At 43.1% G+C, this 72089-nt stretch overlaps 2 protein-coding genes across 2 annotated transcripts in view; both read right to left on the bottom strand.

Moving 5' to 3' along the window:
* Positions 1-38562: 38562 nt before the first annotated feature.
* LOC142210100 (NXPE family member 4-like) lies at positions 38563-49452 on the bottom strand. The gene is made up of 6 exons (XM_075279129.1): positions 49176-49452; positions 48390-48487; positions 46645-47336; positions 42839-42903; positions 41753-41968; positions 38563-39098 (listed from the first exon to the last, which is right to left on the bottom strand). Exons 1-6 carry the CDS (start codon positions 49450-49452, stop codon positions 38563-38565), a joined length of 1884 nt encoding a protein of 627 aa, XP_075135230.1.
* A 12338-nt stretch (positions 49453-61790) lies between these two features.
* The window catches only part of LOC142209761 (NXPE family member 1-like), a 16668-nt gene continuing 6369 nt past the window's right edge, over positions 61791-72089 (bottom strand). The window contains exons 2-5 of the mRNA XM_075278804.1: positions 69482-70173; positions 67891-67955; positions 67048-67263; positions 61791-62326 (exon numbers count right to left, since the gene is read on the bottom strand). Of these exons, the coding sequence (XP_075134905.1) occupies positions 61791-62326; positions 67048-67263; positions 67891-67955; positions 69482-70173 (1509 nt within the window). The remainder of the gene's footprint in view (positions 62327-67047; positions 67264-67890; positions 67956-69481; positions 70174-72089) is intronic.

Genomic DNA, 72089 nt, shown 5'->3' with positions numbered 1-72089 from the left:
GATACAATAATAATAACTTTTACATAACATCGTTGTTTGTTTGCGCTCACTTTTCCGTTCATCTCTATCCTGTTTCTAACATGCTAATGGACAATATGGTCCGATGCTCTGTACTGTTCTGGTTGTTGTGATGGAAAAAAGCTTTTGTTGTCTATAACAATGAACAATGAGTGAGGATGTTGATCTAGGCGCTTGTGTAACAATCTTATCTTTTCTAAACTCATTAATTCTGTGTCACTGTGACTTTTATTTCAGGAGTATATGCAGCAATATATCGTTAACTCTTTCTTAGCCGTTTCTATAACATATGTGATGTCCCAAGATGTTATGCGATATCAATGGCTGTTTGTTATAAGTTAATATAGTACTAGGAGTGTTTTTATGATGAGACGATATTATAGTCTTGCATATGCTCATACTGTGTATATATATCCTGAGGAATATCGGGTTTTCCCAGTAATCGCATCTCACTCATTGTATATACATATCTCCGTACTATCAGTAGAGTACACAAGTTTACTAGGTATTGTGATGAATTGGGTTTGCGGACTCATTAAATTTGCTTAGGCAGACATAAATAGGACTCCGTTCCTTACCGAGTTGAATCCTTGATCTCCGCAGCTCTGTTGATTTGAAGTAGTGCCGATAGCCGTGGTGAGCCTGTTATCACCACAACCTGAGACGCTTGGCGCCGAGCTAAAGATGAGGGTGTAGCTTAGGTACGGTGGTGAATAGCCTATTATTATTGTTATTGTTTATTTATATAGCACCATTAATTCCATGGTGCTTTACATTTGGGGGTTACATACAGTATGAAAAATATACAGGTAGATATAAAACTAACAATGACCGACTGGCACAGTGGGGTAGAGGGCCCTGCCCGCAAGGGCTTACAATCTATGAGGGAAGGGGGGGTAGAGACAGGAGGAGAGGGGAAGACTGTTCGGATGGTGGTGTGGTGGCAGTGTGTTATAGGAGGTTGTACGCCTTCCTGAATAGGTGAGTCTTCAGGGCCTTCTTGAAACCTGTGATTGTGGGGATCAGTCTTATGTGTCTTGATAAGGAGTTCCAGAGCATGGGGGATGCACGGGAGAAATCTTGGAGATGGTTGTGTGAGGAGCGGATGAGAGAAGAGCGGAGTAGGAGGTCATTGGAGGATCTGAGGTTACGTGTGGGCAGGTAGCGGGAGATGAGGTCAGAGATATATGGAGGGGACAGGTTGTGGATGGCTTTATATGTTAACGTTAGTAGCTTGAACTCGATTTGCTGGGTTATGGGTATCCAGTGGAGGGACTCGCAGAGGAGAGCAGCCGATGAAGATCAGGGGGTGAGGTGAATTAAGCGAGCAGCACAGTTTAAGGCGGACTGGAGGGGGGCGAAGGTGTTTGCTGGGAGGGGGGAGGAGGGTGTTGCAGTAGTCTAGGCGGGAGATTATGAGGGCCTGGACGAACATCTTAGCATCTTAGTAGTTTCAGGGGTGAGGAAGGAGCGGATTCGGTGGATGTTCTTGAGTTGGAGGCGGCAGGAAGTGTTGAGGGTTTGAACGTGTGACTTGAAGGATAGGTCGGGGTCCAGTGTTACCACAAGGCATCGGGCCTGTGGGATAGGAGTAAGTGTGGCTCCACTGACTTTGATAGATGGGTCACTTGGAGGGGCCATACGGGGTGGGGCAAAGATGATGAACTCCGTTTTCTCCATGTTGAGTTTGAGAAAGTGGGAGGAGATGAAGGAGGCTACAGTCGTTAAACAATCTGGAATTCTGGCCAGCAGGGAGGTAATGTCAGGTCCAGAGATGTATATTTGGGTGTCATCGGCATAGCAATGGTGTTGAAAACCGTGAGATTCTATGAGATGGCCCAGGCCAAGGGTGTAGATGTAGAACAGGAGGGGTCCTGGCAATAGGCCAGTAACCTCTGAGGATTTGGGGTTTGAAGCTGTTTGTTGTTATAGTATCCCTGGATACCATTTACTTTATGAAAACCTGGCAGCAACATATCTTTAATGGATTGTTCAGGGAGATAGGACATATGTAATTAGGGTGAGTTCCCTTAGGGTAAGTTCAGACAAAGTTTTTTGTTCAGGATTTTGAGGCCGTATCCGCCTTAAAATCCTGACCAAAAAGACGTCTCCCATTGAAATCAATGGGAGCGAGATGCTCATTCTTCAGGTTGTTTCGCCTCGCGATTCGGCCTGAAGAGACTTGCTCCCCCGACTAGACCGACTATGCATTCAGTCATGGCTACCCATATTTTGGACCGGAACCTGAGGTGGAGGGCCTCAGGTTCTGGTCCAAAATACTCCGTCTGAACTTACCCTTGGTCTATTCACTCCTTATCATAGCAGCCTGACTGCTGTATTTAAAGGGGCTCTATCACTAGGAAAAGTCATTTTTAACTAATCACATCAATAAATAAACCAGCAAAAATATCGAGCCCTCACGTCTCCCCAACAATGTCTTGGGACGTGATTTGCAACAGGTAAATCAATTATTTAGCAGCGCACTGATGCATAAAACTTAACATTTATTCATTATAATTATTAAAAAAGTGCCCACAAACAATAACTTTAAAAATTCCCCTATTGGAGATAATACATAGAAAAATGCTCATATGAGCTAATGAGCCCACAAGATAGAGATTTTTTGGCAATGTCACTTTAAATGATAACCATAAAGTATACTGACCACAAGCTGTTCGTTATAGTCTGCCTAGTAAGATGACAAAAAATGAACGGTCTTACCAGATGTCAGGAGTGGGAGTCTCATTCAGGACCAGGACCATCACAGGAGGACGTTCAATCCCTGTTGTTTACCTGCCGATGCGTGCTAGCCCCCATTGACTCCTGCCCTGACAAGGGCAGTCCCAAACTAGCCCTCAAGCAAGACCCTAATTGTCCCTACGCGTTTCACAGCGCAGTAACGCACCGCTCATCAGGGGACCTTACTTTAAACTGCTAACCGCAGACTCCTCTCATCTCAAACTCATGCCCACAGTGGTAGGACATCTAAGTAGTTCAATCTCCTGGCGCTCGCTAAGTGTAGTGACACTGGCAGCACCCGTTGCTCCAATCAAGAACTTTAAATACCTTTGTGGCGCTCCTCCCCTTACCTGTATTGCCAGGGGATAAATGGATACCATTCCGATTTTGGCGCCATTTCGCGCATACTCATGACGCCGCTCGTATCGACGTACTCCCAGTATTCATATCTCGCGGGATCGCACTCCCGATCCCGCGCATGCGCAGTAGTTTGCCGCACGTCAGTGCACGGAGCTTCACAGCCTAATCCGTACATGCGCAGTAGCGCTTCTCTGTCTATACAGACATCTGAATGAGGAAAAAGGGTTTGCACAAATCCAATCAGTGCACTCCAACATTTATAAATCAACATATAACCCCTAGTTTCAACAATTTTCTATCTCCATCCCCCATACTTTCCTAGGAACGGTGAGTATATTGTGAAACTAACCTCATCCACCTCATTGCTCAATAAGCATTTACTAAACCAGATACTGTCCCTATTTATTGGTCTGTACTAGAGATGAGCGAACAGTGTTCTATCGAACTCATGTTCGATCGGATATTAGGCTGTTCGGCATGTTCGAATCGAATCGAACACCGCGTGGTAAAGTGCGCCATTACTCGATTCCCCTCCCACCTTCCCTGGCGCCTTTTTTGCTCCAATAACAGCGCAGGGTAGGTGGGACAGGAACTACGACACCGGTGACGTTGAAAAAAGTAGGCAAAACCCATTGGCTGCCGAAAACATGTGACCTCTAATTTAAAAGAACAGCGCCGCCCAGCTTCGCGTCATTCTGAGCTTGCAATTCACCGAGGACGGAGGTTTCCGTCCAGTTAGCTAGGGGTTAGATTCTGGGTAGGCAGGGACAGGCTAGGATAGGAAGGAGAAGACAACCAACAGCTCTTATAAGAGCTAAATTCCAGGGAGAAGCTTGTCAGTGTAACGTGGCACTGACGGGCTCAATCGCCGCAACCCAGCTTTCCCAGGATCCTGAATGGAATACACTGTCAGTGTATTCCCGTATACCCGATATATACCCCCGATACCCGTTCCAACGGTGTGCCCCCCCACCTTCACCCCAGAAATACCCTGCAAGTCCCCTAGCAATAGGATTGGGGCTATATACACCCACTATTTTTGCTACTGCCATATAGTGCCATTGTCTCACTGGGAATTCAAAGAATATATTGGGCTTACATATAACTTCAATTCCAGGGAGAAGCTTGTCAGTGTAACGTGGCACTGACGGGCTCAATCGCCGCAACCCAGCTTTCCCAGGATCCTGAATGGAACACACTGACAGTGTATTCCCGTATACCCCATATATACACCCCAAATCCCCGTTCCAACGGTGTGCCCCCCCACCTTCACCTCAGAAATACCCTGCAAGTCCCCTAGCAATAGAATTGGGGCTATATACACCCACAATTTTTGCTACTGGTATACAGTGCCATTGTCTCACTGGGAATTCAAAGAATATATGGGGGTTATGTGCACCCACAATTTTTAATACTGCTATACAGTGCCATTGTCTGACTGGGAATTCAAAGAATATATGGGGGTTATGTGCACCCACAATTTTTAATACTGGTATATAGTGCCATTGTCTGACTGGGAATTCAAAGAATATATGGGGGTTACGTGCACCCACAATTTTTAATACTGGTATACAGTGCCATTGTCTGACTGGGAATTCAAAGAATATATGGGGGTTATGTGCACCCACAATTTTTAATACTGGTATACAGTGCCATTGTCTGACTGGGAATTCAAAGAATATATTGGGGTGACGTGCACCCACAATTTTTGCTACTGCTATACAGTTCCATTGTCTCACTGGGAATTCAAAGAATATATGGGGGTTATGTGCACCCACAATTTTTAATACTGGTATACAGTGCCATTGTCTGACTGGGAATTCAAAGAATATATGGGGGTTACGTGCACCCACAATTTTTAATACTGCTATACAGTTCCTTTGTCTCACTGGGAATTCAAAGAATATATGGGGGTTATGTGCACCCACAATTTTTACTACTGGTATACAGTGCCATTGTCTGACTGGGAATTCAAAGAATATATTGGGGTGACGTGCACCCACAATTTTTGCTACTGCTATACAGTTCCATTGTCTGACTGGGAATTCAAAGAATATATGGGGGTTACGTGCACCCACAATTTTTAATACTGGTATACAGTGCCATTGTCTGACTGGGAATTCAAAGAATATATGGGGGTTACGTGCACCCACAATTTTTAATACTGCTATACAGTTCCTTTGTCTCACTGGGAATTCAAAGAATATATGGGGGTTATGTGCACCCACAATTTTTAATACTGGTATACAGTGCCATTGTCTGACTGGGAATTCAAAGAATATATGGGGGTTATGTGCACCCACAATTTTTAATACTGGTATACAGTGCCATTGTCTGACTGGGAATTCAAAGAATATATGGGGGTTATGTGCACCCACAATTTTTACTACTGGTATACAGTGCCATTGTCTAACTGGGAATTCAAAGAATATATTGGGGTGACGTGCACCCACAATTTTTGCTACTGCTATACAGTTCCATTGTCTCACTGGGAATTCAAAGAATATATGGGGGTTATGTGCACCCACAATTTTTAATACTGGTATACAGTGCCATTGTCTGACTGGGAATTCAAAGAATATATGGGGGTTATGTGCACCCACAATTTTTAATACTGGTATATAGTGCCATTGTCTGACTGGGAATTCAAAGAATATATGGGGGTTACGTGCACCCACAATTTTTAATACTGGTATACAGTGCCATTGTCTGACTGGGAATTCAAAGAATATATGGGGGTTACGTGCACCCACAATTTTTAATACTGGTATACAGTGCCATTGTCTGACTGGGAATTCAAAGAATATATGGGGGTTATGTGCACCCACAATTTTTAATACTGGTATACAGTGCCATTGTTTGACTGGGAATTCAAAGAATATATGGGGGTTACGTGCACCCACAATTTTTAATACTGCTATACAGTTCCTTTGTCTCACTGGGAATTCAAAGAATATATGGGGGTTATGTGCACCCACAATTTTTAATACTGGTATACAGTGCCATTGTCTGACTGGGAATTCAAAGAATATATGGGGGTTATGTGCACCCACAATTTTTAATACTGGTATACAGTGCCATTGTCTGACTGGGAATTCAAAGAATATATGGGGGTTACGTGCACCCACAATTTTTAATACTGCTATACAGTTCCTTTGTCTCACTGGGAATTCAAAGAATATATGGGGGTTATGTGCACCCACAATTTTTAATACTGGTATACAGTGCCATTGTCTGACTGGGAATTCAAAGAATATATGGGGGTTATGTGCACCCACAATTTTTAATACTGGTATACAGTGCCATTGTCTGACTGGGAATTCAAAGAATATATGGGGGTTATGTGCACCCACAATTTTTACTACTGGTATACAGTGCCATTGTCTGACTGGGAATTCAAAGAATATATTGGGGTTATGTGCACCCACAATTTTTACTACTGGTATACAGTGCCATTGTCTGACTGGGAATTCAAAGAATATATTGGGGTGACGTGCACCCACAATTTTTGCTACTGCTATACAGTTCCATTGTCTCACTGGGAATTCAAAGAATATATGGGGGTTATGTGCACCCACAATTTTTAATACTGGTATATAGTGCCATTGTCTGACTGGGAATTCAAAGAATATATGGGGGTTACGTGCACCCACAATTTTTAATACTGGTATACAGTGCCATTGTCTGACTGGGAATTCAAAGAATATATGGGGGTTATGTGCACCCACAATTTTTAATACTGGTATACAGTGCCATTGTCTGACTGGGAATTCAAAGAATATATGGGGGTTATGTGCACCCACAATTTTTACTACTGGTATACAGTGCCATTGTCTGACTGGGAATTCAAAGAATATATTGGGGTGACGTGCACCCACAATTTTTGCTACTGCTATACAGTTCCATTGTCTGACTGGGAATTCAAAGAATATATGGGGGTTATGTGCACCCACAATTTTTAATACTGGTATACAGTGCCATTGTCTGACTGGGAATTCAAAGAATATATGGGGGTTATGTGCACCCACAATTTTTAATACTGGTATATAGTGCCATTGTCTGACTGGGAATTCAAAGAATATATGGGGGTTACGTGCACCCACAATTTTTAATACTGGTATACAGTGCCATTGTCTGACTGGGAATTCAAAGAATATATGGGGGTTATGTGCACCCACAATTTTTAATACTGGTATACAGTGCCATTGTCTGACTGGGAATTCAAAGAATATATGGGGGTTATGTGCACCCACAATTTTTACTACTGGTATACAGTGCCATTGTCTGACTGGGAATTCAAAGAATATATGGGGGTTATGTGCACCCACAATTTTTAATACTGGTATACAGTGCCATTGTCTGACTGGGAATTCAAAGAATATATGGGGGTTATGTGCACCCACAATTTTTAATACTGGTATACAGTGCCATTGTCTGACTGGGAATTCAAAGAATATATGGGGGTTATGTGCACCCACAATTTTTACTACTGGTATACAGTGCCATTGTCTGACTGGGAATTCAAAGAATATATTGGGGTGACGTGCACCCACAATTTTTGCTACTGCTATACAGTTCCATTGTCTCACTGGGAATTCAAAGAATATATGGGGGTTATGTGCACCCACAATTTTTAATACTGGTATACAGTGCCATTGTCTGACTGGGAATTCAAAGAATATATGGGGGTTATGTGCACCCACAATTTTTAATACTGGTATATAGTGCCATTGTCTGACTGGGAATTCAAAGAATATATGGGGGTTACGTGCACCCACAATTTTTAATACTGGTATACAGTGCCATTGTCTGACTGGGAATTCAAAGAATATATGGGGGTTACGTGCACCCACAATTTTTAATACTGGTAAACAGTGCCATTGTCTGACTGGGAATTCAAAGAATATATGGGGGTTATGTGCACCCACAATTTTTAATACTGGTATACAGTGCCATTGTCTGACTGGGAATTCAAAGAATATATGGGGGTTACGTGCACCCACAATTTTTAATACTGGTATACAGTGCCATTGTCTGACTGGGAATTCAAAGAATATATGGGGGTTATGTGCACCCACAATTTTTACTACTGGTATACAGTGCCATTGTCTGACTGGGAATTCAAAGAATATATGGGGGTTATGTGCACCCACAATTTTTAATACTGGTATACAGTGCCATTGTCTGACTGGGAATTCAAAGAATATATGGGGGTTATGTGCACCCACAATTTTTAATACTGGTATACAGTGCCATTGTCTGACTGGGAATTCAAAGAATATATGGGGGTTATGTGCACCCACAATTTTTACTACTGGTATACAGTGCCATTGTCTGACTGGGAATTCAAAGAATATATTGGGGTGACGTGCACCCACAATTTTTGCTACTGCTATACAGTTCCATTGTCTCACTGGGAATTCAAAGAATATATGGGGGTTATGTGCACCCACAATTTTTAATACTGGTATACAGTGCCATTGTCTGACTGGGAATTCAAAGAATATATGGGGGTTATGTGCACCCACAATTTTTAATACTGGTATATAGTGCCATTGTCTGACTGGGAATTTAAAGAATATATGGGGGTTACGTGCACCCACAATTTTTAATACTGGTATACAGTGCCATTGTCTGACTGGGAATTCAAAGAATATATGGGGGTTATGTGCACCCACAATTTTTAATACTGGTATACAGTGCCATTGTCTGACTGGGAATTCAAAGAATATATGGGGGTTATGTGCACCCACAATTTTTAATACTGGTATACAGTGCCATTGTCTGACTGGGAATTCAAAGAATATATGGGGGTTATGTGCACCCACAATTTTTACTACTGGTATACAGTGCCATTGTCTGACTGGGAATTCAAAGAATATATGGGGGTTATGTGCACCCACAATTTTTAATACTGGTATACAGTGCCATTGTCTGACTGGGAATTCAAAGAATATATGGGGGTTATGTGCACCCACAATTTTTAATACTGGTATACAGTGCCATTGTCTGACTGGGAATTCAAAGAATATATGGGGGTTATGTGCACCCACAATTTTTACTACTGGTATACAGTGCCATTGTCTGACTGGGAATTCAAAGAATATATTGGGGTGACGTGCACCCACAATTTTTGCTACTGCTATACAGTTCCATTGTCTCACTGGGAATTCAAAGAATATATGGGGGTTATGTGCACCCACAATTTTTAATACTGGTATACAGTGCCATTGTCTGACTGGGAATTCAAAGAATATATGGGGGTTATGTGCACCCACAATTTTTAATACTGGTATATAGTGCCATTGTCTGACTGGGAATTCAAAGAATATATGGGGGTTACGTGCACCCACAATTTTTAATACTGGTATACAGTGCCATTGTCTGACTGGGAATTCAAAGAATATATGGGGGTTACGTGCACCCACAATTTTTAATACTGGTAAACAGTGCCATTGTCTGACTGGGAATTCAAAGAATATATGGGGGTTATGTGCACCCACAATTTTTAATACTGGTATACAGTGCCATTGTCTGACTGGGAATTCAAAGAATATATGGGGGTTACGTGCACCCACAATTTTTAATACTGCTATACAGTTCCTTTGTCTCACTGGAAATTCAAAGAATATATGGGGGTTATGTGCACCCACAATTTTTAATACTGGTATACAGTGCCATTGTCTGACTGGGAATTCAAAGAATATATGGGGGTTATGTGCACCCACAATTTTTACTACTGGTATACAGTGCCATTGTCTGACTGGGAATTCAAAGAATATATGGGGGTTATGTGCACCCACAATTTTTAATACTGGTATACAGTGCCATTGTCTGACTGGGAATTCAAAGAATATATGGGGGTTATGTGCACCCACAATTTTTAATACTGGTATACAGTGCCATTGTCTGACTGGGAATTCAAAGAATATATGGGGGTTATGTGCACCCACAATTTTTAATACTGGTATACAGTGCCATTGTCTGACTGGGAATTCAAAGAATATATTGGGGTGACGTGCACCCACAATTTTTGCTACTGCTATACAGTTCCATTGTCTCACTGGGAATTCAAAGAATATATGGGGGTTATGTGCACCCACAATTTTTAATACTGGTATACAGTGCCATTGTCTGACTGGGAATTCAAAGAATATATGGGGGTTATGTGCACCCACAATTTTTAATACTGGTATATAGTGCCATTGTCTGACTGGGAATTTAAAGAATATATGGGGGTTACGTGCACCCACAATTTTTAATACTGGTATACAGTGCCATTGTCTGACTGGGAATTCAAAGAATATATGGGGGTTACGTGCACCCACAATTTTTAATACTGGTATACAGTGCCATTGTCTGACTGGGAATTCAAAGAATATATGGGGGTTATGTGCACCCACAATTTTTAATACTGGTATACAGTGCCATTGTCTGACTGGGAATTCAAAGAATATATGGGGGTTATGTGCACCCACAATTTTTAATACTGGTATACAGTGCCATTGTCTGACTGGGAATTCAAAGAATATATGGGGGTTATGTGCACCCACAATTTTTAATACTGGTATACAGTGCCATTGTCTGACTGGGAATTCAAAGAATATATGGGGGTTATGTGCACCCACAATTTTTAATACTGGTATACAGTGCCATTGTCTCACTGGGAATTCCACAAATAATTTGGGGATTCATTCACCCTACATCTCAGGCTCTTGCCATATTCACCCAGGTTGTCAGTGCTGCACCAGCTCGTTCCCAGACAGCTCGGCCCGAAAAACGCGTTACCTATATAGAGGATTTGGACAATGAAGACAACATGTTCTAAATCTAATGTCTGCACCTTCTCCAGAATTAAAATAAAGGCAGCGTTTAACTTTCAAATAGCACTGCACAAAGGAAGAGCTTATCAGCTTGTCTCATGACATGCTACTGAAAAGTTTCATTTGTGTATCTTAATGTAAATATAGTTGTATAAGCTTTTGGGGTTTTAGGCACTGCCAAGTTATTTATTACCACCCACTCCCTTATAATGATGATGACGCCAAAGTCACTGTGGGTGTTCAGAGCTCACAGCTTTGGGTGACATTTGTCTTGCTCTCTGTCGGTACCAGCTGTCTTTTTGGATACCGTAAAGTTATGTTGACTTTATTAACAGCTATAGAAGCTTTAGCCAGGTTGTGACGGTGTGTAACCCTAACAACACTAAGTGGGATACACATTAATAGTCAGTCTATGTACGCTAAACGTATCACTGAAGTAATTTTTTTTCCCTCTCCCCTAATATAAGAAAGGAACAGACATTAGACCTAGACCGGGGTTCGAGGCTTGAAAAAATCCAGTATTATTTGTTCTTCATGATGTGAAATATGTGTTGAAAAGCAACCCAAGATGAAGTCAGCCATGTGTGCCAGTGTGTTACTTGGCATGCCTTTGCTGGCCCCAACTGTAAGGGTCACTCTCCATTTCCTCCATTTTCCACTCCCCTTCACACCATTTGTGGTGAAGCAATGGGATGCACTGAAGTGCACCCTCTAGCCTCGTGTGGGATAGGGACATCAGATGCCACTCCAACCCCCTCGTCTTCCTCCGCCAGCCAACGGTGCGAAGATGAGAGGAGTGTGCTCTGAATGTTTTCTGCCTAGCAGAGGCTAGTTCTCACTTACGAAAATGGCCCCACTTTGACCTGTATATCAGGCACAATGGTGTAGGTTTCAAAGAAACATGGCACCAACAAGTTGGAAAACGTGGGCCATGCGTGGACCGTGTTTGAGTCTGGCAAGCTCCAGATCTGCTACCAGGTTCCAGCCATTATCACAGGCGCAAAAATGCCAGGCCCCAGGTGTAGCAGGGAAAAAAAAATGCCATCTCAGCCAGGATGGCATCCCTGACCTCGGAGGCACTGTGCTGTCTGTCCCCCAAGCTGATCAGTTTCAGCACGGCCTACTGACATCTCCCCATGCCAGTGTTACAGTGTTTTCCGCTAGTAGCTGGGGTGGAGGTTGCAGCTTCGTAGGGTTTCAGTCTACTCCTGCCATGAATTTTGGCCTGGGAGAGGAGATAGGCCACCCCAGTTTGCACCCGGGGAACAGACTCCACCACATTCACCCTGCCTGTCATTAAAGATAAGCACTGCAGCATCCCTGACCACAGGCGCTTGTCCATGTGTCGGTGGTCAAGTGGACCTTGCAGCAAAGCGCAGAGCTCTGGGCCCGACTGATGTTATGGGACACATGCAGGCGCAAGGCAGAGACAGCACACCAAGAGAAGTAGTAACGGCTAGGCCCAGCATAGGGAGGTGCCCCAGCTGCCATCTGCTGACGGAAGGCCTGGGTCTCCAGAAGCATAAACAAACACCAACATCTCCAGGGCCAGCAGTTTATCGATGAGGCTGTTACAGGCTTGGGCATGGGGGTGGGTTGTATTGTACTTCTGCCTGCAATGAAAAGCTTGGGAAATGTGGAGTGGCTGGGAAGAGGCGCATGATGGTGCAGGCCAAAAGGGCGCATGAGGGTGAACTCCCCAATGTGTCAGAGATAGGTGTGTAGGTGTCCTTGCATCATATACTTGCACCATATTTGGCTTTGGAAGTTAATTTTGTGCCAAAAAGTGGTTAAGACAGCGATCCCTCAGCTACTCCCGTTACACTGTCTATTGAAGTTACCATCTGTGGAAGTGGACCACCATTTCTAAGATCCCAAAGGAAGCAGGCAAGAGATGTGCAGTTCAGAAAAAAAGATGAGAAAATAAGTTTAGGCTGTAGAGCACAGAGGGATCGGAGAGGACAGAGCTGGTGTCGGCCAGGTATTCCCACAACATGCGCCTATACTTGTCCCTCCTGGTGACACTAGGCCCCTGAGTGGCAGTAATTTGTCCAGGGGGGCCATTAACGTGTTCCAGACCTAGGAATAAGTCTTCCAACAGGGTAGAGTTTTGCATGCCTTTGCTTCTACCCACTGTTTTTGCTGCTTAGCTTCCCTCCACATCTACTCTGCTTTCACCCCTAAACATCACCCCAGTTTATGCCTTTGCTTCTACCCAGGTTTTTTGTTGATTTAGCTTCCCTCTACATCTACAATGCTTTAGCCCCTAGACATCACCCCTGTCCATGTGGGGTCGGTGGCCTCGTCATCCACCAACTCCTCTTCCAATTGCGCACTGCCCCCTTACTGCAAACCGCACATGACCACAGCTTGCCTTGATGGCAACTGTGTCTCATGATCCCCACTTAGGTCCAGACAAGTCGGTGGCGGGTCCAAAACCCCAAAATTGGAAGGAAATGGCAGATGCTGCAGTATTTCTAACACCTGTTCCTGGTGCTCGGGCCTGGTCTGTGTTGTACCCTGCACCCTGCTTAACGCATCTGCCATATCCGAAGTTGTGCTGAGCGCATGCTAATGTTTCGTGTCCAGTGCAATGGATGGGATGGGATTTCACATAAGTCTGCCACCCATGGCCACTCATGGTTGAGCAACTGAGGGAGTTGACTTTGACGAACCCGAGGGTTTTGGAGTTGGAACTACATCAAAGGTCTGTGCTGCTCACACACTCTGCTCAACACATGATATGTTTAGTGCCAGCAGTGTGGAGACGTCGCACAACAGCCGTTGTTCCAGCAGGTACAGGCGTTGTAGGAGTGCATAGAGGCTAGCAGCGGCAACTATACACTTTAAAAACTATCCGCACAAGCGCCACACTTTCACCAGTAGCTCAGGAACATTGGGGTACCTTTTTCAAAAGATTAGCAGCAATGAGTTAAAAACGTGGCCCAGGCATGGAATATGTTGCAGGCTGCCAAGCTACAGAGCCAATCCCAGGTTACGGCCATTATCACACATGACAACATGCCTGGGCCCAGGTGCAGTGGCAAAAACCACATTGCCGTCTCATCGAGGATGGCATGACTCACTTTGTAGGCAGTGTGCTGTCTGGCCCCCAAGCTGATGAGCTTCAGCACGGCCCGCTGACGTCTCCCCACACCAGTGTTGCAGCGTTTCCAGCTCGTAGCTGGGGTCAATTTAACAGCGGAGGAGGGTGGTGTTTCAGCCCTCCTCCCAGGAATGTTGTGTGGGGAGACAAGTCAGGCCACCACATTTTGCGACCCGGTCCACGCCTCAACTACATTCAACCACTGTGCCCAAATTGAAAGGTAGCGTCCCTGTCCGCATGCACTTGTCCATTCGTAACTGGTCACATGGAACTTTAGGGCTAAGCGCTGAATTTAGGGACCGCCTCATGTTTGGGGGAAAGTGCTGGTGTGGACGGCACAGTGCGGTGGCGCAGTAGACACTCTGCCCAAAAAGGGCAGAGTGTCCCCCAGCCGGGATTCCAACATCTCCTGGGCCAGATTTCTTGAGATGAGGCCGTTGAAGCCTTGGGCATGTGGGTGGGTTGCGCTGTACTTTAGCATGAAATGAAAGGCTTGGGAGATGGGGAGTTGCTGGGAAGAGGCGCATGATGGCGCGGGCAAAAGGAGAAATGGCAGGAAAAGGTGAGGATAAGGGTGAACTCCCCAAAGTGTCAGAGGCAGATGTGGAGGTGTCCTGGCTCCTGGTCTGGACTGCAGCGCCAGCCCTGTCAACAGTGGAAGAGGCAGTGGCCGCCAGGCCAAACGACGATTATCCTGCGCTTGCTCTCACCCACTGAGCCCAGGGCTTGCCTTCCAAATGATGGCACCCGCAAGAGGTGGTGAGATTCCTCTCCGCAGATCTCCAAACCATCTTGGACTTGCAAATTGCACTAAATTTGTCATGTAACTGACATGTATATGATGAGTCTATCCATTGTCTGTTCATTTTGGTGAAAGTCAGCCTGTCAGCTGACAGACAGCTGTGCTTGTCAGTGATGATGTCACCGGCTGCTTGTACCCCCAGTTTTTGCTGCTTAGCTTGCCTCCACATCCACACTGCTTTTGCCCCTACACATCACCCCTATCCATGCCTGTGCCTCTAGCCATAAGTCTGCCACCCATGGAAACTCATGGTGCAGAAAGTGAGGGAGCTGACTCTGAGGAACCCTTGGGTTTTGTAGCTGGTACTCCATCAAAGGTCTCTGCTGCTCACACACCCTGCTGAACATACGGTATCTAGGGTTAGAGCGTGTGGTGACCTCGCACAACAGTAGGTGCTTCAGGCAGATGTAGGCCTTGCTGGAGTGTATTGCGGCTAGCTCCAGGTACTGTAGACTTGGGAAAGTGGGTGTCCAAGTGCCGCACTTTCACCCTTAGCTCAGCTAATTTGGGGTATGTTTTTAAAAATCATTGCACCACTACATTGAACATGTGGGCCAGGCATGGAACGTGTTGGAGGCTGGCAAGCTCCAGAGCCCTCCAACAAGCTAAAAAACCTGGCCCCAGGGGCAGCGGGGATAAACAAATTGCCATCTCATCCAGGATGGCATCCCTGACCTCAGAGGCAGTGTGCTGTCCGTCTCCCAAGCTGATGAGCTTCAGCCCAGCCTGCTGACGTCTCCCCACACCAGTGTTGCAGCGTTTTCAGCTCGTAGCTGGGGTAAATCTAACAGCGGAGGAGGAGGAGGGTGGTGTTTCAGCCCTCCTCCCAGGAATGTTTTGTGGGGAAACAAGTCAGGAAAATTCTTGAAACGGGAGAGTTTTGCATCTTTGCCCTTGCTGCCTATGGACATCCCTTTGCCTCTAGCCACCATTTTCCCTGCTTTGCTTGCCTCCAAATCCACACTGCTTTTGCCCCTAGACATCACCCCAGTCCATGCCTTAGCTTGTACCCCCAGTTTTTCCTGCTTAGCTTGCCTCCACATCCACACTGCTTTTGCCCCTAGACATCACCCCAGTCCATGCCTTAGCTTGTACCCCCAGTTTTTCCTGCTTAGCTTGCCTCCACATCCACACTGCTTTTGCCCCTAGACATCACCCCAGTCCATGCCTTAGCTTGTACCCCCAGTTTTTCCTGCTTAGCTTGCCTCCACATCCACACTGCTTTTGCCCCTAGACATCACCCCAGTCCATGCCTTAGCTTGTATCCCCAGTTTTTCCTGCTTAGCTTGCCTCCACATCCACACTGCTTTTGCCCCTAGACATCACCCCAGTCCATGCCTTAGCTTGTACCCCCAGTTTTTCCTGCTTAGCTTGCCTCCACATCCACACTGCTTTTGCCCCTAGACATCATCCCTATCCATGCCTCTTCCCCTAGCCATAACTCTGCCACCCCTGGAAACTCATGGTGCAGAAACTTTGGTTGCTGACTTTGAGGAACCCTTGGGTTTTGTAGATGGAACTCCATCAAAGGTCTGTGCAGCTCACACACCCTGCTCAAGATATGGTATTGTAGGGTTTCAGCGTGTGTGAATGACGGACAACAGCCTGTGTTTGGACAGATGTAGGCCTTGCTAGAGTGTTTTTAGGCTAGCAGCGACTCCTGTGCACTTGCAAAAGTGGGCGCACAAGCGCCGCATTTTCAACAGTAGCTTCGGTACATTTGGGTATGTTTTTAAAAAACTTTGCACCACTAGGTTAGACGTGGGCCAAACATGGAACGTGTTGGAGGCTGGCAAGCTCCAGAGCCGCTACCAGGTTCCAGCCATTATCACAGGCGTAAAAATGCCAGGCCCCAGGTGTAGCAGGGAAAACAAAATGCCATCTCAGCCAGGATGGCATCCCTGACCTCGGAGGCACTGTGCTGTCTGTCCCCCAAGCTGATGAGCTTCAGCACCGCCTGCTGACGTCTCCCCACACCAGTGTTTTAGCGTTTGCCGCTAGTAGCTGTGGTGGAGGTTGCAGCGTCGTAGGGTTTCAGTCTACTCCTGCCATGAATTTTGGCCTGGGAGAAGAGATAGGCCACCCCAGTTTGCACCCGGGGAACAGACTCCACCACATTCACCCTGCCTGTCATTAAAGATAAGCACTGCAGCATCCCTGACCACAGGCGCTTGTCCAAGTGTCGGTGGTCAAGTGGACCTTGCAGCAAAGCGCGGAACTAAGGGCCCACCTGATGTTGAGTGACACGTGCTGGTGCAAGGCGGGGACGCCACACCGGGAGAAGTTGAGACGGCTAGGGACGGCATAGTGAGGTGCCACAGTTGCCATCAGGTCCGGGAAGGCGGGAGTTTCAACAAGCCGGAACGCCAACCTCTCCTGGGCCAGCAGTTTAGCGATGTTGGCGTTCTAGGCTTGCGTGGGTGGGTGGTTAGCGGTGTATTTCTGCCGGCGCTCCAATGTCTGAGAGATGGTGGGTTGTTGTAAAGAAGCGCCTGATGGTGCCTTTGATGGTGCAGGAGAAGGAGATAAGACAGAAACAGGGGAGGATGAGGGAGAAGTCAACAAAGTGGCGGAGGCAGATGAAGTGATGTCCTGGCTCGTCCTCTGGAGTGCATCGCCAGCACTGTGAGCAGAGGCAGTGGCATGAACGGCGGGCGACGTTTGTCCTGCCGTTGCTGCCTGCCACTGATTCCATTGCTTGGATTCCAAATGACGGTGCATTGAAGTGGTGGACAGGTTGCTCTTCTCAGGGCCCCTACTCGATTTCGAGAGGCAAATTGTGTAGACGACACTATATCTGTCCTCGGCGCATTCCTTGAAAAAACTCTACACCTTCAAGAAACGTGCCCTCGATGGGGGAGTTTTTCTGGGCTGGGTACAAAAGGGAACATCTTCGGACATTCCGGGTCTGGCCTGGCTTCGGCAAAGCAGCTGACCTCTGCCTCTGGACATGTCTCTGCCTCTAGCTACCCTTTTTGGTGCTGCACCTGCCTCAACATCCACACTACTTTCCCAGCTTGACATCTGCCTTGTCCAGGTGGGGTCGGTGTCCTCGTCGTCCACCACCTCCTCTTCCAACTCCTGTCTCGCCTCCTCCTCCTGCACAATGCGCATGTCAACTGGCTGCCCTGACAGCAACTGCGTCTCATCGTCGTCGATGAGGGTGGGTTGCTGGTCATCCGCCACCAAATCGACCGGAGATGGAATGGAGGAGACTCTAGTGTTTGAGCATCTGGACACAGATACTCGTCTGTTAGGTCCGTGGAATCGCGAAATGGAGGGGCAGGTTGCGGTACAGTCAAAGGAAGGGAGAACAGCTCTAGGGAGCAGGGACAGTTGGGGTTATTGTTCTGAGAAGATTGGGAATTTTGGGTGGAAGGAGGACAAGACTGTTGGGTAAGAGGAGGTAGAGGCTGACTGGCTGGTGGACAATGTGCTTTAAGCGTTATCCGACAGCCATTGCAAGACCTGTTCCTGGTTCTCGGGCCTACTAATCTTTGTACCATTCAGCCTAGTTAATGTGGAACTTTTGTGCAAAGCGCAGAACTTAGGGCCCGCCTGATGTTAAGGGACACACGCTGGTACAAGGCTCAACTCACCCTAAGTGCCAAAAACACTGCTGGTGCAAGGCTCTACTCATGCCAAGGGCCTCAATCTCTGCTGGTAGCTCAGCTTAAGGTCATGTAACTTTGTTTGGAAGGGCTCATGTTAAGGGCTAGAAAAGTGAATTTTGGAAGGTCTTACCACATCACACACACACACACACACACACACACACACACACTCAAAATGACAGTTAAGGGTGAGGGCTTTTGGAATTCCCATTGCCTATTCCATTTGTGGTTGTCATGGGGAACGTGATTTAAAGGGGTGGTTGTTACTGTTTGTTGAGCTTAAATTGGGGTTTGTGTCCATCCATTTGGGGAGTAAAGAAGGTTTCCAGGTATTTTCCCACTTTGATAGAGGTTTTTTTGAATGTGGAAAGTGTGTAGTTGTTAGGCAGTGATGTTGGGGTAATAGAGGGTCTTTGGTGTGTTAGATGCCCCCAGACATGCTTCCCCTGCTGTCCCAGTGTCATTCCAGAGGTGTTGGCATCATTTCCTGGGGTGTCATAGTGGACTTGGTGACCCTCCAGACACGGATTTGGGTTTCCCCCTTAACGAGTATCTGTTCCCCATAGACTATAATGGGGTTCGAAACCCGTTCGAACACACGAACATTGAGCGGCTGTTCGAATCGAATTTCGAACCTCGAACATTTTAGTGTTCGCTCATCTCTAGTCTGTACGCATACCCTAAGAAGTAACAAATAAACCAATATTTTTTTTAGTAGTTTTCACAGAAACTAGAACTCAGATGCTGAAAATTTTAAGACTCAAGAAATTACTCAAAAATCTCCTAAATAAAACAGCAATAATTTAGTTGCTCATTCAAACCCCGTGGAGACTCCGTTTTTAATCTAAATATCCATTTGGCTTCTCGCTGCAACGTCATTTTTGACCAGTCCCCTCCCCTTTGATGTGGCTTAACCAGATCAATACCCATAAATCGTAGACAGTTTAAATCTCCCCCATGACAGGAATTAACATGTCTCGCAACTGGTGTATCCCTCTGATTTCGTATGTCCCCTAGATGCTCACCAATCCTTCTTCTAAGCTCCCTATTTGTTTTGCCTATGTATTCTAACTTACATTGACAAGTGATCTTATAGATCACCCCTCTTGATCTACATGATATGAAATGTCTGATTTCAAAGACTTTTTTCAGAACCTCAGAAAAAAATTGTTTGCCTGTCTCCAGATTTTTACAGGTAGAGCATCCACTACATTTAAAGCAACCCTTTGGTGGGGACAACCATGTTGGATTCTTTTGTATATTCAGGTGACTATGCACCAGACGATCCCGCAGGGATCTACCCCGGCGAAACGTTATCTGTGGTCTATCTCCAACTGCCGCTTTTATGTCTGGGTCAAGGGTTAGAATATCCCAGTGGCGCTGCAATATTTTTCTCACCTCCGATGCTCCATTGTCATATGTTCCAATTACACGGACCACATTGTCCGAGCTCTTATTCCTCTCTCTAGCTCTTAACAATTGGGTGCGATCACAAGCCAAAGAGGATTTGTAAGCCTCTCTTAATATCTCATCTGGATATCCCCGTTTTCGGAAACGGGACCTTAATTCTGCCGCCTGATCCACAAAGGCCTGCCCCTCAGAACAATTTCTCCTCAGTCTCAGGTATTGGCCACGAGGAATCCCCTTCAAAAGCGGCAGTTGGAGATAGACCACAGATAACGTTTCGCCGGGGTAGATCCCTGCGGGATCGTCTGGTGCATAGTCACCTGAATATACAAAAGAATCCAACATGGTTGTCCCCACCAAAGGGTTGCTTTAAATGTAGTGGATGCTCTACCTGTAAAAATCTGGAGACAGGCAAACAATTTTTTTCTGAGGTTCTGAAAAAAGTCTTTGAAATCAGACATTTCATATCATGTAGATCAAGAGGGGTGATCTATAAGATCACTTGTCAATGTAAGTTAGAATACATAGGCAAAACAAATAGGGAGCTTAGAAGAAGGATTGGTGAGCATCTGGGGGACATACGAAATCAGAGGGATACACCAGTTGCGAGACATGTTAATTCCTGTCATGGGGGAGATTTAAACTGTCTACGATTTATGGGTATTGATCTGGTTAAGCCACATCAAAGGGGAGGGGACTGGTCAAAAATGACGTTGCAGCGAGAAGCCAAATGGATATTTAGATTAAAAACGGAGTCTCCACGGGGTTTGAATGAGCAACTAAATTATTGCTGTTTTATTTAGGAGATTTTTGAGTAATTTCTTGAGTCTTAAAATTTTCGGAATCTGAGTTCTAGTTTCTGTGAAAACTACTAAAAAATATATTGGTTTATTTGTTACTTCTTAGGGTATGCGTACAGACCAATAAATAGGGACAGTATCTGGTTTAGTAAATGCTTATTGAGCAATGAGGTGGATGAGGTTAGTTTCACAATATACTCACCGTTCCTAGGAAAGTATGGGGGATGGAGATAGAAAATTGTTGAAACTAGGGGTTATATGTTGATTTATAAATGTTGGAGTGCACTGATTGGATTTGTGCAAACCCTTTTTCCTCATTCAGATGTCTGTATAGACAGAGAAGCGCTACTGCGCATGTACGGATTAGGCTGTGAAGCTCCGTGCACTGACGTGCGGCAAACTACTGCGCATGCGCGGGATCGGGAGTGCGATCCCGCGAGATATGAATACTGGGAGTACGTCGATACGAGCGGCGTCATGAGTATGCGCGAAATGGCGCCAAAATCGGAATGGTATCCATTTATCCCCTGGCAATACAGGTAAGGGGAGGAGCGCCACAAAGGTATTTAAAGTTCTTGATTGGAGCAACGGGTGCTGCCAGTGTCACTACACTTAGCGAGCGCCAGGAGATTGAACTACTTAGATGTCCTACCACTGTGGGCATGAGTTTGAGATGAGAGGAGTCTGCGGTTAGCAGTTTAAAGTAAGGTCCCCTGATGAGCGGTGCGTTACTGCGCTGTGAAACGCGTAGGGACAATTAGGGTCTTGCTTGAGGGCTAGTTTGGGACTGCCCTTGTCAGGGCGGGAGTCAATGGGGGCTAGCACGCATCGGCAGGTAAACAACAGGGATTGAACGTCCTCCTGTGATGGTCCTGGTCCTGAATGAGACTCCCACTCCTGACATCTGGTAAGACCGTTCATTTTTTGTCATCTTACTAGGCAGACTATAACGAACAGCTTGTGGTCAGTATACTTTATGGTTATCATTTAAAGTGACATTGCCAAAAAATCTCTATCTTGTGGGCTCATTAGCACATATGAGCATTTTTCTATGTATTATCTCCAATAGGGGAATTTTTAAAGTTATTGTTTGTGAGCACTTTTTTAATAATTATAATGAATAAATGTTAAGTTTTATGCATCAGTGCGCTGCTAAATAACTAATCACATCCTTGCATAGCCTTTAGAAAGTCTATTTCACACCTACCTATAGTATGTAGATTGCCTCAGTGGTTTCTGAATAAGTCCGATTTTATTCATATGCTAATTAGACTGGTGCACGATAGATCGTGCACACCTCTCCTATTGTTTTCTATGGGAGACTGCTGCTGCTGATGACTCAGCTTCCTGTTTGCTTCCCACACATAGAAGATAATAGGAGAGAGGAGGCTGCTGGGAACTTCCTGAGCTGGATGGAAGCTCATTAGCATATGAATAAAAACAGACTTATTCAGACACCACTGAAGCAATCTACATACAAAAGGTAGGTGTGGAATAGACTTTCTAAAGCCTATGCAAGCATGTGATTAGATAAAAATGACTTTTCCCAGTGATAGAGCCCCTTTAAATAGTCCACCATTTGTCTTATGTCCATTGTGGCATGTCATTTTAATCTATGTTAATAAAAGTAAAGTTTTATATCTTATAGGTATAGGTACCCTTTCTGGAAAGGTTTGTCTTGTCTTGTGAATTTTGTTTATAAAAGGGATCTTAGTTATTTATATACAATGAACAAAAGGTTTGATCCTAACAACTTAGGCCTTATTTACATGACAGTGATGTTTTTCACGAAACTAACATCCATTAAAAACCCTTTTATGGGAGTTGTAAAACCCATGAATGTTTATGGGACTTGTCACTTCACAATATCTATTAACATCAAGACAATGAAAAACGGTTCATCAAAAAACAGACACGTGAATAGACCCATAGACATTCCAGATCATGTGAATAAGGTCTTAATGTTAGATTCAACCATTGAGCCAGAGTAATGGAGATGCCAAGAATATGGATCAAATGGCTAAAGATGCATTTAGATAGATTAAAGATTTTGACAGACTTGCAAGATTAGCTTTGTTACTTTTTGCTCAGTTGTGTTAGTCTTGGGGAAGAATACTGAAAAAAACAGCAACAGACCCTAAATTTAGTATTTTTTCCATTTGTTTGGAGCAATTCTGCATGTATCATTATATATCATGTATTATGGAACTGGTCCAAAGTAGAAATGTGTGAATCACTCAAGATACATTTTTGGTGGCTCAGGTTCCACATTTGTTTCTTGTTGAACAAGTTCGGCAAGAACCTGAAGTAAAATAATAATACTCTAGGGGTCTGTTTAGACCCCAGACTATAATAGATGGAGGCCCATGACAAGTGAAAAAAATAAAATAAACATTTATACTCACCTTCCCTCCCCTCTTTTGGGCTTCCTCAAATTGTCCAGTGCTCTTATTTGGCCTCCTCGGTGACGTCATGCACCCATTTTAGTTTGTCTGAGATGAATCGACAATTGTTTGATTTCTTTAACCCCTTAGCGACCTTTGACGTACTATTACGTCATGGACGCGAGGTACTTCGCGCACCATGAAGTAATAATACGTCATGGTTATAAACAGCCTCCGTGTCTCAAGACACGGAAACTGTAAGAAGGTTGCTGCTGTCCATGACAGCAGACAACTTTCTTTACATGAATCGGGAGATTTAACCCCCTCCCTGCCACGTGGATTGCTGCAATTGGACGATTGCTTCGCAATGTCCAATTGCAGCTTGCCGGCACAGATCCAATGATCTGTGCCGACAGATCGGTACAAAAGTGACAGTGATTGGAGCTACACCTTGCACCAATCCCTGTCGAGTGTTTGGGGGGCATACAGTGGTGCGACCCCCTCCAGATGTTTTAATTGGTCAATCTGCCAGCATCATGGCAGATTGACCAATCAATGGCGTGCAGGGCAGTGTAAACTTCGGGCACTGCTCTGCTTACATCACTCCCTCTGGGAATTGCGAGCAGAGCAGAACCCGTGCTGCCCTGTGAGCGCTGTGCGTGAGATTGCTGCGTTACCGCTGCGTCATACCTCGATCAGACATCAATTCTGCCAGACGTCCTAGGTCCTCTCCCAGCCAGCCCTCTACTGCCCATCTCTCCCCTCTGCCGTCTCCCGTCCCCCCTCCCATCTCCTCTCCACCCTTTCCTGACCGAGGCATCTGAGACTGTCTGGCTCCTCCAGCTTCTGGGTCCTAAACTCTGCATTCTGTGCAGAAAAGAGACTCACCTCCCTCCCCTTTTTGAGAAAGCCCTTTTTGGCATTTCTCCAAATTTATTTTTTTTTTTGTTAGTTTTTTTTGCATTTTTGCATTTTTTTTTCCTTTTCTTTTTTTTTGTTTGTGCACAAGCTTTTTTTTTTTTTGTAAAACTCGCCACCGCAAATTGACCAGTAATAAAATATACGTTACTGGTCACATTTGTGATTTTTGGCTCAGTTTTTTTTTCTAGTAGGTAGAAAAGAGAATTTTGTTTGTGCACAAGCTTTTTTTTTGTAAAACTCGCCACCGCAAATTAACCAGTAATAAAATATACGTTACTGGTCACATTTGTGATTTTGGGGGCAGTTTTTTTTTCTAGTAGGTAGAAAAGAGAATTTTGTTTGTGCACAAGCTTTTTTTTTTGTAAAACTCGCCACCGCAAATTGACCAGTAATAAAATATACGTTATTGGTCACATTTGTGATTTTTGGCTCAGTTTTTTTTTCTAGTAGGTAGAAAAGAGAATTTTGTTTGTGCACAAGCTTTTTTTTTGTAAAACTCGCCACCGCAAATTGACCAGTAATAAAATATACGTTACTGGTCACATTTGTGATTTTTGGCTCAGTTTTTTTTTCTAGTAGGTAGAAAAGAGAATTTTGTTTGTGCACAAGCTTTTTTTTTTGTAAAACTCGCCACCGTAAACTGACCAGTAATAAAATATACGTTATTGGTCACATTTGTGATTTTTGGCTCAGTTTTTTTTCAATCTATATATAGCTCCATTTTTGATAGAAGGGAAGGTTTTTTGTTTTTTTTTTTTTACATAAAATACACATGTTAAAGCACAACACACACCCCACACTGAAAAAGTTTCAAAGAAATAAAGTTTCCAATTATCTCCAATAGGGGAATTTTTAAAGTTATTGTTTGTGAGCACTTTTTTAATAATTATAATGAATAAATGTTAAGTTTTATGCATCAGTGCGCTGCTAAATAACTAATCACATCCTTGCATAGCCTTTAGAAAGTCTATTTCACACCTACCTATAGTATGTAGATTGCCTCAGTGGTTTCTGAATAAGTCCGATTTTATTCATATGCTAATTAGACTGGTGCACGATAGATCGTGCACACCTCTCCTATTGTTTTCTATGGGAGACTGCTGCTGCTGATGACTCAGCTTCCTGTTTGCTTCCCACACATAGAAGATAATAGGAGAGAGGAGGCTGCTGGGAACTTCCTGAGCTGGATGGAAGCTCATTAGCATATGAATGAAAACAGACTTATTCAGACACCACTGAAGCAATCTACATACAAAAGGTAGGTGTGGAATAGACTTTCTAAAGCCTATGCAAGCATGTGATTAGATAAAAATGACTTTTCCCAGTGATAGAGCCCCTTTAAATAGTCCACCATTTGTCTTATGTCCATTGTGGCATGTCATTTTAATCTATGTTAATAAAAGTAAAGTTTTATATCTTATAGGTATAGGTACCCTTTCTGGAAAGGTTTGTCTTGTCTTGTGAATTTTGTTTATAAAAGGGATCTTAGTTATTTATATACAATGAACAAAAGGTTTGATCCTAACAACTTAGGCCTTATTTACATGACAGTGATGTTTTTCACGAAACTAACATCCATTAAAAACCCTTTTATGGGAGTTGTAAAACCCATGAATGTTTATGGGACTTGTCACTTCACAATATCTATTAACATCAAGACAATGAAAAACGGTTCATCAAAAAACAGACACGTGAATAGACCCATAGACATTCCAGATCATGTGAATAAGGTCTTAATGTTAGATTCAACCATTGAGCCAGAGTAATGGAGATGCCAAGAATATGGATCAAATGGCTAAAGATGCATTTAGATAGATTAAAGATTTTGACAGACTTGCAAGATTAGCTTTGTTACTTTTTGCTCAGTTGTGTTAGTCTTGGGGAAGAATACTGAAAAAAACAGCAACAGACCCTAAATTTAGTATTTTTTCCATTTGTTTGGAGCAATTCTGCATGTATCATTATATATCATGTATTATGGAACTGGTCCAAAGTAGAAATGTGTGAATCACTCAAGATACATTTTTGGTGGCTCAGGTTCCACATTTGTTTCTTGTTGAACAAGTTCGGCAAGAACCTGAAGTAAAATAATAATACTCTAGGGGTCTGTTTAGACCCCAGACTATAATAGATGGAGGCCCATGACAAGTGAAAAAAATAAAATAAACATTTATACTCACCTTCCCTCCCCTCTTTTGGGCTTCCTCAAATTGTCCAGTGCTCTTATTTGGCCTCCTCGGTGACGTCATGCACCCATTTTAGTTTGTCTGAGATGAATCGACAATTGTTTGATTTCTTTAACCCCTTAGCGACCTTTGACGTACTATTACGTCATGGACGCGAGGTACTTCGCGCACCATGAAGTAATAATACGTCATGGTTATAAACAGCCTCCGTGTCTCAAGACACGGAAACTGTAAGAAGGTTGCTGCTGTCCATGACAGCAGACAACTTTCTTTACATGAATCGGGAGATTTAACCCCCTCCCTGCCACGTGGATTGCTGCAATTGGACGATTGCTTCGCAATGTCCAATTGCAGCTTGCCGGCACAGATCCAATGATCTGTGCCGACAGATCGGTACAAAAGTGACAGTGATTGGAGCTACACCTTGCACCAATCCCTGTCGAGTGTTTGGGGGGCATACAGTGGTGCGACCCCCTCCAGATGTTTTAATTGGTCAATCTGCCAGCATCATGGCAGATTGACCAATCAATGGCGTGCAGGGCAGTGTAAACTTCGGGCACTGCTCTGCTTACATCACTCCCTCTGGGAATTGCGAGCAGAGCAGAACCCGTGCTGCCCTGTGAGCGCTGTGCGTGAGATTGCTGCGTTACCGCTGCGTCATACCTCGATCAGACATCAATTCTGCCAGACGTCCTAGGTCCTCTCCCAGCCAGCCCTCTACTGCCCATCTCTCCCCTCTGCCGTCTCCCGTCCCCCCTCCCATCTCCTCTCCACCCTTTCCTGACCGAGGCATCTGAGACTGTCTGGCTCCTCCAGCTTCTGGGTCCTAAACTCTGCATTCTGTGCAGAAAAGAGACTCACCTCCCTCCCCTTTTTGAGAAAGCCCTTTTTGGCATTTCTCCAAATTTTATTTTTTTTTTGTTAGTTTTTTTTGCATTTTTGCATTTTTTTTTCCTTTTCTTTTTTTTTGTTTGTGCACAAGCTTTTTTTTTTTTTGTAAAACTCGCCACCGCAAATTGACCAGTAATAAAATATACGTTACTGGTCACATTTGTGATTTTTGGCTCAGTTTTTTTTTCTAGTAGGTAGAAAAGAGAATTTTGTTTGTGCACAAGCTTTTTTTTTGTAAAACTCGCCACCGCAAATTAACCAGTAATAAAATATACGTTACTGGTCACATTTGTGATTTTGGGGGCAGTTTTTTTTTCTAGTAGGTAGAAAAGAGAATTTTGTTTGTGCACAAGCTTTTTTTTTTGTAAAACTCGCCACCGCAAATTGACCAGTAATAAAATATACGTTATTGGTCACATTTGTGATTTTTGGCTCAGTTTTTTTTTCTAGTAGGTAGAAAAGAGAATTTTGTTTGTGCACAAGCTTTTTTTTTGTAAAACTCGCCACCGCAAATTGACCAGTAATAAAATATACGTTACTGGTCACATTTGTGATTTTTGGCTCAGTTTTTTTTTCTAGTAGGTAGAAAAGAGAATTTTGTTTGTGCACAAGCTTTTTTTTTTGTAAAACTCGCCACCGTAAACTGACCAGTAATAAAATATACGTTATTGGTCACATTTGTGATTTTTGGCTCAGTTTTTTTTCAATCTATATATAGCTCCATTTTTGATAGAAGGGAAGGTTTTTTGTTTTTTTTTTTTTACATAAAATACACATGTTAAAGCACAACACACACCCCACACTGAAAAAGTTTCAAAGAAATAAAGTTTCAAAGAAATAAAGTTTCAAGAAATAAAGTTTTATATACTCAAGTAAAACACCACACACACACAAAAATGTCCCAATCATCCCAAAGAAGGTTTTCAGTAGAAGAGGCGTACGCCATACTGGCCTCTGACACTGATACCGCCAGCGAGGGAGAAGAGGAAAATGCCCCATTCCTTTATTTTTCCTCTTCTTCCTCCTCCTCCTCCTCCTCCAGTGATGAGCAACCCCAAAGGAGGCGCCCCAGAACAATTGCTGAGTTAGTTGCCCCACCTGTAGAGCCCATGTGGACCCCACCCCCAGAAAATTATGAGCCTCAGCTTCCTGACTTTGTTGCCCGGTCAGGAATACAAATTGAGACTGAGGGCTTCAGAGAAAATGACTTTTTCAAAATCTTTTTCTCTGATGAGTTTGTAGATCTTATGGTGGCCCAAACGAATTTGTACGCTGAACAATTTTTGGAACAAAATGCCACCTCTTCCTATGCCAGGCCACAGAACTGGACCCCAGTAAATGCAGCAGAAATGAAGATTCTGCATATGGGCATAGTGAAAAAACCTAAAATTCGTCAGTATTGGAGTACAAACGTCTTGCACAACACTCCAGTCTATCGAATGGCTATGTCCAGGAAGCGGTTTGAAAGTATCCTAAAGTTCATTCATTATAATGATAATTCCCAGTGCCCGCCCCAAGATGCCCCAAATTTTGACCGCTTATACAAAGTTAGGCCAGTCATTGACCACTTTAGTTCCAAATTTGCAGAGTCCTACATCCCTGATCAGAACATTGCAATTGATGAGTCTCTAATCAGTTTCAAAGGGAGGCTAAAATTCCGCCAATACTTGCCCAGTAATTTTAAATATGATTTTTATTGAAAAGAAGAGAGCATTTACAATATAATTTAAAAAAAAGACAATTACAAACAGAAGAAGAATCGGCATAAGTCCAATCAGCAAAATAGCAATTGCAAGCTGGAACTTCGGGCTGCAACCCAAATACATGGATGACACGAACATGACCAAACTTACAAAAACCAAAGGGCCAGATACACAGACGCTACAAAGACACCAATTCTACGAGAAGACAGAAAAGAAATGAAAAAGGGGTACACAACCAGAAGGGAACAGGAAAGAAACAAGAAAAAGAGGAATAGGGGAGACGGAAATAGGAACAGAGAAGAACAAGAAAACCAAACAATGACATAAACAACATAACCGTATACCTGAGTACAGTACCAGAAAAATATAAAACACATCCGAAAAATAGAACAAAATAAAATAAGATAAAATGAAGCCACCTGGGATAACAACCTAGTAGGGGATTAGTAATCAAGGGGTCCCCATGGGGGCGGCCTGAGGCCGAGGAGAAAGAGCACCCTTATTAGACTCCACATACGAAATCCAGGGAGACCACTGTGAACGAAACTTGGCGTAAGTATGATTTTTGTTAGACAACAAACGCTCCAAGGTGCATGCCAAGTTCACATGGTGAAATAGTTCAGCTAAGGTCAAACAAAGAGCGGACTTCCACTGACGAGCAATCATGGCCCGAGCTGCGAGCACAATCTGTCCCAGAACAACCTGCATATCCGAGGGAAAACTACCAATATCTAAGAAACAAAGGGCGAGACCAGGAGAAGGACTGATGACAAAACCAGCTATAGCGGACATGAAATGAAATACCGCTATCCAGAAGGTTTGTACCGGTGGGCAGTCCCACCACAAATGTAAGAATGAACCTACTTGGCCGCATCCCCTCCAGCAGAGTCTGGAGCAAGAAGGATCAATATGCGCCAGCTGGGTCGGAGTCCTATACCACCGTAGCATAATTTTCAAAGCTGTTTCCCAATGTGCTGCCCCCTTAGATACACGCTTAACAAACCCAGCTGCCGTATACCAGTCAGACAGAGGGATGGTTCTGGCAAGATCCGCCTCCCAACGGAGCAGGTGAAGAGGCTTGACCCGCTCCGGGGGGACAGAGAAAAAGCTATAAAACACAGATAACCCACCTCTAACGGGCGAGGACCTATTCCACAGTTTTAAGGCTAGCCTGGGAAAGGTCAATCTAGAGGGCTCGTAGGATTGAAAAAAATGACGCAACTGCAAATATTTAAAGAAATCCGTTTTAGGGAGCTGGAACTCTTCCTGTAACATGGAGAACGACTTAAACCCGTCATCTGTATATAGCTGTGCCACTCTATAGAGACCCCTAGAGACCCAGCCCCGGAGACGCAGCTGGGGAAGAAAAGAGGTTAAAGTAAGTAAGCGGGCACGGTATGGCATTAAAATGTATAAGCTATGTGAGAGCAGTTCAGGATACACTTATAAATTTAGGGTGTATGAAGGAAGGGACACAAGGATTGAGCCCCCAGACTGCCCCCCAATCCTAGGAGTTAGTGGGAAAATTGTGTGGGATTTGATGCACCCACTGCTGGACAAGGGTTATCACCTCTATGTGGATAACTTTTACACCAGCATCCCACTCTTTAGGTCCCTGAGTTCTAGAGGAACTGCAGCTTGTGGGACTGTGCGCAGAAATCAAAGAGGCCTCCCTAGGGCACATATTGAGCAGCGCCTCAGAAAGGGTGAGAGTAGTGCCGTCTGCAATGAGAATATGCTGCTGGTCAAGTATAGGGACAAGAGGGATGTCCTTGTACTGACCACAGCTAATGGCAGCGGCAGCACCTCTGTCCCTCTGCGTGGCACCAGTACCACTGTCTCCAAGCCAGACTGCATCCTGGCATACAATAAGTACATGGGAGGGGTTGATCTATCTGATCAAGTCCTAAAGCCCTACAGTGCCATACGAAAAACAAGAGTGTGGTACAAAAAGCTGGTCGTGCACATGGTTCAGATGGCATTGTATAACTCTTACGTGCTATCACGATGTGCAGGCCACACAGGAACTTTCCTTGAGTTTCAGGAGGCAATTATCAAGTCCCTGATATTTGGGGACCTAGAAGTGCCAGGCCCCAGTACTTCTGAAACTCAAGGTTCCCGTATAGTACCAGGGCAACATTTTCCCGGTGAAGTCCCCCAAACTGCTAAAAAAGGGAAAACTCAGAAAAGATGCAGAGTGTGTTACAAAAGAGGAATAAGGAGAGACACCATTTATCAGTGTGACACCTGCCCTGATAAACCTGGCCTGTGCATGAAGGAGTGCTTTAGATTGTACCACACTTCCATGGAATATTAATTTTAGAATTTATTTTCCATGGAATATCGCCTCCTTATACCATCACGTACTCTGCACACAATTACTTTCATCCGGTTATGCAGTAATTTCTGGATAATAAATTATTGCCATACAAGCTGCATCCAAATGTTTGCTATACTTCTTGGTAAATTTTTTAAGAGGTGTAATTTAACACTAACGTCACTGAAGTCAAGGGGTCTAGTTTCCAAAATGGGGTCACATTTTGGGGGTTTCCACTGTTTTGGCACTTCAAGGCCTCTACAAATGTGACATGGTAACTAAAACCAATTTCAGCCAAATCTACCCTCCAACTATTGTTCTATCCCACTGTGTGACCATACATCACTTTACGTCCACATGTGGGGCATTTCTGTAGTTGGGTGAAAATGCTTGACAATTTGTGGGGTGCATTTTCTCTTTTAACCCCTTGTGGAAATGCATAATTTGGGGTTAAAGCTACATTTTATAGCAAAAAATGTCACTTTTCCTTTTGTTGGGCCAATTCTGTTACACTCCTGTAGGGTCAAAGTGCTCACTATACCCCTTGATAAATTCCTTGAGGGGTCTAGTTTCCAAAATGGGGTCACATTTTGGGGGTTTCCACTGTTTTGGCACCTTGGGGGCTCTGCAAAAGGAACATGGTGCCTGCAATCTATTTTAGCAAAATCTGGCCTACAAAATCCAATTAGCGCTCCATCCGTTCTGAGAGCGACCGTGTGCCCGAACATTAGGGTACCAGCACATATGGGGTATTGCCGTGTTCGGGAGAAATTGCGTAACAAAATGTGGGGTGCAATTTCTCCTTTAACCCCTCGTGAAGATGAAAAATTTGGGGCTACAGTGACATTTTATTATAAAAAAAGTAATTTTTCATTTTCACTTCTCAATGGTAAAAAAAATCTGTGAAGCACCTGTAGGGTTCAAGTGCTCACTATACCCCTTGATAAATTCCTTGAGGGGTCTAGTTTCCAAAATGGGGTCATTTTGGGGGGGTTTCTACTGCTCTGGCACTTCAGGGGCTCTCCAAATGCAACATGGTGCCTTGTACAAACTCAAGCTAAATTTGCCCTCCAAAATCCCAATAGCGCTCCTTCCGCTCTGGACCTTACAGCGTGCCCATAGATCACTTTACATCCACATGTGGGGCATTCCTGTTTTTGGGAGAAAATGCTTGACAACTTGTGGGGTGCATTTTCTCTTTTAACCCCTTGTGGAAATGCATAATTTGGGGTTAAAGCTACATTTTATAGCAAAAAATGTCACTTTTCCTTTTGTTGGGCCAATTCTGTTACACTCCTGTAGGGTCAAAGTGCTCACTATACCCCTTGATAAATTCCTTGAGGGGTCTAGTTTCCAAAATGGGGTCACATTTTGGGGGTTTCCACTGTTTTGGCACCTTGGGGGCTCTGCAAAAGGAACATGGTGCCTGCAATCTATTTTAGCAAAATCTGGCATACAAACTCCAATTAGCGCTCCATCCGTTCTGAGAGCGACCGTGTGCCCGTACTTATGGGGGTTTTTACAAGAGAGGCCTCTCAAGTTCCCTTCAAAACTGAACTGGTCCCTTGAATAATGTGTTTTGGAAATTTTCTTGAAAATTTGGAAAATCACTGCTTGACTTGTAAGCCTTATAATATCTGAAAAAAATGAAAGGGTGATTAAAATTTGACTTCTACATAAATCAGAGACATGGTTAATTATATTTATCAAAAAATTTGGGTAGTATGGCTTTCCATTTGAAAGGCTTGCAATTTAAAAGTTTGAAAACTGCACTTTTTTCCAAATTTTCATCAAATTTCCTATTTTTTCATAATCAAAGGCAAAAAATATCAACAAAAATTTTCTACTGACATGAAGTACAATATGTCACAAAAAAAACAATCTCAGAATCACTTGTGTAAGTTAAAGCGTCTCAAAGCTATTGCCATTTAAAGTGACACATGTCAGTTTTGAAAAAAAGAGGCCTGGTCCTTAAGTCACTTTTGGGCTGTGTCTCTAAGGGGTTAAAGACCAAACAATTTGGAATCTTAAGGTCAAACCTGGCTTGGAACGAATCGGTTCTTCCATCTCTCTACCAAAGTAGTTTATAACCATACTATCTGGGAGCACTAGCCTCATTTTTAAAAATAAACTAATGACATCAAAAGACTGTGCATGATTTGCCCTAAATTCCACATCATTTGTCAAAGTCTCTGTTCTTTCTAACCTAGAAAAAAAAATTAAACTCAATTAAATAATTACCCAGTTTCTCTAGTGACTCATGATCACTCATCTCTGGGCATAACCTACATGTAGAATCCTTGCTAGGATTACATGCTTTTCTGAGCAGATTCCAAATGGTCCACCAACCTTGGTCATCCAGTAAGCCGCCAGACCTATCTCTGTTAAATTCAGCCTGCCTTGGTCCATCATACCAAGCTGTTGGTTCTAGACAGACGTTCGGTGAAGTGGTTGCAGGACACAGGAGGTCGTAATAGATCTACTATGTAGAGGTTTTCCATCAGCAGAATAAGGGTAAGTTCACACAGGGTTTTTTGGATCGGAACCTGAGGCGGCCTCTTCCTCAGGTTTCCGAACCAAAAACCGGGTAGCCGTGAATGAAAGCCAGTGCACTGCATCGGCATCCAGCCGCCCACTCTGTTCCAGATTAGGCCCAATGCATAGGCCTAGTCCAGGTGAGGGAGTGTCCTCAGGCCGAATTGTGAGGCGACTCGGCCTGAAGAATGAGCATCTTGCTTCTTTTTTCTGGTAGCCGGAAGAAACGGCTCCCGGAAAAAAGACCTGAGCAAACCCCATTGATTTCAATGCGAGCCATCTTTTTGGTTAGGTTTTTGAGGCCGTATCTGCCTCCGTGTGAACTTACCCTAAGACTGTTATTGTCACTGTTTAATGCCCCAATTACCCATGCCTTACTTAATGTTCTGTTCCTGCTCAAGGCAACAGCTGGATCCTTTGGGCTACAACCTTATGAGACCAGTGAATCTCCAGATACTTTATATGAGTTGTACTTGAACCTGTCAGAACAGAGAACATTTGTCAAAGGGAAACATACTCCAGGCTGCAAGTGAAACATATAGACGCAGGTGCGTAGCTAGATGTGGTGGACTCATAGCAGTCATTACTAGGCCTTGGGACAGTATAGACCAAGGGTCTTGGGCAGTACCTCCGCACCCTCTGGCTCGAACACACGACACAGCCAAATAAACTTTGTCTAAATGTACCTTTTTATTAACAGAAAAGCACAGCACGACGCATTTTGGGCTACAACCAGCCCTTTCTCTAGTGCAACCAACTACAAGAACATATAAATAAAAGGACACATCACAATCGAAAACCCCCAAAAAAATCTTTTTGTCAAGTTAAAAAAAAAAACATTATTACAGAAATCATAAAATGACAGCGGTAATCACGAAAATCAAAAAGTCTTATACCGCTAGAAGTTTACATAAAATACCCAAATTAATGAATATGACTTTGTACCGGAGAAAAATTAAAGGAACGGGGGATTGGAAAAAACTCCCATAGATGTAATACAATAATAGCCACAAAACTCCTCCCATATAACCTACTGTGTAATAAAGGTGGGAGGGAGAACAGTGAGCCCCAGGGAGGTGAGTTTCACCCAAATTTGTTTGCTCTATTACACTGACCCATTCAATATGTAAAAGGATGGGAGAGACAACAGAAGCCACATTTTCAATAAAAATGTTAGTCTCTGTCACATGATAAATTATAAACCATGTCACAAGATAAATTGGAGACCTCCCCCAAGGGAATTTCTAGTATTCGGAGACCCAAAAAAATAGCACAGTTTTGGCTCAAGCTGAATTTCGATCCCAAATAACCCACATTCCAGTATTCTGTTTACCTGAGTCTGTCGGGCCGGATGCATGTGGAGTGGTTGCCACAGTTCCTACGGCATCCGTGTCTCCAGAGTGTGCCTGCGCAGCAGAGGGAGCTCGGGCATGCGCTCTCTAGTTGTTCTGTGCATGTTCCACTCATGCGTGGCAGCCAACCCAGCCAGTGCCGGCAAGAGCACACACGGCCGCACAAGCAGGTTGGGTGCGCATGCGCAGTTGTACCCCTTGCGCTCACACATCGATTCGGAGCTCCAATGTCCCAAAACAAGCAGCTAGAGGACATTGAGCTTTCATTTGGAGCAAAGTAGCCCAACTGAGGTCCCCATACATGAGGCCCCAGAGGGCAGACTGTAAATAAATTACAAATATAGCCCCATATCCCAGAGTAGTAGCTTCGTGAATGTATCATGGCTAGGTAAAATAAACAATTATTTGATACTACCTATTGCATGTAAAAGATACTAAAAAAAATACACAATTAGCCATTATAAATGCTCAGAATATATAGACAAATATAATAAATAAATAAATCCATAAATAAATATCTTAAAATATATTATGCAGAGAACTTCCACTCCCAAAAGCAATAATGATGGCTCACACCCCATATAATTATACCAGCAATGTTCTGATTATAGACCAATATTATCACACCTCATACACGCATTGATGAAGATAGACATCGGACCGCATGTATTATTTTGTATGTTATTCTAAAAAAATGTAAATGATGAAAAGTGAGTTATAACTGTTGTTTTGTAACGTCCTCAGACGCCATGTTCAGGCCTGCTGGGTGTAGGGTGTTGAGCCGGAATATTCAGTACATCTCACGTCTGTTTAATATAACTATTCTATGTGGAACTTTAGGTGTGACTCTAAACCCTGAAAAACTTTTATGGTGATAAATCATGGCATGGCGTGAAAGGCTATGCTTAGCAAATCCATTGGCCACATTCGAGCGATGCTTCCCAATGCGTTCTCTAAGGGGTCTGATGGTGCGGCTCACAAGGGCACTCCAGCACGTAGACCACCCACGATGCAGAACAGTCTAAATGAAATTGTATATCGAAGACTTCATGGGTTGTGAAACCAGATACATAAGTGACTTGATGGCCAATGGATTCGCAGCATCTACATCTTTTGTGTCCACACCGGAAACTATCAAAGCCAGTATTGGCAGAGGTAATTGTTTTGTCAACCGGGGATTTGAGTCTACTTGGTGCTAGGAAATTCTTTAAAGATCTCGCTCTCCTGAAAGTAACTCCTGGTCTAGCAGTCAGAGTTCTTCCCAGGAAGGGATCATTAAGCACCACGTGCCAATGCTTATCCTTACTGATTTTCATGATAACTGCTGTAATTTTATGATTTCTTTGTAATAATGTTTTTTATTAGTTAGCTGTGGTGTGGGTGCGGCCCAGGAAGCTACTGGGAACACACGGTCATTGTTAGTTGTGTTGTCTAGTGGTGAAGTAACCACTAACACCAGTATTCATTTAGGCGGCTGCTTTGTTCTGCAGTGGCAGCTTCCCTGTGTAGCTAACAGGAGGGCATATCCCCTCAGAGTGCAGTTGTCTTTTCTAGAAACGCGGCTAAGACACTGCCAGAACCTAGGCCTTGTATATACTCCACAGACCTGTTGCCAAGGGAAATGCCGCCCTGAGGCAGAGGGAAAAAGCGTAAATCTGCAGAGGTCTCATTGTCCCCTGCCATCAGGTGCCAGCGAGGTTAAACACCCACAAAAAATAAGTGGGAAAAAAACTAACTCTATGCCTAGTAAAGGCACAATATCTGGGCAAGATAAAAGGACTAGACTTGTACACACCCCTAATTTGCCAAATCCTGTACCTAATGGCAAAGGTCCACGGCCTATATATTCTGCTATATTCACCATTTTCGTCTCTGGTCCGGAGACGCATGGCGTCGTTGCGCCGTGGAGGGCGGGTAGTGTTAGGACTGTGCGATAGGTGTGGCCATGGTATTAAGGTCCTGCCTTCCCTCCATTTAAGGAGGCTGGTTTGGATGCCGGGTGTTCTAATCTCAAACCTCTAACCTATGGCGCACAGCAGTGCAAATCATTAATTTGCAGCTTGCTGCTTAGTTAGGCAGGTAGGGAGAATTTCCCCTTATGGGTTAAAATTGTGGGTACCCCTTTTCCAAGTCAGATTTGTGGGAATCTCCCACCTAGCTAGTCTGCTACCTGTGGTACTACCGCTGCAGGTAGCTGTGGTGTGGGTGCGGCCCAGGAAGCTACTGGGAACACACGGTCATTAATAATTGTGTTGTCTAGTGGTGAAGTAACCACTAAGACTAGTATTCATTTAGGCGGCTGCTTTATTCTGCAGTGACAGCTTCCCTGTGTAGCTAACAGTGAAGCACCTAGTTTGAGGTGTAGCCCGGCAGTGAGGTTAACTATCAGGCCTTGTTCACACCAGTGCAGCCTGCAGTTCAGAGCCCAGTGGGCTCCGCAGGATATTTGTTTATTTTAGTTTTTTTTTAAATATATCCTGTACTGTAATATACCTTTGCAACAAATTTTATAAAATTTGGTAAAATTACTTGGATTGAACCCATGTATCTAAAGTGAAAAAAACAATTTTGAACATGGTCCTGGTTTAGTGTACATGGTGGATTATATGGTTATACATAGACAAACAGAAACAGATAACTATGCACGTTTATTGAAACCTCTTTGAGGTTACCACCCAAAATTGAAATAAAAAGTGATTTTATACGGTGTTTCTCAAAGGCGGCCAGGATGCATATTATATGATGGAACTGAAAATATATCAGACTGATCATTAGGAGATGTTTTGCTGTATATTAATTTGAAAAACGAATTCTCTGTAAACAAACAAAGTCAACCTTGGTTCACAACTGTGCTGGCTTTCTATTCTGGTCTATCAGAGGACCAGAAGAATGAAAAAACTGACCACAAAAATAGCTAACTCAAACGGAGCATGAAGGACTCCATTGTCTATAAAGGGTCTGTTGGGTGTCTGTCGAATATCCATCATTTTTAAATGAAATTGCCAGATGAAAAAATTGGGTTTGTAGGACTTTTTCGTCTGGTGATTTTAGACCAATCTGCATTGGATGGACACACAAGTCACACAATGTGGACAATCCACATTGTGGACAATCCACATTGGATGGACAAGATTAGTTAAAAATAAAAATAATATTGAAGATAAACAAAAAGAAACACAATTTTAGTAGTTAGTTTTAGTTGTTTATATAATATTGTCATATGACACCAAATACTTTGCACAAAGTTGGTATCACCAATACAGTTTATGTACTCCAAAATGGCAGGTCGTGGGGGCCACACGGTGGCTCAGTGGTTAGCACTGCAGCCTTGCAGCGCTGGGTCCTGGTGTTCAAATCCCGCCAAGGGCAAAAAAACCATCTGCAAGGAGTTTGTATGTTCTCCCCGTGTTTGCATGGATTTCCATCCCATATTCCAAAAAAGACATACTGATAGGGAAAAATGTACATTGTGAGCTCTATGTGGGGCTCACAATCTACATTTTAAAAAAAAAATAACAAAAATGGCAGGTCGTACTTAAAAATGGAAGTACGATCTGTACACCCCTCCTACATACATCCCATATACTCCCCTCCCAATCTTTATTTAACATATATAGGTCATCATCATTTTGACCTCATTCCCAATAACCTTCTCTGGAGGATGAATCTCATTGGTATCAAATGCATTGGTCATATCCCAGCCATTAACAAAGCCAACATTGAGGTCCTTGAAGATAATTTCCATGATAATATAATGTATAGATGCATGGAAGTCACTGAGAGTTTCGTAATTCTTATCCATGGCGCTGGTATTCTCAGTCTTAATAATGACTTTAGTCTCTGGACTTCTGAGAAACAAACGCTCTATGGCGCGGCGTATATTATAGAGTCTCTTGATGAAGTAATAAACGGGGTAGGCTCTGAAATGTACTCCGATGTTCAGGATGACCAAAGTTCTCTTATCACCTCTTAGTAAGTCGATTTCTCGAGTGATGGTGCGTTCCTCTTTCCACGATTGGTATGAGGTGCTAATAAAAGGGAAGGTGTGCCTCTTCCAAGATATTTTCATATTCCGAGCTATGTCCAGGTTTAATAGTTGGCGAGCCCAATTGTCTTCGTAAAGATCGAAATTTCTGAGCGCTGCAAGAAAACAGATAGATTAGATAGATAGATAGATAAATAGATAGATAAGATGTTACTTTATCTACTTTATTTACAAAGTTATCTGAAAGTTTGTGAATTTTCTATCTTTCTGCATGAATTTGAAATAAAATTTTCGCACAAGTCAAAAAAGTTTTTAAATAGAATCAAATCAAAGAAATGTGTCAAAAAGATTAGTCCATTTATTAATAGAAGAAATGATCCTATATGACATATCTTTGAGTGGTAAAGGTATGTGACCCTTTGATTTCAATATTTGGTGTGACCCCCTTGTGCAGCGTCTAAATTTTTCTGGTACTTGTTGATCATTTCTGTACATTCGATTTGGAGGAATTTTAGTTCATTCCTCTTAAAAACAGCCTCAACTCTGTTATGTTGGTGGGCTTTCTCCCATTGAACATCTTACTTTAGAACCTTCTAGAACATTTTAATTAGGTTAAGGTCAGGATTTTGAGCTCCAAAACTTTAACATTATTCTTCTTTAAAAGAGTTGTCTGGGCAAAATTGGACAACTCCTTTAACTTTTAATTCAGCTAGGGTAAGTGAAAGAAATAAAAAAAAAAATCATACTCACTTGTCCCTGTTGCTCCGGTGTCCTCCCGGTGCAGACCTGTCCTTGTGCTGAGCGGGTCTGTTCTGAAGATCTGCTAAAGCCACTGATTGGTCTCAGCAGTTATGTGACCACTGAGGCCAGTGAGTGGCCTCACAGAAGAGACCCGTGACATGGTGCTGGTAGTATCATGGTTTGCGTCTCTGTTTTGCCACATCTGGGCCAGGACTGTAATGAAATAATAAATTTAAATTATACCAGAAAATCTGAAAGGAAAATTTCAGGACAACTGTCTGTTAGCTGAACCTCAAGAAAACATAGGTAAATGCAGCAAGACCATGGGCAGATTTATTATTCTTTATAAGTCATTTTTATGGAATAAAAGGTGTAAAAAGTGGCAATTTTTTTGCGTAAGTTGTTTGTACTCAAAAAATTAACCGAAAAGCTCTATTTTGGCCATTCTAAAGTTTAAAGCCCTTTAGTTGCTTAGAAGTTACCTTGTGTTGCTTTGTGGCCTTGTGGGCTTATACACCTTGCACTTGGTGTGATCTTTATTGGTAGACCACTTTTGGGTAGGGTAATAATGGTCTTAAATGTCCTCCATTTGACTGTGGACTGGTGAATCCTACCACTTTAGAGATGGTTCTGTATCCTTTTCCACACTGATGAGCATCAACAACTCTTCTTCTGAGGTCCTCAGAAATTTCTTTTGTTTGAGCCATGATTCATTTCACCTTGAAATTATCTGCTAGTCCTAAAGGTTCACATACTTTTGCCACTCAGAGATATGATATCGGATCATTTTCTGAAGCTGATGTGGCTTCTGGACAACTAATATGCAGGAAAATAAAAAATTCTGATGGGGTCGCAAACTTTGAAGCACCATTGTGGTGCACAGTATTATGGCAATATTATACATACAACTTATATTATAACTTGCATTATCTAGCTAACATCTCCATAGTAAAGAAACAATTCTGGATCATGTTGTCTTAAAACTTATGTGCTCTTCATCCTGGAAATGGATGAATAAATTTACAAGTGGGTGTTACTATTCTCTATGTCAGTGGGATGCGTCCCTACTAGAGATGAGCGAACAGTAAAATGTCCGAGGTTCAATATTCGTTTCGAGTAGCCCCTCAATATTCGACTACTCGAATCGAATATCGAACCCTATTATAGTCAATGGGGAGAAAATGCTCGTTTCAGGGGTAGGCAACATTCGATCAAATTATACTTACCAAGTCCACAAGTGAGGGTCGGGCTGGATCCTCCGTGCAGTGTTCGCCTTGCAGCGTCCCCGCGGCGTCTTCCGGCTCTTCTTTCACTCTGCCAGGCATCGGGCCTGGGCAGAGCCGACTGCGCATGCCCGCACTACAAGCGGACATGCGCAGTCGGCTCTGCCCAGGCCCGATGCCTGGCAGAGTGAATGAAGAGCCGGAAGACGCTGCGGGGAAGCTGCACGGAGAAGACTTCTAAAGGTAGGAGAAGAACCAGCATTGATTGACCGACTGTATAGCATTCGGCCAATCAATGCTGGTTCTGCATCGAACTTTTACATTCGAACAGCGAGTGGTACTTGATCGAGTACGAGTATTTCGAATACCCTAGTATTCGATTGAATACCTACTCGATCGAGTACTACTCGCTCATCTCTAGTCCCTACCATAAGCAGCCAAGTCAGGAGAGGAAAAAGAACTTCATTAAAGGGAGTCAATCATGAGAACCCAGTACCCCGTTAAATAAGTTGGGGTAACAAGAATAAATCAGTGTTCTTCCCTTGTTAGTTGATGTTTCTATAGTTTCTATAGCTGTTTGTATCAATATGAAGATTAGTTATTTGGAGCAACAAGGGTATTGCTGTTAATCTCTCTGGAGCAATGGTGACACCCCGGTTGTTCCAAAAAAGAAACAGAGGCAGCGAGACACAAGGGGAAAGCGCTGTTTCACTCAGGTGACCCTAACCTATGTATCTCCAGGGCTGAGTTGACATGCTGGGTTCTTGTATCTGACCCCTTTAAGATATTTTTATTTTTGAATTCAACTTGGTGATTTTTACTCTTTTGTTATAAACAGAACTCACTTTTGATTTTGCTTCCCATGTAGTAGAACCATTGTTTTACAGTTGAGTCCCCAAACATGTGAATAAACTTCCCCTTCAGACAATTGTCCATATCTTCCAGATTTGTATATGTCAGCAGGCTACATCCTTGTGGATACCATACATTCTTCATGGCATATCCACTGGGATAGCTCAACTTCATTCCAGTTTTGCATTTTTCATTAATGGGAATATTGCCTGTAAAACAAAATCACCAAAAAATAATCTGTGGTTGTAATCCATTACCTTATTAAATCTATAGGGTGTGAGAAGTTGACAGGCAGGGTACTGGAATCTCGCTATATCTCCCCCAGGTTTTTAACTTATGTGTGGTGCAATGCAGGTCTTGAGTAGGCCTTGGCACCAAGTGTGAGTCCTTGGTTAGGGAATAAGAGAAGGCGGCTGGGTCTGTCCAGTAAACCTGAGTCCGATGAGACAAAGTTGTGCTTGTTTTGTTATTGTGGCTAGTAGTAAGCCAGATGTATAGTTAGGTTAAAATTTCTGTTTCGTTAGTTGCTCAGACGAGTAGGATTTTATTTTGTTTTTGCCTGAAGTTAAGGCTGTGTTTTATTTTGCTCACTTTAGCGCCTGAAGTGAAAGTTTATTTTTTTCTGTTTTTTTTTTTCTAAATAAACCAGTTTGCTGCATATTTTGTGTCCCTGTCTTTGACAAGGAAAAGCAATTCCGCAACTAAAATTAACATAATTTGTTTTTTCAGAAACACCGCTTTTCTTCATCTCTTTTTTTTCTTCAATACTTGAATGACAGTAACTAAAATCTTACTTTGTAGGCACTGTAAAACGTAGCATTTTTTACACTGTTTTTCTGCAACATGGGTCCTTAGCGTTAATGTGTTCAGTGGATTATTCAGGTCTGCTAAGCCTCCATGTGGTCTCAATAGGAAGAGTGGAATCGGCCATGGCTAGACACCTCTGGTTCCCTTGAGAACAAAACTATAGGGCATGTTGAAATCCAACATGCTAGAATCTTCCTTTCCTGACTTCTGCCATTGGGGGAAGTCAGATTATGGATTAGTAAAGGGTTACAAATTGTTGTAGTTGTACTTACTGTGGTTGCAGTGAGATACATTAAAAGGATGAAAATCTGTCGGGATTTTCGCTCTGACGTTGGATCTGGAAATTAATGTAAAATTATTTTACCAGTAGATAGAAGGAAATTAATGAAAAGGTTTCTTATAACTTCCATTTTCGTTAATAAAAATATATAACTAGCCTCTGCCGGCAACTTTGTCTGAGTGTTGCTCCGGCGTTTCAGCAGTTTTCAAGCTGTCCTGCTGCTGAACTTGTTCCTCATGCCATGCCTGTGATGGTTCTGGCATCTCAGCAGCTGGCTAGGATGCCATATAATGAGCGTGTTGTTGGCATCAATGATCCGCCTTATCCGGCGTTTCGGCGGCTCTAAGAGCTGCTTGACGCCTAGCTTGCGCAATCCCCCTGAGCTCCTCTAGTCTAGCACCACCCAGTGTTGTTCTGAATGAAATAGTCCTCCTAGGAGCGTGTGAGCTAGTCAACAATGTTAACAAATACTGCTCCACACCCTATTACAGTAATAGATTCATAATGTATATCTATAAATATAGATGACTCTATTAGACATACCCTTGTTATGAATAGGGATAAATAAAAATCTAATGGAGTCAGCAGTTGGTCTAAAGTCAGTAGAAAACTCAGAATGAGTAAAGCTAATCGAGTAGTGCTGGGTCAGCTTGTGTCCTGCACTGAACTGGCTGCCTCTATATAGGGATCAACCTGGTCTGACCACTCAATACCGCTGAGCCTTCCCTTAAACTACTCCCCATGCAGCTAAGATGTTAATAATTAGGCTCCACACGTTTCTACCATAAAGAGGATCATCAGGAGGGATAATAAAGATGAATAGGCTACAAATTGCGGTGAGAACTACATTTCCCGAGGCTCTGGTGGTGAACCGTGGTACTAGTATGAGAGCTGACGCTGGACGCTGGCTTGGTTCCTCCTTTTCACACAGCTTGCGTCACCCTTCCAGGGGCAGATTCCTCTTATACAGTGTGCTTTAACCTTCTCACTATCCACAAAATGTATGCAATGTACGACTAACATACAGGGTCGGAGCTATGAGGTCCATGTAACTATTACCCTCACAGGTTCTTCTTGTACCCAACCTCCATATCTCCTCGATGCAGCACAACACAATGGACGTCTTTTAGCTGGCTTGGCCCAGCCAAACCAGTGACTTTAGCTGGCTTTACTAACGACTCAGGGAGAACATGGCTCCTCACATTTTTGTGTCCTCCTAATATAGGGTGGAAAAGATATACTGTCTCATCTCTTCCCTAACTGGAGGCTCCTAAGTCATGTATCGTACCATCAGCTCAACCTTCACCTCAGTGGTTTGATTCATTGCACAGGAATTACAATGACAGCCCAGATATGGCAATACACCTACATAAGACAATTCAATTAACTTTTTTAATTCTCCCACTGGGACTTTCTTTTTTTTACCAATGTTCCCATAAAAGTTATATGTTAACCAGTTTTTAACAAGGCTTTCCGCTATAAAAATCGACTTCCTTATTTATACATGAAAAGTTCATATCAGGCTCTTAACACAGGATACAGTTGTCCTTTATAAGATATGACAGGGGCAACACAGTGGCTATCACTGCAGCCTTGCAGCGCTGGAGTCCTGGGTTCAAATCCCACCAGGAACAACATCTGCAAGGAGTTTGTATTCTCTCTCCATGTTTGCGTGGATTTCCTCCCACTCTACAAAGACATACTGATAGGAACAGGGGTGGGAGACTTTCCCTGATGCTACGGCGGCTAGCTAGGCCCTGCCTGTGGGTGGTGGTCAGCTGTTCCCAAGCTAGCCTTGGCCCTGACAACTCCTGGCTCTCTAACACGAAGACAAAGCCGAAAGATAGGGGAGAGAGCTAGGGACTGAGGATGCTAAGGTGGTCACCCCTAAAGAAACCAAGGTGCAGTTGCAGACAAAACAAACAGGATGGGATGTGCTGGACAACAGACACGCAGCACAACACAATACGCAACAAGAGAATGAGGAGAGGGATAGTGGAGAGGTGAGGAAAGGGTTAACACAGGACTGGGGCAAAACAAACTGGAACCCAAACAACCTCACAAATACCAAGACCATGTCAGTAGAGATGAGCAAGTACTGTTCGGATCAGCCAATCCGAACAGCACACTCCATAGAGATGAATGGATGCACCTGGTACTTCCGCTTTGATGGCGGCCGGCCGCTTAACCCCCCGCGTGCTGGTTACGTCCATTCATTTCTATGCGAGCGTGCTGTTCAGATCGGCTGATCCGAACAGTACTCGCTTATCTCTACATGTCAGGCAACCAGAGCTGAAGGACAGGGTAGAGTAGAAGTTTGGAGGGACAAACCAGACTCACAAACAAGGCAACACTCACACCGCTTCCAAGTCAGCTGAAATTTCCAGAAAGAATCCTCCTCACAGCCATGAATTCTAGTTGGATGCAACAAAAACCGACAACTAGTGGAGCCAGCCCTCTTCCTTATACAGGCCCCAGAACCGTCCGATAGGATGATGGTAATGACCAACACCTGAGGTTCAATCCAAGGAACCTCAAGTATATTCTGGAGGCCGAAACTCCATGCACAAACAGATGGCTCAACGGCAAGGCAACCACCAGAAGACCATAGAACACTGGATCAAATCCCCACCAGAAACACACACAAATTTTATACAAGTATTCAGGTCGTGACACCCACTTAGATTACTGCAACACCCTTCTCCATGGACTCCCAGCAAACACCCTCGCCCCCCTCCAGTCCACCTTAAACTGTGCTGCTTGCTTAATTCACCTACCCCCTGTTCTTCATCAGATGCTTCCCTCTGCCAATCCCTTTACTGGCTACCCATTGCCCAATGTATTGAGTTCCAGCTACTGACATTAACATACAAAGCCATCCACAACCTGTCCCCTCCATATATCCTCGACCTAATCTCCTGCTACCTGCCCACACATAACCTCAGATCCTCTAAAGACCTTCTACTCCGCTGTATTCTCATCCGCTCCTCACACAACCGTCTCCAAGATTTCTCTCGTGCATCCCCCATACTCTGGAACTCCTTACCAAGACACATAAGACTGATCCCCACAATCACGGGTTTCAAGAAGGCCCTAAAGACTCACCTATTCAGGAAAGCCTACAACTTCCAATAACATTATCACCACACCACCATCTGAACAGTCTCCCCTTCACTTTCTGTCTCTATCCCTCTTCCCTCATAGATTGTAAGCCCGTGCAGGCAGGGCCCTCTACCCCACTGTGACAGTCGGTCATTGTTAGTATCATATCTGTTTATATATTTTATGTACTGTATGTAAACCACCAAATGTAAAGTACCATGGAATTAATGGTGCTATATAAATAAACAATAATAATAATAATAATACATAATAATAATGATCTTGTCTGCAGGCCCACATAGTACAGGTAACTAGCAGTGAACACATTAGAGGATGGAGGAGACATAGCCAACCCGGAACCCCCAGGTTTATTGCCTAAATTTGTTTGTAGGTATCTTGATAAATATTCTGGCACCATGTGGCTATGAGCAATTGTGAAGGCAATTTATGAATTACTACAAACATTCTCTCTAAAACCAGCCATTACTATACAATCCTAAATCAAAGGGTCATGTTAATACAAATTTTACAAATGATGATTGCAAATTAATGTAAGAGTATCTCATGTGATCAAAACACTATCCATTGGATATTATCAAGGTGGTTCCCAATCCCAAGTTGACATGCCTCACCCTTACCTGGTATACAAGATACCAACTTCATATGTTTAACCATTTTCTGATGTAACGCACTTACTTGTCAAATAAGCTCTTCTCAACTGTAGTGAATAATGTCTTCTCCTTTCTCCACCAGCCCTTCACTTCACTGAGAGAGTCACAACTAATATTCTGAGGTTTAATACAGTAAAAATATTCTTCATCTCGTACATCTTTATACTCACATAGTTCTTGATTTTTATCCAGGTCAAATCCACACATGACCTCCTTTTGTACCTTTCCTTTTACAAACTTGCCCATATGGTCTACATAGCCATGCCATTTATTTCTATATGTCCACAAGGCTGAGGCTCCTTCACTTGGGTGCATTAGAAAGAGTTCAATGTTAACTTTACCTTCCCAGAATAATATGAAATGGACATGGTAGGAACCATTATACAAATCCTCAATCCTTCCCGAAGACCCTGCTTCAAGCTCTGGTGTGTATATCCTTGCTCGTAAAAAGTCTCCTCCGTAGGTTTTCTTCTTCCCCAAGTAATCGTACATATCCACCTGAACGGTTAGATGGTCGCCAACACAATAGCTGTCCTTTGGATTTTTTAAGTAGCCCTTGCTATGTTTTGCACTACTTGTATGTGATATATCAGTGATGTTTGTCTTGGGAATCCTTTGATCAATCTCATTGAAAATTTTATCTGTTATCATTTCAATTTCAGATATGTGTTGGATTGCTTCATTTGACAACATCTTGGGGATCGCTGGTACGAAACACTAAGAGGAATGGAAACATTTTAGATTCCGGTACAGTTGTTCATCCATTCAACACATTCGTGTTTTTGTAAAAAAATATATTTTAATAGAGTCACTGTAAAATAATTAATTAGGTCAAAAATAACTCAAACTTTTACAAAATAAAAATACTATGTTGGAAGAAGATAAATTTGTGGCTCAGTCAGCCTCCCTGGCACTTAAAGAAAAAAGCCACCAAAATTGGTCCTTTATAGGAACAGATGCAGCAACAATGAGTGACAATTACAGAATTTGAAGAAAAACTTGTGACGCAATATCAGGGTGACGGCCTGCCAGTTCAAAAAGCTAGAATATTTTATAAAATGGAAAGGATTTTACCCTTTCCTGACATCCGCTGTACTATTACAGCAAATGTTGGGTATTTAAATATGGTGGCCACTCAGGAGCTGAGTAGCTACCATAACCATCAAATCTCTGCTGTATTATACAGCAGAGACCCAGTGATAATACCCAGGTGCGGGTGTGAGCACTGATCGAGGGCACCCCTATTGTATGAGGTCCAGGGCCAGCAATCAGTCGCCATGACAGCCGGGAGCCTATTGAAGGCTCCAAGGCGTGTCCGCAATAATCTGTACGACAGACTGCTCTATGCAGCTTCTCGTACAAATGCTGATATTTTGCAAGGCATTGCATTAGTGATCTGACCACTGGGGTTCAAGACCGCTAGGAGGGATCGCCTATTGAAGGTTCTCAGACTTGTCATCAGTATATTTCTATTACAGGCTGAGCTAGACCACCTGTAGGTGGTTTAGTGTCCCAAATTGCATTGACAGATTCCCTTTAATAAGGAGTCAGTATGTATGCTATGGGTGTTTCAGTGCTTGGACATCCAAGTTCAATAGACCTGGTGCCCAAGTCCTCCTTTATTCCTCATTTTCAAAGAGATGTGGCTGAGCTTGTGGGCTTCAGTTCTATCCAAATTCTATGGAACTAACAAAAACATTTGACCCACAGTGAGGGTCTTGAGATATGTGGATAGATTATAACAAGTCTATTTGGTGGGTAAATACATACCTTCTTCAGGTTCTTATGAATGGCAATGCTTACAAGAAAGAAGAACATAACTGCAAAAAACAGCAAATTCTTTGATGGCTTTGTAAGGGCCATTAGACCTGAAAATGAAAAGAACAGACTGCAGTCAGTATTTGGATGACACAGCTCACTTATTGTAGACTGGGGAAGGTGAATTAAAAAAAAACAAAAACAAAAAAACAACAATACTCACCTGCGCCAAACTGCTACGCCCACACTGCTCTATTACACCCTCCTAATACACCCTCCTTCCCTTCTCCCTTCTTGACATAACAGGACCAGGGAGCTATACTGAAATCTCTCCTGGCTCTGTGTTCTCGCATACACACCAGCGTATTAGAGATGTGTGGAGCATACGATTTTGGAGCAATGTATCCGCCCTTGGTGCTCCAGACTGCTCTAAACTGCTACGCCCCACACTGCTGTAATACACCCTCCTTCCATGACATGACAGGTCCAGGGAGCTATACTAAAATCTGGCCCAATGTTCTCACATTCACACCAACGTATTAGAGATGTGTGGAGCATATGAGTTTGGAGCAATGGAGCCACCCTTGGTGCTCCAGACTGCTCATATGCATATTTTAAAATAAAAAGCAGAACAAATCATTTTGCAGTATTCCGTTTATCCCCAGAATGGAATCCTTTATAGCTTGGTCCTCAGCATTATTCCTCTCCTGCACCCCAGCATGGCTTCCCCTCTCATTTTTGGTTCCTAGCATTGCTCCTATTTCCATTTTGTCCCTTCGCTGCTAATCTTGACAATACTTCCTGGCATTTCATAGGCCAAAATCTGAACTTTAAAGCCCACCTGGGAATACCCTAAGCATTTTGGAGTGAGATTTACATAAAACCCAACCCAGTTCCCAGAATTTTCCTGACAAAATTGGGACTGTTGGAACGCATGCTCATCATCTAAGTGGCTCACTACGTATGTAAATCCAATCTGTGGCCTTTTCACCGAGGTTCCCACTGAAACTTTGCTCAAAAAAGTGGTCATTTGTTGAGTAAGGGGATGGTCTGCTCCCCTTCCCACCACCGGCATTTTTCAAAATTCGATTTTTGTTATTGACTCCCCACCTATCAAACCCAATAGCTTTTTTATTTTTCAGTTCACAGAGCCATATGATGGCTTAATGTTTGCAAAATTGTACTTCATAAAGAGGTATCATTTAATAGTCAATACAATGTACTGGGAAGCTGGAAAAAAATTCAGAATGAGGTAGAATTGAAGAAAAACTTCATTTGTGCAACTTTCTTATGGGCTTTGTTTTTATGGCGTTCACTGTGCAGCCAAAATGAAGTCATTGATTGCCTATGGGTTGATTCGATTCCAGGGATACCACATTTATATATTTTTGTTTAGGTTTTAACCCCTTAAAAAAAAAATAAAATCCAAAACAGCAGCAGTAACACTGGGAGATTGCTCAACTAGCAATTCCCTTACACTGGTGTTTTGTATGCCAATCTTAACAAAGGCAGCAACTGGCACATAGTGCACCTAAATTATCAAGAGGCCACTTCATAAATCAATGCTGGTGTTTGCCGGAATGGAAGTCTACGCCAGTTATGAACTGGGGTAGAATTGCTATATCACTCGCACCAGAAAACTGGTGTGACTTATAATAAAAATGTCAGGCCAAGGTGTCCCAGCTCCGACCTGCCCCATTTGCTCGCATTCCAAGAAAGTGCCGAACAAAGTGCAGAATGGAGGTTGTGGCCTCAAAAAAAGGCTCTCCAAGGATACACCACATTATCACCTATGGAATACACAATGAACTGATCATAAAAACCTACAAAACCAGTTCTTTTGTGCAAATCCTAAGAAACAATATCACAGTTAGCGGCCACTTGGAGACAAGTCAAAAATGTAGAATAGAAGAATGTCGTATTACACCCTTGGAAATATACAAACACCATCACAACCACATTGTAGGCAATGGCTAAAATGTGGATACAAAGAGAGTCCAGATAGGAGGTGGGAGGCAAACAACATAGAGAGGCGCAGAGGAGGTAACGTAAGGTGAGTATTAGAGATGAGCGAGTACTGTTTGGATCAGCCGATCCGAACAGCACGCTCCATAGAAATGAATGGATGCACCTGGTACTTCCGCTTTGACGGCGGCTGGCCGCTTAACCCCCCGCGTGCCGGCTACGTCCATTCATTTCTATGCGAGCGTTCTGTTCGGATCGGCTGATCCGAACAGTACTCGTTCATCTCTAGTGAGTATAAATGTTTTTTTTTAATTACTTTTTTAGAGTATAATAATTTACCGGCAGAAGAAACAACAGAACAGAAGAAACAATGAAATGTTATCAGTGTGAAAGTGCCTTAATAAAGTTGTTGAGGAGCTCATTGATTGGGTTCTGATTCCTTATTATCCAGATATAGCTGTAGGTATCCCTTTAAAGATAGTCCCTTTAGGCTAAGGCCCCATGTAGCAAGCTGTAGCCAAAAAATACTATGGGAAAAACTGCATCGGAAACGCATTACAAATTTTCCCACAGCGCTTTTAACAGACAGAGGTTTGCAGAGGTTTCCTCTGTGGACTTTGTGTTTCAATGATACCTATATGGAAAAAACAGAGTTTCCGTAGATATAACTGACATACTGCGATTTCCAAAAACACAACGTTTTTTGACATCACAGCATGTCTGCGGTGGATATTTTTCTGCAATGTGTGGATGGGATTAGCCAGAATCCCGTCCACTTTGCGGTTATCGTAAAACCAAATTGCAGAGTTTGCGCTACATGGCACCCGAGAATACAATGAGAAAAAAGCCTTTGAATAAAAAAACATGAGACAAAACGTTTTGTGAATATTGACCACAACATTATTTAACAAATATTTTACAATGAATTAACCTCATACGATCTGTACCCATAAAAACTATACCAAAAGATTTCTCTCCTAATCTTCTCCAAATGTCACCACTGGTCGCTAGCTGGCATGTGGACCATCTTTTCTTTCCTCCGAGCATGGACTTCCACCATCCACTGTAACATTGAAGATCCCAGACAATTCTCCACCAGCCTCATCCAGCACATGGAGAAAATCCCAAACTATAAGGGATGGTGCGTAGGTGTTTCTTCACCAGATCTGTTAGGTAAGAAAGGCTGTTACTTTCCCAGCCACAGTTTACATATCACCTTCGTAAACCCCTTCCTACTGGATATTGTTCCTCCGCCTTGTTTTATTAACCTTTGCTTATCCTTTGCAGTCACTGGCAATGTCATTTTGCATTTTATGGACTCTCAGGTGTCTAAACATAAAAGGGAAACGCTGCTTAGAGTAACACCGCACTTATAGAGTATCGACAGAAGGATTATACCAACACTAGTAAAACATGATGCCAGTTTATTGCCCAACCTTGAGTTTCTTCTAGAAGGAGGCAGATGAAACCCAAAGCTGAGCAATAGACTTGTGTGTTATTTCCTTTAATTTAGTAAGTATAATGAAATCCTTGTAACCAGTATCAGAAAAAAATAATCATTGTTAACAAGTGAAAAGGTTGTTTTTGGTATATCTGTCTTTTAACCCTTTACTCCACAATGTATTGGCACACACTTATAACAAGGGTATCCATTATATCTATATGTACACATATAAAGTCTACTGTAGTATTACTACACATATATATATATATATATATATATATATATATATATATATATATATATATACACAGTGGGGCAAAAAAGTATTTAGTCAGTCACCAATAGTGCAAGTTCCACCACTTAAAAAGATGAGAGGCGTCTGTAATTTACATCATAGGTAGACCTCAACTATGAGAGACAAAATGAGAAAACAAATCCAGAAAATCACATTGTCTGATTTTGTAAGAATGTATTTTCAAATTATGGTGGAAAATAAGTATTTGGTCACCTACAAACAATCAAGATTTCTGGCTCTCACAGACCTGTAAGTTCTTCCTTAAGAGTCTCCTCTTTCCTCCACTCATTACCTGTAGTAATGGCACCTGTTTAAACTTGTTATCAGTATAAAAAGACACCTGTGCACACCCTCAAACAGTCAGACTCCAAACTCCACTATGGTGAAGACCAAAGAGCTGTCAAAGGACACCAGAAACAAAATTGTAGCCCTGCACCAGGCTGGGAAGACTGAATCTGCAATAGGCAACCAGCTTGGATTGAAGAAATCAACTGTGGGAGCAATAATTAGAAAATGGAAGACATACAAGACCACTGATAATCTCCCTCGATCTGGGGCTCCACGCAAAATCTCACCCCGTGGGGTCAAAATGATCACAAGAACGGTGAGCAAAAATCCCAGAACCACGCGGGGGGACCTAGTGAATAAACTGCAGAGAGCTGGGACCAATGTAACAAAGCCTACCATCAGTAACACACTATGCCGCCAGGGACTCAGATCCTGCAGTGCCAGACGTGTCCCACTGCTTAAGCCAGTACATGTCCGGACCCGTCTGAAGTTTGCTAGAGAGCATTTGGATGATCCAGAAGAGTATTGGGAGAATGTCCTATGGTCTGATGAAACCAAACTGGAACTGTTTGGTAGAAACACAACTTTTCGTGTTTGGAGGAAAAAGGATACTGAGTTGCATCCATCAAACACCATACCTATTGTAAAGCATGGGGGTGGAAACATCATGCTTTGGGGCTGTTTCTCTGCAAAGGGGCCAGGACGACTGATCCGGGTACATGAAAGAATGAATGGGGCCATGTATCGTGAGATTTTGAGTGCAAACCTCCTTCCATCAGCAAGGGCATTGAAGATGAAACGTGGCTGGGTGTTTCAACATGACAATGATCCAAAGCACACCGCCAGGGCAACGAAGGAGTGGCTTTGTAAGAAGCATTTCAAGGTCCTGGAGTGGCCTAGCCAGTCTCCAGATCTCAACCCTATAGAAAACCTTTGGAGGGAGTTGAAAGTCCGTGTTGCCAAGCGACAGCCCCAAAACATCACTGCTCTAGAGGAGATCTGCATGGAGGAATGGGCCAACATACCAACAACAGTGTGTGCCAACCTTGTGAAGACTTACAGAAAATGTTTGACCTCTGTTATTGCCAACAAAGGATATATAACAAAGTATTGAGATGAAATTTTGTTACTGACCAAATACTTATTTTCCACCATAATTTGCAAATAAATTCTTACAAAATCAGACAATGTGATTTTCTGGATTTCTTTTCTCATTTTGTCTCTCATAGTTGAGGTCTACCTATGATGTAAATTACAGACGCCTCTCATCTTTGTAAGTGGTGGAACTTGCACTATTGGTGACTGACTAAATACTTTTTTGCCCCACTGTATATATATATATATTAGAACTTTACATGTTCCTGGGATGGTCTTGTATAGGGGACAGCAGTAAAGCGAGCCCCACAGCTTCACATCACGTAAAATGTCCTTATGGGCTGACTCTGCCCGTTCACCTAGGAGGAACTTGCTCAGCTGCTTCCACCTGGTTTATGGTGGCAACTTTCTGCATGGAGGACCTTTGAAATACTAAGTGAGGGAATTACAGAGCGACTAGCTAAGAAAAATATCTATAACTATAAAAACCTGTATTGTGGTAATTCAACTCCAACTAGTACTGTCCCTGTTCAGTCATTTACAAGGAAGCTGACATGGAGAATACCACCAAAAAATGCCAACAAAAAATACCTAAAAAGAGGATGGATCAAAATGAAATGTAAAGGGATTTCCCATAAACATAACCATATTTAAATTTGTAGAAAATTAAATGTTAAACATTTTAGCAAATAATAATCATTAGAGATGAGCGAGTAGTATTCGATCGAGTAGGTATTTGATCGAATACTACTCGTTATTTGAATGGAAAAATTTGATGCAGAACCAGCGTTGATTGGCCGAATGCTATACAGTCGGCTAATCAACGCTGGTTTTTAGAAGGAATTAAACCCAATAAAAGGAATTAAACCCAATAAAAGGATTACCCAAGTCCTCGACTTATTTATGAACAGTGCGCAGCAGAAAGAACAGAAAAATACGACGGATTCGATACTTTGGATAAATGTGCCCCAGAATGGGCGAGGCTTAGAAGTGTCTAACATTACAAAACATTTTAGGAAAAGAACAAATATGGAACAAATTTACTTGTGCAAAGTAGACCAAGTTTACAATGGTGCAATGAATTTACGACAATTTATTTTGTGCGCCATAAATGCCCATCGTGCGCCACGTATTTGTCTCCTCTACAAGTATGAGATGATTTGTGTCTGCTTATGCTATTCCAAGAATTGTAGGTGCTTCATGTGTGTGCCGAATATTTGTTTCATACACCTGCAAGTTTTTGTGTACAGATTTTGTATATATGCTTTGTGCCAAATATTGGTCTCATGGTGAAGTGCGACACTTTGTTAGATGGTATCTGAGTCAGAATTTTGGAGCTTCTAGAAATATTCCATATTTACGAAGGTCTGTACAACAGGTTCGTGTCTAAAACTATGAACGGATTAGTGCAAAGTTTGGCAGTATTGATAAATTTGCCCCATTCTGTGCAGAGGATTTCCAATGGCCTAATAGGACGGTTAGTGTCACCTTCTTTTCCCTCACTTTCCCATGCTCCACCTCTTGTTCCTACTGAAGACGACAGGTGGACAACAACCTGAAGAGTCCAATGAGTCTCCAGACATTTTATAGTTGAAGCTTTCAGTACACGGAATATTTGTTTAAGGCAAAAACAGACACCAGACTGCAAGTGAGACATATAAACAGGCGCAAGCAATGAAATCAACCTGGCTATGGAGATGTGCAGAGCAAAGGAAAGATCTAGAGATGAGCTTCTTTGTCCTCATAGACCAACTACCATTAGGAATTCATAGGACAGACATAGAGAGCTGCACAGTCTCTACATCAACTATGTCCTCTGTCAAAGGTCTGTGAAACATGGCTCCATAAGCAGCCCCCCCCCCATTGTTGCAGTACCACCCTTAATTTAGTCAGCCTTCATTTAACCAATTAAACGGGTTGTCCAAGACCAGACAGCGATCTATTGATTTATTTTTTTTATGCCTTATCTTTAGGTAGATTCTGCTTGAAACTCCCATACAAATGAATGGAAGGCAGAAAAAAAATTCCAGAAACGTTTATGAGGAAGTTTTTGAGCTTTTTTTGCATACACAAACAAGAAAAACACTTTAAAAAATACAAAAAAAATTAGGAAACAGAACCCTGTGTGCTATAACAAAATAAATGCTTCCAAAAACTCAGAAACCTCTGCAAAAACTGCTTCAGAATCCGTGCGGGAAAAAAGCCTCCCATTGACTAAAATGGGTTCCTTTTTGGAGTCAATGGGAGGCTTTTTTCCCACACGGATCCCGACGGAAATCCGCATCAGATCCTGCGCAAAGAAACTCCTTGTGAAGGGACTCTAAAGGGATTAATACTTAAAGGAATTTAGTAAAATAGACTAAACTAAGGGTGCATGCACACTACGTAACGCCGGGCGTGTATGAGAGCCGTACACGCCGGCGTTACAGCAGGGCTGCCGAACACTTCCCATTCACTTCAATGGGAGCGCTCGTAAACGCCACTGTTACGAGCGCTCCCATTGAAGTGAATGGGAAGTGTTCGGCAGTCTGCCGTAATGCCGGCGTGTACGGCTCTCATACACGCCCGGCGTTACGTAGTGTGCATGCACCCTAACTTATACTTGCTTGGAAAATTCCTCGCCGATCCAGCACCGTCGCACCATTTGTTCATGTTGGTTTCTGTTTACTTTCCCTACAGTGATGATGCCAAGTACATTGACATGACCACTGCGGCCAGTCACATGTAAGCACCACCACTAAGGCCAGTCATTGGCTGCCAGGGTCATGTGCACATGTACGCACGTCATCGATGCAGGGAAGTAAACTGGAACCAGTAGGCACCAGGAGTAACAGCGCTGGAGCAGCAGGAGATTTTACAGCTGAGTGTATATATACAGTATATATATATATATATATATATATATATATATATATATATATATATACAGTCCTATGAAAAAGTTTGGGCACCCCTATTAATCTTAATCATTTTTAGTTCTAAATATTTTGGTGTTTGCCATTTCAGTTTGATATATCTAATAACTGATGGACACAGTAATATTTCAGGATTGAAATGAGGTTTATTGTACTAACAGAAAATGTGCAATATGCATTAAACCAAAATTTGACCGGTGCAAAAGTATGGGCACCTCAACAGAAAAGTGACATTAATATTTAGTAGATCCTCCTTTTGCAAAGATAACAGCCTCTAGTCGCTTCCTGTAGCTTTTAATCAGTTCCTGGATCCTGGATAAAGGTATTTTGGACAAACAATTCAAGTTCAGTTAAGTTAGATGGTCGCCGAGCATGGACAGCCCGCTTCAAATCATCCCACAGATGTTCAATGATATTCAGGTCTGGGGACTGGGATGGCCATTCCAGAACATTGTAATTGTTCCTCTGCATGAATGCCTGAGGATTTGGAGCGGTGTTTTGGATCATTGTCTTGCTGAAATATCCATCCCTGGCGTAACTTCAACTTCGTCACTGATTCTTGAACATTATTCTCAAGAATCTGCTGATACTGAGTGGAATCCATGCGACCCTCAACTTTAACAAGATTCCCGGTGCCGGCATTGGCCACACAGCCCCAAAGCATGATGGAACCTCCACCAAATTTTACAGTGGGTAGCATGTGTTTTTCTTGGAATGCTGTTTCTTTTTGGACGCCATGCATAACGCCTTTTTTTATAACCAAAAAAACTCAATCTTTGTTTCCAAAATGAAGTTGGCTTCTCCAAATGTGCTTTTTCATACCTCAGGTGACTCTGTTTGTGGCGTACGTGCAGAAACGGCTTCTTTCTCATCACTCTCCCATACAGCTTCTATTTGTGCAAAGTGCGCTGTATTGTTGACCGATGCACAGTGACACCATCTGCAGCAAGATGATGCTGCAGCTCTTTGGAGGTGGTCTGTGGATTGTCCTTGACTGTTCTCACCATTCTTCTTCTCTGCCTTTCTGATATTTTTCTTGGCCTGCCACTTCTGGGCTTAACAAGAACTGTCCCTGTGGTCTTCCATTTCCTTACTATGTTCCTCACAGTGGAAACTGACAGGTTAAATCTCTGAGACAACGTTTTGTATCCTTCCCCTGAACAACTATGTTGAACAATCTTTGTTTTCAGATCATTTGAGAGCGGGCTGTCCATGTTCGGCGACCATCAAACTTAACTGAACTTGAATTGTTTTGTAGAAAGAAATGGTCCAAAATACCTTCATCCAGGATCCAGGAACTGATTAAAAGCTACAGGAAGCGACTAGAGGCTGTTATCTTTGCAAAAGGAGGATGTACTAAATATTAATGTCACTTTTCTGTTGAGGTGCCCATATTTTTGCACCGGTCAAATTTTGGTTTAATGCATATTGCGCATTTTCTGTTAGTACAATAAACCTCATTTCAATCCTGAAATATTACTGTGTCCATCAGTTATTAGATATATCAAACTGAAATGGCTGCTGCAAACACCAAAATATTTAGAACTAAAAATGATTAAGATTAATAGGGGTGCCCAAACTTTTTCATAGGACTGTATATATATATTATTTTATTTTTTTTAGATTTTTTTCAAAGAGGCATTTTTCAGGCGAACGGAAACCTGGAGGATCCCATTATAGTTTATGGGGTCCATGGGACACTGCTTCTTAAGTGGACTGGGTTTCTGTTTTTTGGGTCCCCATGCGGATCCGAAGACTGGAAAACTGAACGCTGGGGTGAACCTAATGTAAGAGGAATACATACCGTAAGTATCTACAGTATACACATTCCTCATTGTTCCACATAGTTAGTTCTTTCTCTTTCTCACAAGTGTTTCAATCCTTTTTATCTAGCTGGCCATATGCCATAAAAAAAATAAAAAAAAACACAAAACTTTATTTTCTATGCCAAACATAATGACATGAGAATGCTTCACTGACTTTTCTGGTACTTTGATTGATATCTCACATGAATAATCGAATCTAGGTAGACTTCTGCCATCCTAAAATTGACTATCCATTCACATTCACCGCTTTTTGATTTTTTGCTGAACCCTATAAATGGTTACAGTATAAATTCCAAAAACTGGCAACCGATGCTCATCTCTAAATATCGCAACTGATACAAATGTACTTTTTATACCCCCATTGGTATGTTTTGCTGGTCATAGACCCCGCCAGGATCTCAGCACTTTATGTAATGAACTGTACCAGAAAAAAAAAAAGAATGTCCTACAAGACAGCTGCACCAAGAAGAACCCAGAGGACCTGGGGTATAACACCATTGCTACAAGTGGAGGATTCACGTACGAAAGTGCAGTTATTATACAGTCAAGGTACAGACTATCGTTCATTTCTAGTCAATTTTACAGAATGTAAAATAAAATTTTAAAAAGTTACAATTACGGGCAAAATTTTTCACATTAGTGAAGTGTATTCCTTACCTTGCTTCTGCCTTCTCGAACACTGCTGTGACCCACACGCAGGAAAAATGAATCATTTCAGTATATAAGGACGGAGGACTCATAAATGGGCGGTGGGTGTGAACACAAACATAAAAAGAGTTCCTCATACTAAACAGCTGGAAGCAAACACCAAATAGACAAACACAGGCTGCATTCAAATATAATAGCAAAAATACGCATCTCAGTAATTTTTATTTTCAATAAATATAAAATAGAATCAGCAAGGCAGATGGAATAGAAAAGTAAATACACAGATACAGTGGCGTAACTAGGAATGGTGGGGCCCCGTGGCAAACTTTTGACATGCCCCCCCCCCCCCCCCCGACCGACACTGAAGCCGAAGACCTCATCTGACCCCCTCCTACGCATTTCTGCGCGTTCTATTACGCCCCATAGTGGCCCCTTAACACAGTATTATCCCCCATAGTGGCCTCTGCACACAGTATTATCCCCCATAGTGGCCCCTGCACACAGTATTATCCCCCATAGTGGCCCCTGCACACAGTATTATGCCCCATAGTGGCCCATGCACACAGTATTATCCCCCATAGGGGCCCCTGCACACAGTATTATCCCCCATAGTGGCCCCTGCACACAGTATTATGTCCCATAGGGGCCCCTGCACACAGTATTATCCCCCATAGTGACCCCTACACACAGTATTATCCCCCATAGGGGCCCCTGCACACAGTATTATGTCCCATAGTGGCCCCTGCACTGGGTATTATCCCCCATAGTAGCCCCTGAACCTGATCATCCACACAACCAGTTCCTTTGTGTACAATCCCAAGATACAATGTTAGACTTGGTGGTCGCTTGGGAACAGAGTAGAAGGAGGACATATTACAACTCTCCTTTTTCGGAAATATACCAACACAATCCATCAGAAAGGTAGAATTATCCATTATGGTATGACCGATCAGGATGGACCATATCACAGTCAGTGGCTGAAATGTGGATACAAAGAGGGTCCAGAAAGGAGATGGGAGCAAGTAACAGGGTGAAGAAGATGACGTAAAAGCAGAAAGCTTCATAGAAGACAAGTGGATGGTAGATATGATCATATCATGTCATTTGTAACGTTGCGCACATTTATATGTCTTTGTTTTAGTTAGTTTGGGCTATGTTATATTGGAGTTTTTCTAATTTTAGTATTAAAAGGTCAGCAAGGTTGAGTTGAACTTTGTAGCTAGAAATAGACAATGATCCTTATGTAAAGCAGCTACCTGTATGTCTACAGGTATATATGCCATAAAGTAACACCGCACTGACAGCGTACCAATGAAAGTTATATTATACTCACAAAAGTAAAATATTATGCCGGTTTATTGCCCAATCTTGAGATTCTTTCGGAGGAAGGTGAGAGGGTGAAACTCAGGGCTAAGTAATAGACTATAGGCGGAGTATAATGTAATCCTTGTATTCATATCCATAAAAACATCCATTCCTAGCCAGCAGATGAAAAAGGAACTCGGCAGGGAGGTTGTTCCCGCCATCTTGGAGAACTAAGCACAGATCTTCGGTGGATGTAGGTTTACTCCAATCCTTCTGTGTCTTCATGTCATCCCAGACAGACTGGATGATGATGAGATCCGGGCTATATCTGTGGGGGCCATATCATCACTTCCAGGACTCCTCCTCCAAAGGACAAAGGTCACACCAAATATTGATGGGATTTACATTTCTCTTTTCTTCAATTACATCATTGTGTTCATTGACAATAAGAAACCATTAACATTTCTATTCTTGAAAGCATTTTAATGTTACATAATTTTTTTCCATACTGCCTAAAACAATTGCACAGTACTACATGTACATACACAGAATGTACCTGTTCTACCCAGTGGCGTAACTAGAAATGGCGGGGCCCTGTGGCGAACTTTTGGCATCCCCCCCCCCCCCCGACACTGAAGACCTCGACCATCTCCAGCCAGTAACGGCCTATTAAAAAAAAAGAAAAAAACGCAGCGGTAGCGGCTGTTGCCGGGCCCCTAATGTCCCGGGTTCTGTGGCAGCTGCTACCACGATGGTAGTTACGCCACTGGTTCTACATATTCCTGGGATAATCCCATTCTACCTATTCTCCAAGATTCCACTAAGATCACCCAAAATACTCTCCAGTGTCTACAGGTAGAACTACTTGCTCAGGAGCTTCCTCCTGGTTTATGTCCACTACTTTGTGTAGTGAGGACCTTTGGCATGCTAATAAGAACATTTTTTTACCCAAAAATTATAGAACCTGTACATGCCTCCCACAAAAATCCCACATACTTCCCTTCCACATGTATTTAAAGGGATTTTATCATTAAAATCATATTTTTTGTCGATCACACAGGAATAGCCTTAAGAAAGGCTATTCTTCCCCTACTTTTAGATGTCTTCTCCACACCGCTGTTCGGTAGAAATCCCGGTTTTCGTCTGTATGCAAATGAGTTCTCTCGCAGCACTGGGGGTGAGCCCCAGTGCTCAAGCAGTACAGGGGGCATCCCCAATGCTGCAAGAGAAATCTCCAGCGCCGCCTCCGTCTTCTTCAGGAACGGCCTCTCTGCGCGTCTTCTTCCAGAGCTGGGTTCAAACTTCTAGGCCTCGGGCAGAGCCGAGTCAACATGCCCACAGGCCACGAGAAAATGGCTGCTTACACAGCTCTTCCCGAGGCCTAGAGGTTTGAACCCAGCTCTGGAAGAAGACGCGAAGAGAGGCCGTTCCTGAAGAAGATGGAGATTTCTCTTGCAGCATTGGGGACACCCCCAGTGCTGCAAGAGAACTCATTTGCATACAGACGAAAACCAGGATTTCTACCGAACGGTGGCGCGGAGAAGACATCTAAAGGTAGGAGAAGAATAGTCTTTGTTAAGGCTATTCCTACGTGTGATCGACAAAAAATGTGATTTTAATGATAGAATCCCTTTAACATATATAGGTCATCATCATTTTGACCTCATTCCCAATAACCTTCTCTGAAGGATGAACATCATTGGTATCAAATGCATTGGTCATATCCCAGCCATTAACAAAGCCAACGTTGAGGTCCTTGAAGATGATTTCCATGATAATATAATGTATAGAAGCATGGAAGTCCCCAAGAGTTTCATGATAATTACCCAAGGGGCCGGTATTCTCAGTCTTAATAATGACTTTAGTCTCTGGACTTCTAATGAACAATCTCTCTATGGCGCGGCGTATATGATAAAGTCTCCTGATGAAGTGATAGATGGGGTAGGGCCTAAAATGTACTCCGATGTTGAGTATGATGACGGTTCTGTTATTGCCTCCTATTAAGTCAATTTCATGAGCAATGGTGCGTTCCTCTTTCCATGATTGATAAAACATAGTAACAAACGGTAAGGTGTGCCTCTTCCAAGAAATTCTCATGTTCCGGTCTATGTCCAGGTTTAATAGTTGATGGGACCAATTATCTTCATTAAGATGGAAGTTTCTGAGCGCTGTAAGAAAGCAGATAGATGTCACTTTACCTGCAGAGAAGCTGAGGCAGGAGGGTGGTCATTTCTTTTTTTTTTTTATAAATTCTTTATTTATAAACTGACAAAAAATAGGCCAAACATAACTGATGTACAGAAAGGTCAAGGCAAACCAACCCACACCGTTAAAGTGAACAGAGAAACATGGCCAAACATATAAAACACAGACTGAGTACACAAAAGAGGGAGAACAAAGACTGGGAGAGTGACAAAACCAATGAGAAAGGAAAAGAGGGAAAGAGAACAAAAAGGGGGAAGAGGGAGAGGAGAGCAGCTCCGAGCCCCATCCCGGAAACCAATGGTCACATAAAGTACACCAACCAACCAGGTCTTTGTGGCGAAGGGAACCCTGACATAGGGCCTAGGCCACCACACAGGCCTTTCGCGCAATAGTCCATCAAAACTAAGGGGGGACTCGGGATAGAGAAAAAAGGAAGCCGCATGGGACTATTAAGTAACGGAGAGAGTAGCCGATACACCGACCCCTCCAGAGGTAGAATCAAGACCACAACCACGATACAGAGCTAGAGGGCGAAAGGGTCAGGACCGAACCTATTCAAAAACGTGGTAAAGGAGAAAAGGCTATGCGGACTCTCACATCCCATAGTAGGCAAGGGAAAAAGGGGCGCTACCTCGGAATATTAGGACCATAGGTGCAAAACAGAGCAAAGGCCACGGAGTCCACGGACGGAGTTAGGGGCTGGGGGGGAATAAGAGAGAAAAGAGACAAGAAGGTAGGGAAAAGATCAGGAGAAAAGTAGAGACAGGACGAACAACTGGTAACAAGACAAACACAGAAGGGAAAAACAAAAAGGGAAAAACCCTTCCGATCCAAGCTAATCCGGACCGGACAACACAAAAACAGTGGGAGGATTACCCACTCACGCAGGTCTCGGGGGCACGCCGCAGAATGCCCCCAAAGAGCTGCCAAACCTAAGTGGTTGGGGGGGAGGCAGAAGACAATGGAACGCTTCCCACACCCCCAAGCAGCAAAATGAGATGTCAACTGGGCAAAAGGTAAACAGAAAACCGGGGAACAGGCCTGAGAAAACCCGACCCGACCTAGCGACCACCAGAGCTCTCCACACAGTCCAAGAGGAGCACACCACGGCAGGCGGAGCCAAAGAGTAAAGAAGAACCCCAAGGATGAAACACAACCAGCCACGGCACGCCCACACCCAAAGTGGAGGAGAGTAAACAGAAAACACAACCGGAGGCCACCGCAGGATGAGACCCACAGACGCCGCCGGCAGGACAAGGCAGTGAAATCGAGAGACACAAAAAGAAAGAAAGCGTGAGTAAAATATACAAAGGCACAAATAGGAACCAATAATGAAAGCAAGTCCCAGAGGAAGTTAAAGCCACAGGAAGACTCTAAGTTGGAGGCCGCAGTGAGTCAGCCGCCTGGCGCCTCCGACGAGGAAGAGGAGGAGAAGAAGAACGACCAGCGGCCACGGTAGCTGGAAGAGGGTAGGCTAGCCAGTCCAGAAGGTGAAGATCGGGTAAGTCCAGGAATTGGGCCAGGGCAACGGACTGTTCAAGAGAATGAAGAGCAAATACGGCTCCATTGCGGCGAATTTGGAGATGAAAAGGGTGACCCCATCGGTAGGTAGCCCCAGCATCCAGGACCGACTGCAGGACAGGCTTAAGGAGACGTCTCATGGCCAGGGTACGGCGGGATACATCAGGAAGAAGCTGTATTGGGAAATCCTGAAAGAGAACGGGACCATGACGCCAGGCCGCCTGCAGAATGTCCTCCTTTTCCCTATAGAAATGGATCCGACAGAGGACATCTTGTGGTCCCGAAGCAGACGACTTACGCGCCCCAATGACACGGTGGACCCGGTCGATGTTAATCCCAGTGTCAGGAGGACGGCCCAAGACAGCGTTAAAGACAGTAGTAGCAACCTCCTGTAGCTCAGAAGACTGAATAGAGTCCGGGACACCCCACAACTTTATGTTATTCCTGCGCCCTCTGTTCTCATGGTCATCAACCTGCAATAAGACATGGCGGTTAAAATGATGTTGGGAAGCCAAGGATTTTTCCACAGCAGTCAGTCGTTGGTCCAGGGCAGTCGTCACCTGTTGCTGAGCGGTGACCTGCGCCGACAGAGACTGGATCTCAGATCTAAATTCCGCCATAAACTTTTCTTGTCGTTCCTCAACTCTGCGGACCAAAGCCTTCAAGTCCATTTTAGTAGGTAAAGCGTGAAGAAGCTGCCAGATGTCAGAGAGTTTAGGGTGCTTAGAGCAGTGTGACCGCGATGAGGCATACCGCTGTGAAGAATCAGAGGAGTCTTCAGGAGGTGGAGTGTACCGGGCAGCAGGGATGGAGGTGCATTTCAGATCCAGGTTGGAGGAAACAGGTGTGGCGGACGAAGAAGTGGACGCGATGGAACCGGGTCCCCACTGTGAATGCTGCAGCGAGGTGGCTGCCACCTCCGCAGGGACCGCTGACACGACCTGGAGGGACACTGAGGGGGAGCCAGAGGGGAGATACAGTGCAGATGGAGGGACACTGGACTCCACACAGGTATGCTCTGGAAGAGGCTGATGGTGCAGATGAGAGAGGGACTGTCCAACAGCAGCAAGGGGAGGTTGCAAGGGCCCAGGAGGGAGAGGAGGGCAGCCCATAGAGCCAGAGGCCTTGCTGCAGGATGAGGAGGCAGGCTGGAGCTGCAGAGGCACAGCTGCAGACAGAGATGGAACCAAGGCCGGGGGAGGAGGAGGGGGGGCCGACTCACCAGGATCGCCGACTGCATACAGGGCAGGAGAGAGAGCTGTCAGTGGCCGCCCTGAGTGCCCCACATCTTGACCCCCAGAGCTCTGGGGAACCGGCATCACGGAGGTGGAGGAAGGAGCTGCGCTGGGAGAAGACACTGCCGCCATCTGCCGTACTTGCGGCCCTGCTTTGGCGTGCACTGGCGCCATTTTAGGCCCGTCTGCTCGTGTCGAGGGTGGTCATTTCTAAGTTAATTTTTTGTCAACTTTTCAACAGTGATGTGATATCCTATGAAAGCTGAGAATCTCCTCTTTTCTCTGACTCCAAGATAACAGTTCTACCTTTAATTTTCTCAGAGTTGAAAACTCTATCTAGATTGACAATAGAGAATCTTAGTTTTCATATGACACTAGAAACATAGTTGTATGTTTTATAAAGTCCAAGATATATCAGTTTGAAGTGACCTACTAGCCCCAATTTCCTTGCATTTTATAAGAGGGGAAAAATAGTGTGTGCACCTTCTGCATTTACCAGTGTGAATTAGGCTCTACTGAATTAAAATGGCATGGTGAGTTTAGTTTAGCAGCTGTTAGGGAATTGCAATAGGAGCAACAAATCCCCAGTAGCTGCTGGACGCTGGAGGAAGGGGCACAAGAGACATTGAGCCCTGGTCTGAAACCCCCACTGTCCCTTCCTGCTTGCCGGTCCTATCCTAAGTGATAGACGACAACTTGGAGACGATCCCTTCCTATATACGTGACACAAAAAATGCAGGCAAGACAACAACAACAAAGAGAGTTCAGCTAGCTAGGGTTCGGCAACAGTCGAGCAATGCAATGTCAAAATCGATATCCAAAAGAGTAGCCAATAGGGAAAGCCAGAGGTCAAGAATAAGAATACACAAATAAACAGCAAGAGAAAAAGCCAGCACGCACAAAGCAATAGCAAGCGCCAATGTGAATGTGAGCCAAGAATAAATAGGGAGGAAGAACCCCTGAACCTGATAGGAAGGCAGGCTGTGAATCACAGGGCAAAACAAAACTTAACTCTTAGAGGAGCAGAGAGAAATGAAGGTGAATGCGACGGTTGTGGTGGAAAATCAATTAACAAGGTGAAGGAATAGGACAGTGTTCAGACAATGCAACAAAAAACTCTAAACAAGTTATCAAACTGCACACGCCTCCTGCGTCGCAGCATGCGAGCAGAGGGTGGCGCAGAGACCCAAACAGGCAGAGATGTTACAGCAGCACCATGATACAAAGACTGTTTGCTGTTTGTTCTAGACCAGGGAAGACCACTTGATAAGCACGTAAAAGATCAGAGAAGTCTATCTATCTATCTATCTATCTATCTTTGACTTTTATACTATGTAATTGCTTTTCGTAAGTGGTGGTGATTTGAGGGTCTGGGAGCCCAAGTTGAATTTTTGGGTACTCAAGACAGCACAGAAGTAAAGATAAATCTTCTGGTTCAGGTTGACATGAGTGAAGAACCCTGAGCATATTCATTGTGTTCTAGTAGATATGAGAAAACCAGTTTGTGAAGAGACAGGTAGGTTAATTGTGAATTTTACAAAAATTTCAGGTGTGGCCATTCATGGAATTTTTTGGGTTTGCCCCCCAAGAATCATTATTATACTCTGAGGTCTCTTCAGACACCCAGAGTCTGAACAGACCTGAGACCACTGAAATCACCTATAAGGCTGGAAGACGTCCTGGCAAAGAACATTGGATTATGCAAGGGAGCACAGGAGAGGTGACGGAAGATGTGTATGAGTATTTATTATTTTTATGGACCTTCTCTGGTCACCACTTACTACACTCTAAGGTCTGAAGAGTATATTAATAGCACTTCCAGTTTGGACCAAACTTGGTCTGAAGCAAAACTTGGGGGCAAACTTTGCAAATATTTTCAAAAAGAACCTCACAATGTTCCCTCGCCTCTACTTACAAGCAGCACTCACTTTTGATGTTCTTCTCCATGTAGTAGAACCATTGCTTTACAGTCGAGTCTCCAAACATGTGAATAAGCTTCCCCTGCAGACATTTGCCCATATCTTCCAGACTTTCATATCTCAGCATGCTACATTCATGTGGATACCATACATTCTTCATGGCATATCCACTGGGGTAGTTCAGCTTCATTCCAGTTTTGCATGTTTCATTAATGGTGGTATTGTCTGGAAAAATATAATCCATAATTGTAATCCAAATTCACGCCTGCTGCTTTGCTATAGTTTTCTCTTGCATTTTTTGTATCCAATGTTGGGAGTGAATCATATATTTCAACAAACCTCTGACATCATGTCGTGCCACGTCAGAAGTTTCGATCAGCGTGGAAGCGTTAAACTGAGTCCTGCACCCCTTCTTTTCTATGGCACTCAGCTCAGTACTTTGGCTTCTTTGTATTATTAATTGGTGGCTTTCTCAGAAACCTGACCCTCCACCAATCCAAACTTCTGACATATCACTATGACTGGAGAATATGACAGCTCCTGTTTTTCATGATTCATTCACTGAATCCCTTGTTTCCCATTATTCATTCACAAATGTAGGTCACTGACCACGGGTAATTCACATTAAATTAAACCTAAAAGTTTTGGATTTGTTCGAAAATTTTGGGAAATTCAGAAGAAATTCAATTTGTGCCCAATAGCTTCAGTCATCTCTTATGAAATGTTTGTTACTGATTGATGGGTTTGGCCAATTCTACTTTATTTTACTCCAAAAAGAAAAAAAAAAAATCACAGAATATGTCAATTGAGGAAGGGTCCCAAATATGTGCATATTGCCGGAGTTGTACTTACAGTGGTTGCAGCGTGATACACTAATATGAGGAAAATCTGTAGGAATTTTAGCTCTGACACTGGATCTAGAAATCAACATATAAGAAATCATTATATTACCAGCAGTTACAAGGACATTGAAGAAAATGGCCCACATAACCCAACTTTACTCAGACATGGGTTTTATCTTACTAATGAAAAACCTGTTCCTGTTCCTTTTGGGACAGAAATACTGATTTGGCAATTAAATCCACATCATGATTAAAAGACTTTATAACTGAGTCATTCATGATGTTAAGGATGCTGCCCTCTATAGGGTGGTGTACAGAGTGCACTCTGTTCTCCTAATTCCATCCAGGAGAATAGATTTGCATATTTTTTACCCATAATCCCTAGCGGAGCAGGAATGACTTGTAAGTCTCCGTACTGCCTATGTAGGCACACACTCTCCCTGATGTGGACGAGTGTCCCCTGACCTTAATGAAAAACCATCAGAAAGAGCAACCAGGGCTAGGAGTGGAGGTCTGCCCGGTCTGGCAAGAAATGTACTGTATGCACTTGAAGAAGAGCTTTTTACAGCTCGAAATGCATTGTACAGATTTTACACCAATAAAGAATTCAAGTACATCCATCTATTCAGCCTTTTGTTTACAGACCAGTGAGCATAGACCTGCACTCCTAGCCCTGGTGGCTCTTTCTGGTTGTCTACCATCTGGTCCTCCGTGATCTGTGTGCGAGCTCTGCTGCCACCTTCACCTTTGATGCATAGGTTTGTTGTTGTGACCACTTCAAAACACTCAAAGGTGAGAGGCCAACTGGTCCATTGCAAACAATTCTACATGTATTTACAACAATTTTCTTAGGGCTCGTTCACATCTGCGCCCAATCTCCGTCTGTCGGGTTTCCGTCTTCTGCAGACAGAAGACAGAAACCTGACAGACAGTGTCCGGCCGTGAGCGCCGGGGAGCGTTTTGTGCCCTCCACAGCAAAACCATTTGCATGTCTGACTTTGTGCCCGGTAAAAAAAAAATGGTTTCGCCGCGGAGAACACTAGACACTCCCCAGCGCTCACGGCCGGACACTTTCCAAACCCATTCAAATGAATGGGTTTGAAAAATGACTGCAGGTTTCCGTCTCTTGTCCAGTTTCGGGCAGGAAATGGAAACCTGCATAACGGAGGCCGGGGCACAGATGTGAACCCAGCCTAACTAACATTTCTACACTATAGTACGCTCGTTGTTCTCTCCATAATTTTGTGTCTGTAATGTAAAACAATGTCATGTTTTTTTATCAGCCTTTTCTCCATATCTGAACCACCTGTCCTCCCACCTGTGCTACAGGTCATTGAGAGAAGGATACACGCATGGATGCCAGTATAAATTCGGTGAATGGACCGTCTGTAAAAATAGACCTTCTTCCCATGTTTGTATACACTGCTGTGGAGTCACTAAGCCAAGTGATCATCTCAGACTCCTCTATACGTCTCTTAGGAATCTCAGTATCTCTTGTCATGCCTCTTAATATCTGTTAATAGACACCCTCCACTGATTCCAGCACACTTGGAATTTTCTCTCTAGCCCCACCATTCCATTTTCTGATGTAACGCACTTACTTGTCAAATAAGCTCTTCTCAACTGTAGTGAGTAATGTCTTGTCATTTCTACACCAGCTCTTTACTTCACTGAGATGGTCACAAGTAAAATTTTGAGGTTTCATACAGTAAAAATATTCTTCATCTCGTACATCTTTATACTCACATAGTTCTTGATTTTTATCCAGGTCAAATCCACACATGACCTCCTTTTCTAACTTTGGTTTTACAAACTTGCCCATATGGTCTACATAGCCATGCCATCTATTTCTATATGTCCACAAGGCTGAGGCTCCTTCACTTGGGTGTATTAGAAGAACTTCAATGTTAACTTTACCTTCCCAGAATAATATGAAATGGACATGATAGGAACCATTATTGAAATCCTCAATCCTTCCTGAAGACCCTGCTTCAAGCTCTGGTGTGTATATCCTTGCTCTTAAGTAGTCTCCTCCGTAGGATTTCTTCCTCCCCAAATAATCGCACATATCCACCTGAACGGTTAGATGGTCACCAACACAATAGCTGTCCTTTGGATGTTTTAAGTAGACCTTGCTGTTATTTGGGCTAGTTGTAGTTGACCTGTCAGTGACATTTATCCTGGGAATGCTTTGATCAATCTTATTGAAGATTTTGTCTGCTTTCACTTGAATCTCAGATATGTGTTGAGTTGCTCCAGTGAACAATGTCATGGGGATAACTGGTCTGAAACACTAAGAACAAGTAAAACATTTTAGGTTTAGGTGCAGTAGTTCCTGCATTGACCACATTCATTGATTGTCCAAAACATCTTTAGAACTAATTTAAGTGGATGTACCAATCCTGTGTCCATAGGGGACCTATCAGACATTCTGTACATTTCACATACCAAACAGAAGGGATTGTCATTTCTTAAACTTTTCCGTACTGTTTCGGTACACCCGCCCTACTCAACCATGTAAGTGTGTAGGTGAATATGCTGTGACTGGCACTCAACATCCAATCACTTGTTTCCAAAAAATTACCATTCACTATGGCTTACCTTATATCTTGTAAGCAGATGATAAAGCTACTTGATGGGAAACTCCTTAGGACTTCTAAAAAAGGAAATAATTGTCTACCAGTGGCCATACACATTAGAAGAACGGCCTAAACCCAGCACTGGTTTATTTTGTAAGTCATTTGTGTATAATTTAAATACGTTCCGTTTATAAGAATGCTGACATCCAGTATGGCAGTCCAGTATAGGTGCAGTATATTTATGGCTGTATTGTTATGGAAAGCTGCTAAATGAAAAGTAAAGTTATATTGGCTGATACACATCATATGACTAAATATTTAAGGACCTTCAAAATGCTATTGACTAATACAGGTCCTAAATTAGCTTGGTTGCTATGGAAACCTGGTGTAAAGCTGTGTGCATGTGGAAACTAAGTGCCTGCAAGCTTCTATTGGCTGATAAGTGACATGTGACTGTGTGTATGGCAGTTGGAATATGAGTGAAAGATTTGCAACATTGTATTGGTTAATGCAGGTCATTTTTTGGAAATTTTGGTACGTCCTAGAGAGCTGAGACCTGGTCTAAAACTTTTCTGGACACCTGATATACCTGTGTGCCAAATTTGATGAAGATCGGTCCAGTCGTTTGGTCGCGCATAAAGAACAGACATATATATATATATATATATATATATATATATATATATACAGTCCTATGAAAAAGTTTGGGCACCCCTATTAATTTTAATCATTTTTAGTTCTAAATATTTTGGTGTTTGCAGCAGCCATTTCAGTCTGATATATCTAATAACTGATGGACACAGTAATATTTCAGGATTGAAATGAGGTTTATTGTACTAACAGAAAATGTGCAAAATGCATTAAACCAAAATTTGACCGGTGCAAAAGTATGGGCACCTCAACAGAAAAGTGACATTAATATTTAGTACATCCTCCTTTTGCAAAGATAACAGCCTCTAGTCGCTTCCTGGAGCTTTTAATCAGTTCCTGGATCCCGGATGAAGGTATTTTGGACCATTCCTCTTTACAAAACAATTCAAGTTCAGGTAAGTTTGATGGTCACCGAGCATGGACAGCCCGCTCTCAAATGATCTGAAAACAAAGATTGTTCAACATAGTTGTTCAGGGGAAGGATACAAAAAGTTGTCTCAGAGATTTAACCTGTCAGTTTCCACTGTGAGGAACATAGTAAGGAAATGGAAGACCACAGGGACAGTTCTTGTTAAGCCCAGAAGTGGCAGGCCAAGAAAAATATCAGAAAGGCAGAGAAGAAGAATGGTGAGAACAGTCAAGGACAATCCACAGACCACCTCCAAAGAGCTGCAGCATCATCTTGCTGCAGATGGTGTCACTGTGCATCGGTCAACAATACACCGCACTTTGCACAAGGAGAAGCTGTATGGGAGAGTGATGAGAAAGAAGCCGTTTCTGCAAGAACGCCACAAACCGAGTCACCTGAGGTATGCAAAAGCACATTTGGACAAGCCAGCTTCATTTTGGAAGAAGGTCCTGTGGACTGATGAAACAAAGATTGAGTTGTTTGGTCATATAAAAAGGCGTTATGCATGGCGTCCAAAAAACACAGCATTCCAAGAAAAACATTTGCTAACCACTGTAAAATTTGGTGGAG

The sequence above is a fragment of the Leptodactylus fuscus genome, chromosome 6 (assembly GCF_031893055.1).
Source record: "Leptodactylus fuscus isolate aLepFus1 chromosome 6, aLepFus1.hap2, whole genome shotgun sequence".
Lineage (NCBI taxonomy): Eukaryota > Metazoa > Chordata > Amphibia > Anura > Leptodactylidae > Leptodactylus > Leptodactylus fuscus.
This window is presented reverse-complemented; position numbering and strand designations above follow the sequence as displayed.

Coding starts and splice junctions, on each gene's coding strand:
- LOC142210100 (XM_075279129.1), bottom strand. CDS start 49,452: ATGCCGGTGGTGGGAAGGGGAGCAGACCATCCCCTTACTCAACAAATG. Junction 48,488..49,175: donor GGCCTATGAAATGCCAGGAA/GTATTGTCAAGA, acceptor TTTCATTTTCAG/GTCTAATGGCCCTTACAAAG. Junction 42,904..46,644: donor GAGAAGAGCTTATTTGACAA/GTAAGTGCGTTA, acceptor ATTAATTTCCAG/ATCCAACGTCAGAGCGAAAA.